This window comes from Chenopodium quinoa, unplaced genomic scaffold, assembly GCF_001683475.1.
Source record: "Chenopodium quinoa cultivar QQ74 unplaced genomic scaffold, ASM168347v1, whole genome shotgun sequence".
Lineage (NCBI taxonomy): Eukaryota > Viridiplantae > Streptophyta > Magnoliopsida > Caryophyllales > Amaranthaceae > Chenopodium > Chenopodium quinoa.
Genome location: NW_018743047.1, coordinates 2672539 through 2744627, shown reverse-complemented (window position 1 = coordinate 2744627; position 72089 = coordinate 2672539). Strand labels below are relative to the sequence as shown.

General features: G+C 37.7%; 4 protein-coding genes and 1 long non-coding RNA gene across 5 annotated transcripts; 3 read left to right on the top strand and 2 right to left on the bottom strand.

Annotated features, from left to right (window-relative positions):
• The first annotated feature begins 1595 nt into the window (after nt 1-1595).
• LOC110730704 (vacuolar-sorting receptor 4-like) lies at nt 1596-10598 on the top strand. Its single transcript, XM_021910526.1, has 12 exons — nt 1596-2214; nt 3161-3853; nt 3937-4025; nt 4149-4218; nt 4320-4403; nt 4515-4591; nt 4685-4766; nt 6846-6928; nt 6998-7061; nt 9422-9550; nt 9638-9747; nt 10167-10598. Exons 1-12 carry the CDS (start codon nt 1887-1889, stop codon nt 10260-10262), a joined length of 1905 nt encoding a protein of 634 aa, XP_021766218.1. The 5' UTR covers nt 1596-1886; the 3' UTR covers nt 10263-10598.
• Nucleotides 10599-27441: 16843 nt separating this feature from the next.
• On the bottom strand, nt 27442-29985 carry LOC110730656 (transcription factor bHLH54-like). Its single transcript, XM_021910470.1, has 5 exons — nt 29326-29985; nt 28752-29012; nt 28587-28652; nt 27868-27933; nt 27442-27725 (listed from the first exon to the last, which is right to left on the bottom strand). Exons 1-5 carry the CDS (start codon nt 29851-29853, stop codon nt 27642-27644), a joined length of 1005 nt encoding a protein of 334 aa, XP_021766162.1. The 5' UTR covers nt 29854-29985; the 3' UTR covers nt 27442-27641.
• Nucleotides 29986-32972: 2987 nt separating this feature from the next.
• LOC110730655 (transcription factor bHLH84-like) lies at nt 32973-34910 on the bottom strand. Its single transcript, XM_021910469.1, has 5 exons — nt 34251-34910; nt 33928-34158; nt 33777-33842; nt 33618-33683; nt 32973-33305 (listed from the first exon to the last, which is right to left on the bottom strand). Exons 1-5 carry the CDS (start codon nt 34842-34844, stop codon nt 33213-33215), a joined length of 1050 nt encoding a protein of 349 aa, XP_021766161.1. The 5' UTR covers nt 34845-34910; the 3' UTR covers nt 32973-33212.
• Nucleotides 34911-59823: 24913 nt separating this feature from the next.
• Nucleotides 59824-60580, top strand: LOC110730654. Its single transcript, XR_002513118.1, has 2 exons — nt 59824-60124; nt 60209-60580. It is a non-coding gene; the product is annotated as an uncharacterized LOC110730654 (long non-coding RNA).
• Nucleotides 60581-61365: 785 nt separating this feature from the next.
• LOC110730703 (glucan endo-1,3-beta-glucosidase 2-like) lies at nt 61366-65598 on the top strand. The gene is made up of 3 exons (XM_021910525.1): nt 61366-61772; nt 63558-64811; nt 64891-65598. Exons 1-3 carry the CDS (start codon nt 61715-61717, stop codon nt 65076-65078), a joined length of 1500 nt encoding a protein of 499 aa, XP_021766217.1. The 5' UTR covers nt 61366-61714; the 3' UTR covers nt 65079-65598.
• Nucleotides 65599-72089: the final 6491 nt, after the last annotated feature.

The window sequence follows — 72089 nt, the reverse complement described above, 5'->3', positions numbered from 1 at the left end:
ATTTTATTTTTTTATAAAAAAATCATTGAATTATATTTTGGTTAAAATATAGTTCATATTTATACTACATATAACTTTATAATTCTTTTATAGTTTTATAGCTCCAACTTACATAATAATTTTTTATTTTTATGGAAAAAGAACAAGTTAAAAGAAATCGACATATGATAATACAATTTATTTATTTATTTGTTTTGTTTTGTAATGAATACTGTCAAAACAAATTGACAATGATAGACTCTAATTAAAATTGGATGAATATAATTTGGCCAAAATTTAGGTTTTTACTTTTTAATTTTTTTTACGAAGTATTACCATGTTATGACTGTGGAATTTGACCAATTTGAGTTTGTTAAACATCTTAACAATTGGAGTACTTCCTAATTTCCTATTATTCTTTCCATCTCAGTTTCACTTTTGAGTTATATCACACTTTAATCACCATACTTCCATTTTACTTGTATAATGTTTGAAATAATAATATATTTCTTTTGATATATAGTAATTGAAATTATGCCTTTTTCTATATTACTTTTACCTTAGTTTCGAGATATGATTTCCAAGTTTAGTTCATACAATAAAGAAAATTACTACTCTGTACATTCTACTACGTATAATATTTCAAAAAAGACATCAACCATCCTGCCAAAAAAAAAAAAAAAAGACATCAACCAACATATACTCCGTATATCAACATAACGTAAAATAGTATAATTATAAGTTTTTTTTTTTTTTTTGAAAACAGTACTCAAGTAGTATACTTATAAGTTGAGTATAAATCTTAGAGTACGTAGTATTAAATTCATTTACATGTAAATCATTTGTAGGATTTTTTTGTAAATTACCACCCCAATATGTACCATGTATTGAAATAATCACCCTTTTTTAAAAAAAATTAAAATTAACCACCCATATTTTACAAAAAATGTAGGTTTTACCACCCGACCTGTACTCCGACCAGCTTTTCAAGCATGGGCCCACATCACGACTGTTTTTTATTTTTATAAATGTTGTTTCTCGATATATTTCCTCCCTTGTTTCACAAACAACTCCCAAACTTTAAATTCTTCATTTTTTCCACAAATTCTACCAATTTTTACTCCAAGTTTTGCAAATTGACAAGCGAATCCTTTAAAGAACGCCTTAAATTTTTTACACCAATTTGTACACCAAGGTAATTGAAGATCACACTTAATTTTTATTTTTATTTTTGTAGTTATTTTGCAATGTTTAATGAAGTAGAATTCAAGTTATACTATATTTTTTGTTTGGAATGTGTTTTATTAGAAATTTAATGATGTAATCGTTGTTTGATTCATTTAAATTTAACTTGAATTGAAAATTAGGGTTCTTCATAATGAAATTGTGGGGCATATGATCGGAAAACTGGCCGGAGTATATAGGTAGGGGTGGTAAAACCTACAGTTTTGTAAAATATGGGTGGTTATTTTTAATTTCAACAAAAATGGTAGTTATTTCAACACATGTTAAATTTTAGGGTGATAATTTACAAAAAAATCCTCATTTTTATCCAATAAAATAAAATCCCGTCTACAACATTATCCTTTATTCTAGTCTTAAAAAATGCACAAAAATTTCCAAATGGTAGAAAAAAAAAAACCCACAAACGACGACTTTTAGCAGGAAGAGTCTAACAAGTTTCATGGTACAGTAAAATTTAAACTCCATGGTTTCTCTTTCTCTCTCTTCCATCAACAACTTCTCTGGAAATTTCACACACCTTTCTCTCTCTACTTGACCCTTCTTCCACACTTCTCTTTCTCTCTCATCATCTCTCTTTTCCACTATTATTATCATCTAATCCCCTTTAATTCATAGCAAGAAATCAAACCCCAAAAACCCTGAAATTTCCCTCAATTTGTAAGATGTTTACACGGTCAAAGGAGAGAGAAAATAAGAGGAAAACCAGTTTGACTCTACTAGGGTTTCTAATCTTAACATGGGTTTCTTCAATTGAATCCAGATTTGTTGTGGAGAAGAACAGTTTGAGGGTTACGTCACCTGATGACGTCAAGGGTACTTATGATAGTGCTATTGGAAACTTTGGGATTCCTCAATATGGTGGTAGTATGGCTGGGACTGTAATTTATCCTAAGGAAAATAATAAAGGGTGTAAAGATTTCAGTGATTTCAGCATTTCTTTCAAGAAGAAGCCTGGTCAATTACCCACCTTTGTTCTTCTCGATCGTGGAGGTGATATTTTGATTCAATCTTAGTGAATTTTTTGTTGTTTGATTGGTTTATTATTGGGTTTTGATCTTTGTGTTAGTTGTTGAAATTTGATTGTTGATTGAATTAGTTGAAGTGGAGTTGAATTTTGTTAGACTTAAATCACTTAATTGGTTGAACTTTCATGAGTGAGATTGTACTGGTTTTGTTGACTAATGTGTTGTTTGTTGAACTTCTGAGCTACCCTTTTCGCGCTGGAATTGTTTGATTGAATTTGTGGTAGAATCTGTAGTTTAAAGGAAGAGATGGGTTTTTGTGTGCTTAGTTGAGGGTTACTCATTGAAGGATGGATGTTTGTATGCAAAAATGATTTTTATGAGATGGACTTACAATAATTTATTGTAAAGAGCTGGGATTGTTGTGGCCTTTTGTTTTATGGGTTACTGATAAATTTTATGACCTGTTTGGTAGGTGATTATGGTAGTATTGGGAATGACTATGTATGTAAATTTGTCAAGATATTCCCAAGTTAGTGCCAATGGTAATGCTAACTCGTACCAAAGTATCTTTATTTAGTTATAACTTTCATTGTCATTCATTTTACTTGAGTGAGTGACAACTGGTAATGGAGATTTATCCTGAAAAACATACATTGAAGGATGCGGTTGCATTACCATAATGTCCATAAACATTTGCATGATACGTTCCATACAAGATTACATTTAATTCTTTCCCATTATTGTAATTTTTTCACCTACCAAATTGACTGTTGATATCGTTTAATAAGTTACCGTAAGCTTGTTAATATCTTTTAATAAGTTACCATATGCTTTGCCTCATGTTAGACATGTTGCTATCCTCAATGCAACATTTGATCAAGGTTTTGCAAAGTCCACGTTGGGGTTCCATTTATTGTTAGTGTATTAGTGTTTTTCCTGTTCAAAATATTAATGCTATTGTTTGTGGCCAGATTGCTTTTTCGCTTTGAAGGTGTGGAATGCACAACAGGCTGGTGCGGCGGCTGTCCTTGTTGCAGACGATGTTGATGAAGCATTGATAACCATGGATACACCTGAAGAAGATAGTGTATCTGCAAAGTACATAGAGAACATTACCATTCCCTCTGCCCTTATAGAGAGAAGCTTTGGGGACACATTGAAGAAAGCTATTAAAAAGGGGGACATGGTTAATGTGAATCTTGATTGGAGAGAAGCTGTTCCTCATCCTGATGATCGAGTAGAATATGAGCTATGGACAACTAGTAATGATGAATGTGGTGTCAAATGTGAGATGTTGATAGGATTTATGAAGGAATTTAAGGGTGCTGCTCAGATACTTGAAAAGGGTGGTTATACCCAGTTCACTCCACATTATATCACATGGTATTGTCCTCAGGCTTTCACAATAAGCAAACAGTGCAAATCCCAGTGCATTAATCATGGAAGATACTGTGCACCGGATCCTGAGCAAGATTTCAGCAGAGGCTATGAGGGTAAGGATGTTGTGGTTGAGAACTTGAGGCAACTCTGTGTATTTAAAGTTGCAAATGAGACAAGAAAACCCTGGGTTTGGTGGGATTACGTCACTGATTTCCAGATTAGATGTCCCATGAAGGATAAGAAGTATAATAAGGATTGTGCTGAAGGAGTGATCAAGTCATTGGGTAAGTATTTTGGGTCAATGGATCAACTCATTTTTTTAAGGTTCTGTTGTAGATGATGGCTTAGTGTTAATCTTTATCTGCAGGAATTGATCTGAAAAAGATCGAAAAATGTATGGGAGATCCAGAAGCTGATTCTGATAATCCAGTCCTGAAAGAAGAGCAGGAGGCACAGGTGTGCACTTGGACACTTTCCTGTGTCTTTGGAACTAGTGTTGTGTCACTTATGTGCCTATGTTTCAATTAACTTGTGTCAGTTTTTCAGTTATCTAATTTTGATGTGATAACTTTGGTTTAGATTGGCAAAGGAGCTAGGGGTGATGTAACCATATTGCCCACTCTTGTTGTTAACAATCATCAATACCGAGGTGAGTCTTTGTCTTTCTGCTGTTTTCAGCTTTTCACACTATAATTACTGATCTTGTCCCCCTGAAGTCTGAAGTTTGAATTCTGATCCATATGACTACAGGAAAGTTGGAGAAAGGAGCTGTATTAAAAGCTATTTGCTCTGGTTTTGAAGAAACTACTGAACCTGGTGTTTGTTTGAGTGATGGTAAGGTCCTGTGGTCATGGTGTTTTGCAGTTTGTACCTAGCAGTAGAATTTCTTATTCATTGATATTTAAATTTGCCTTAAAAAATTAAATTTTCTTCTTTGTATGCCAGAAATTGAAACAAATGAGTGTTTGGATAACAATGGTGGCTGTTGGGAAGACAAGGTTGCTAATGCTACTGCTTGCAAGGTATCAGTGGTATCTCTTTGCTTATAATCTCATTCATCCCCATCTTCTATACAGTTCAGTGCTTAGCTGTTTTTCCAACCCTATTTTATATAGGATACGTTCCGTGGAAGAGTATGTGAATGCCCCCTCGTAAATGGCGTGCAGTTTCAAGGGGATGGCTACAGTTTATGCAAACGTATGTCTTTGATCTTGACTTCTCCATAGGCATATATATATGTGTTCACTAAATTCTTATATCCACAGTAGGATTTATGTTGTGTATGCTTGGCAGCAATTGGTTTCATTAGCTCAAGCTAACATCCTGAGAGAGTAGACAATGGATGTCTTCCTTATAATATCTGCATTCACTGAATTATATATTTGGTAGTTTGACTTTCATTTTCATTATTCCAAGCTTCAGAATTGTCAAATCATAACATAGTGGAATGGTAGTTAAGTCTTGACCTTGAAGAATCTGTCAGGCTTACAAGTAGCCTTGTATAATCCATGGCTCACACGATCTGTCTGTATTATTTTAAAATTTGATGCCATATAAATTTTGCTCTAATGCTATCTAGGTTATTTTGTGGCCATGTGGTAAGTGGTAACTGCATATTTTTGGTGTTATCATTCCTTCCCATGCCTTATCTTTATGTATTAGGCTAACCAAGATGATTTTGATGCAAATGGTAATGGCTGGTGCTGACCCAAACTAATTGTCCATAGAAATTGCTGTTATTTGTCCCACTGTTGGATGCATTTTACATATGTTCTTAAATTTTAAAATCAGGACACTAGAGTTCTGATTTAAAAAAAGGACCCCCTAAGCCCACCCCTCAGAATTGGCCATTTGGGTATGACTTATGATGTGCATTAAGTGTTGTCTATATTCTCTAGTTTTGTTAAAATATTTTCCCCTTTCCCATGAAAAGAATAAATCAAATATACAACATCTAAACACAGTTTTTTTTCCAAAAAATAAAATAAAATAAAATTATGGAAGATATGTAAATGTAATAAATCTGTTCTGTTATCCCCCTTGTAAGTCTCTTGTAAGTGTCTGCTGGTTTTTCCTTAGCATTGCGTCAAATTACATGTTTAGATTTATTATAAAATTATTGATGGACAGAGCTGAGTTGTTTCACACATGTGAGTGATGTGACCAATGTCTCTGGAGTGCTGCTGCACTTCTTTTCTGTGTGATGTCATCAGTTGGGCACATAAGCAAGCAATGAAATAATATAGAAAAGAAGCTCGTGAAGTAGTGAATTATTAGCTCATAATGGACAAGGGGTTATCATAGTAAGCCATACTTCAATTGTGTCATTCTTTACTAGCAGGAACTCAAACCTAGAAAGGCCTGATCTATGTAAATAAGCTGTCAAAAGAAGATTTGATCTAGTCAGCAACCCACTAAGAATTTCACTTTCTAGTTATTGCTCACAAGGAGTCTGGATGACTACTTGTCACTTCTACCAAATTAAGAGCTGAATTTGTTTGGTAAAGATGAATATATTATTCATTTATATGTTTATGATCATGTAGATATTACTGCCCTATCATGTTGTTCTGCTGATCTGAACAATGAAATTTAAACTGATTATCTAACATGATTCTTAGAACTTCTCTGTGTTCTGCTCTTCGCCTCCCCATCCCCCGCGCGCGTGACCCGCGTCTCTTGAGTCCAAGGGTTTTCTCTTTTTCTAATGAAGAAAAAAAATGATTCAAAGAGTCAGACCATGTGAGCTTTATTAATTATTACTATGAAATCTTTAGGCATGTAATACAATTCTAAATCAATTGACCTGTTATTGGCATAGGAGGTTGGTGCACCAATACGAAGTACGGAGTAGTTAACTTTCATCCACAGATTTTTTTTTTTCCCCCCACACAGTTGGAGTCAAGTGATAACCTGGAAATTCATGAGTTTCTTAAGCAGCCTGTGACATTTCATTAGAAGATAAATATTATATGTTAGCTTAAGAGCTTGATACCTTTGAGTTTAGCCTTTTTGTATATGGGTGACAAGATTTTGTTTATAATATATATTTAATTACAAAAAAGAAGAGTACTAGTTTTGAGTGCTTTTTTATTTTTTATTGGGTCACTTTCAGATGCCATTTATATCTTTTCTATGATCTAGTTTTGATCTCTTTGCATTTAGGGATTGATTTGTACATGTAGATCTTGTAAGAGAAGTGGTAGAATGTCACAAGGAGTGCATCTGGCGGCTTGTTTTGATGTCATTAAGCTAACAGTGTTTATTTTCTGTCAGCCAATGGACCTGGTAAATGCAAGATAAACCATGGAGGCTGCTGGCATGAATCTCGTCATGGGCAGACATTTACTGCTTGTGTGGTAAGTCAGTTATGGCAAATAATTGTGGCAAATAACTTCAGAATCTTTTTCTGACTTTTATGCTGGCAGGATCATGAGGATACCTGCAAATGTCCTCCAGGGTTCAAGGGTGATGGTGTGAATAGCTGTGAAGGTAAATTGTCTCTTCTCTTTTTATGCTTGAAATGCATACGAATTATAATGTATGAAATTATAGGGTGATTTATCTTCATATAGTCACTGTGGGTAGTTAATCTACCTTGTTTTAGTTGTTAATAGTGTATTTATTGTTGATTGTATTATGCACTTCTGCTGTGTATGTTATATACAGATTGCCATTGAACTTTGTAAGAAAGTAGAGTGGCTGCATTTCCTTGATATACTACAAAGAAGAGGAAATGAGGAAGTAGGTACCATAGAAACTGGACCTTGTTTGGTTCAACAAGTCTAATTCCTTGAGTGAATAGCACTTTCATGAAAGTTTATGCAATAAACCCCACTCATGGATATTAAATATATTTCTGTATTACATTTCAAAAAAACTGGGAATAAAAGTGGAAGATTTGGGATCTATGGGATTTTAACAAAAGCCATGGTAGGTCAAGGGTTAAGAATGATATGAAGAATTTGGGTTTATAATTAGTATACAGCAATTGATTGAAGGGGATGGAGTAAGGTCTTTGTTGACGAATACCTAAATGCAGCCTTAACCCATCATATTGGGATTAAGGCTTTGGTGATGTTTATGTTGTATATGCTACAGAACTAAAAGCACTTATATCATAGATGATCTTGGAAAGTACTGTATAACTTAATTTTTCTTTTGTAGCTAAGCAAGTTTTGTTGATATACGGGAAATTATTTAGTTAGGTACTTGAAGTTAAGTTACCAACCAATCTATGTTTCTCCAGTTCAATGGAATTGAGTATTTCCTGTAGTCACTTATACCCAACCAATCGAGTAGACGAGTACGAGTACATGATTGATAGGTGAAAGATTAAGAATTGATGTAGTAATCTAAAGTCCAAATGTTTTGTTTTCCTGTTCTACCCTTCTTCCATACCCCACATGTTAGACCCTCTTAAATCCACATACTCAAAACTATATATTATTTCTAATCCAAAAGGCAACAAATTGATCATTAATCTACTTTTTCATTCGATCTCCTTTTTCCCTTGGTCCCTTTTTCTACCTGAATTGAAAGGTCTTTATAGAACAATGGGAGTATAAAAAAGCTAAATGGAACAAAGGGAGTAAAAAAAGCTAATTGCTTCTCTGCAAAGAAAGGGTTTTTGCTAATAATTTTCTGCTAGTAAGAAACCTAAACTTTCTAAATGCTCGTTCATTAGCTCCATTAAGATGTATCAAATTCCTTTGGTGTGTAAAATAGAACATCACTAGTAAAACAACTTTTTAATAATATAATTTGTTAGCAAATTTTCTGGATAATTTGAATAATAATTTGTTCATATATTTTCTCGTTTTAAATTGTGTTAATTTCCATATACTGGTCTGTGGGTTATCTTGGTGGTGATGTCTACTTTTTCTTATCTAAAATTCAAGAACAGTACACATGTCCAATTTGGTAGTGGTGTGTGTGGGGGGGTTGGGGGGTGATGGGGGTTGTTGTATGTATTTAAGTACGTAGAGGGATAATCTGCATGGCTAAAGGAACAAAAACACAAGCTTAATTAGTCGTAAATTATACCAATTGGTTGTTGGTGTAGTGGTGATTGGGGCTGCACTTGGTAGGGAGGACGGCGTGTTCAATCGCCCACAACAATTATTGGGAGGGGACTGGAACCTAACCATCCAAAACTGAGCTCCGAATTCGGATTAGCTCAACGGGTGAACCGGATGGAACACCAAAAAAAAAGATTAATCGTAAAATTATGAGAATGCCTTGTTTATAATATTAATACTACAGTTTTGTAGCAGGAGATACCTTGTTCTTTTTCAATTTCTGATCTTCAAAATTCTATCTCTTGTAAATAAACCAAGCTAACTAGGACTGTAAACAACAATATGTTTATGTTGGGAACTAACAATCATATAGGTGGTATTTCATTGTGAACATTATGGGGAACTAAAATTATCTCTGGAGCACAATTGAGTACATTGAATTGTTTTTTTATTACCAGCAATTTTCCCTTTTTTTTTTTTTTGTTGAACAATTGGCCAGAGTAAATGCTAAAGATGAAGGCAATGTCCTTTTTTTTTTCTTCTTCTTCTTTATACTCCGTATGTCTTTTCCTGACCCCTTGGCAGATAGTCTACAAATTACGTTGCATGTGCTTATTCTACATTAACCAAGATTATATATTTATTTTCATTGCTGATGAACTGTATTAGCTTTTAATTAATAATATTGATTATGCAAGTATGACAATGTCTGCTATCTCTATCTGTTTGACTTTATGGTCATATTTCATGAAAATTCTTGACTGTTCTAGCTTGCTTACGTTGTCCTTTAAATAATTTGATATCCTTTTAATGGTGCATTGTTCTTTCCAGACATCGACGAATGCAAAGAGAAACTAGCTTGCCAGTGCTCGGATTGTAGCTGTAAGAATACATGGGGTAGCTATGACTGCTCATGCAGTGGGGATCTGTTGTACATGAAGGACCATGATACCTGCATAAGTGAGCTGTTAACCTTGCTGCTTGGTTTGTTTCAATAATTTGCTATTACAATGGCTCACCTTTATTTTGTCATTCTGTGTCATATAGGCAAATCGGCTGCACAGGCAAAATCAACCTGGGCTGCTGTATGGCTTAGTTTGATAGGTCTGGGTATGATTGCTTCTGGGGGCTATCTCTTTTACAAGTACAGGATCAGGGTAAGTTCTACTGCTTAACTAAGTCACTTTTTTTTTTTTTTTTTTTTTCTCATTTAAATGTGATGAGTTGTTGATATTTGTTTCTAAATCCCAAAATTTTAGTAAGCAGTCAACTACGGATCATTTAGTAAAAGATTGTGTCATATCCTTAATTATTATGGCTTATGAGAGGTTGGGATAATGTGTCCGTTATTTTCAGGCTAAGAGATTAAAATAAGCCAAGTTGCTTGGTTGACAAATTTACATTAAGTTACTTGGCCAACTTTTTCTGTTTCCCTTACAATTTAGGAAATTCAAATTTTCTAGAAATTATCTTTGATGGACTTTAAAGTGCTCTTAATCATACATTAGTCATTATGCCAGCCGTTTATGTCACTCTCTATTAGACAAACCTAACGTTTATTTATTGCTACTTGCAGCAATACATGGATTCAGAAATTAGGGCTATTATGGCTCAGTACATGCCACTGGACAGCCAGACAGAAATTGTGAATCATTCTGATGACCGCGCATGAAAACAAATGCTCTAGATCGGAGGGGGATCTGGGCTTGTTTATTTGCCCTTCCCTATTATCCTGTGGATTTGAGTGTACAACACCTCTTTGTAAATTATGCTGGAGAATAAGATTACCATAGGATTTTTTCCCATATATTTATTTGGACCGTGACATGTAGTGTTGTAGAGGGCAGCGTTGCCGAGTGGAATTGACAAGATTGCCAAAAGGATTGTGCAGACTACCGGTTTCTCTGTTCAATTAGAAATTCTGTATCTACTTAAACTTTTTTGTTTTCATTGAGTTTTCTTGCCTTTTATTAGGGTAAGGGTAATGCCCTATTGGGTCGGAACCTCACACGAGTTGACTTGGCTTGGGTAATTATCACAATGGTGGCAAGGATAAGGGAATCCTCAGATTCCTCACCCTCAAAAGTCCTCTTAGTGGAAATAGAAATCAAAATTTTATGGTTGAGATGCAAATTTCCTATTATACCAAGCCTTGAATACTTTTTCTAGTTTTGTTGGATTGACAATTATTGTGGTAACTTTGATTTACGCGTTTGAAATGTTTTTCCCACAAAACTCTCTGCAATGTTATGCCGTCATAAGACCCTCTCTTATTGCAATGAGTTCAGTAGAGGCAGCACCTAAAGTCTTTAGCTTCATAGATTCTGAGTTGCTACTCCCTTTATTAAGCGAATTATGTCTCATGCTCGTGCATCATCCATACATATCCACGAGCCATTTGTGATAAGCTTATGCCTTGGTTTTGTGGGGGTTGGCGGACCGTAATCTAGGACTTGTATGCCCATTACTAGGGGAAGCAGCATTCAAATCAAGGACCTTTTTTTTTCGAAGTAATCTGATTATTCACCAATATAATGAGTGTACATTGAAGTCATACATTAATAGAAAATAGCTCTGTTTCTTATTGACCAAAAGACTGCATAAGACTTTGCAAAACAAGGACCTTGATGCATCATATACAATGCTTGTGTAAATTGAAGCAATACATTAATCATTCATATGCGATATATAATGTATTGAAGCAAGTCTTGTGTTATATTCATGGTATCATTAATCATGAGTTACATTAATCGGCTATCAATATAATAATAAAAAAATAAAATGAGCTACAAGTACATTAGTATCAATTTGTGGTTTCTGCAGGCGGATGCACGATCCATATGGTGCATCCGCTGCGGAATGTACATCATGTTGTATCATAATGTATGTACATGGCTGAGAAAAGAACATATTGTTCAATTTTAATGTACATGAGTTATTTTGCACAGTAGTAAAAAAAGAAATTATTTTTTGTAAGATAATTATTTTTTTACCATACAGTAATTCCAGATCATTCCAAACTATACTCTCTCTAGAAGTTTTCTCTTTGTGGAAGATTTCTCTCCCAAAAGAGAAAAAACCTCTTCAAGTTCATCAAACCTTAAGAAATAAATCGTGAATTTCGAACTTCTTGGTCCAAATTGTTCAAGATGGCTGACGAAAACAAAAGGTAAGTACAATTTCGACATGCATAGTTGTTCAATTTGAGTTCGATTGTTAGTTTTTGTAAGTTTTTTGGTCTAAATTTGTGATTTATGTGGTTTTGATGTTGCATGAGAAACTATATGAACTTCTTGAAGAAAACCAGCAACCAATTATTACATTTTGAAAAAAGAAAGCAAGCAAATCAACAAATTTAGAAAAGTTGTACATCTAAATAATACAATGTACATTAAAATACAGTAAAATATTTTTATTCATATTTTATAAAGCGGATGAACATATTATAAAAACAAAACGAACATATCTATATAGTTACAATGAAAATAACATACTTTTTTGTTTTTTAGACAGGAGTGGAAAGGAGGACTAACCCTCCAACTTAACCATACTTTCTACAATAGGTGGCTAAGTGATGGGCTTTAGCCACCGTATTCCTATCTACTTTAATACATATAACCAAATGCCTTTTTAATGCTTCCTGGCGAATATCTCTGACTATCTGCTTTAGCTCCTCCTCAGCTTTCTCCGGATTTCTTATTGCTTCCACCATTCGTACCGAGTCTGTTTTTATTAACAGATTTTTAGCCTCCACATGAGTGTGTTTCATAACCTCTAGGATGGCTAGACCTTCCGCTTGAGTTGGGGTTATAGCGAAAATTCTCTTGCTTCCTTGAATGTGTTGTAGGCTGGTATTCTCACGCGATGGCGGCTCTCCAACTCTTTCTCTTCTCCTCTTTCCAAGCTGCATCCACACACACCGAAATAAAGGAGTGTGTCATAGCCTTTCCAGATTTCCATATTGCTTGGAGTCTTACTACATCCTTAACTGTTTGAGAGGCTTCATATCTACTTAGATTCCTGGATTGAATTCGCTCTCAGCTATTTGCGTGTAACTGTGCTAAATCCAAGATAGCTTTCGGATTAACACTCACGCCCTTGAATATGATGTCATTTCTATGTTGGGGCCAGGATCGCCACAAAATTGATCAGAGAATTTGGGTTATTATTAGGATATATATTTAGGAAATATGATATATTTAGGAGAATAATTATTTGTCATGATATCTTTGCTATTTCCTTATCTTCTCTAGTTTCCATGTTTGTCTAGGACTAGGATTCTAGAGAGCTTTGTATTATATATTTCGACAGTAACCTTCAATGAAAGTCAAGCTATTTTCTGTCTAATTCTATCTAATTCTACATAGTATCAGGCCTAAGTCTTTAATTTTTTTTAAATTATGGCTGGTGGCGATGATCAACCACCACCACCACCACAAAAAATCGAGCCATATTCACCGTATTACCTCGGTTTCCAAGATCGACCGGGGGATTTCATTACTCCTACTCGCTTAACTGCTGAAAATTATGAAACATGGGCTGCCGACATTCAAACAGCATTAGAAGCTCGAAGGAAATTTGAGTTTTTAGATGGTACTATTACCACACCGTCACCCCCATGCACAAAGTCCGATTGGACGGCAATCAATGCAATGCTTATATCGTGGATTACAAATACGATAGACCCCGATTTAAAATCAACTCTGTCAAAATTAAGAGAAGTTAAACCCTTTTGGGATCACCTTAAACAACGATTTGCTCAAACAAACGGTCCTCGCATTCAACAATTGCGTGCCTCAATTGCAAAGTGTGAGCAGACCAAAGCGATGTCCGTCTCTATGTACTATGGCAAACTTCATACTTTATGGCAAGAACTTGATCGGCACGAACCTTTGATTTCTTGTTCTTGCTGTGATAAATGTATGGCAGGAAAATTACATGAAGAGCGTAGAGCCCAAGCTCATTTACATGATTTTTTAATGGGATTAAATTCAGATTATTATTCTTCTCTCCGTACACAAATATTATCTCAAGATCCTCTTCCCAGCCTAGACAGAGCATATCAATTGGTGACTCAAGACGAGCGTGTTCGCTTGTCCAAACAGGAAGCCGACTCCACTTCTGCCACGCCCTCTGAGGCTGTTGGGTTTGCGTTGCGGGCAGCTGATGCAACAAATTCTGGTGTTGCTCGTGGTAGGGGTTGAGGCAATGACCCACCTGTTTGTTCTAAATGCCGCAAAACAGGTCACGAGACCTCTAATTGTTGGGGGGACATAATCTGTGGACATTGCAAGAAGAAAGGTCACCCCGAGAGTCATTGCTTTGAACTTGTGGGTCGACCCGATAATCGGAAGCAAGGGCAGGGGCGTGGACAGGTTCAGGGACGCGGCCAGGCTCGAGCTAATGCTGCTACAAGTGGAATTCCATCTCCCACACAAAATTCTTCTAGTACCTCAGCTTTGGGGCACCTATTTACGCCTAAACAATGGAAGGCTATTGCCAGCATTGTTGGTAATGCCCAAATTCCTGATAACATATTGACTGGTAAGTTTGATGTCACATCTTGGATTATTGATACCGGCGTGACTCACCATCTCACCGGAGATAGTACATGGCTAGTTGATACTAAAAACATAGAATGCTCTGTTGGATTACCGAATGGCGCGAAAGTACTAGCTACCTTGGTGGGATCTGTCTGTTTGTCGGAGAATATTACTCTAACCGGAGTGTTCCGAATTTAAGTTGCAATTTATTATCTATGTCTCAACTTAATGATGATTTACATACTATTGTCCAATTTGATTCTCATGTTTGTGCTATACAGGACCAAGCGAAGGAGCTGATTGGAACGGGAATTAAGAAAGATGGACTATATTATTTTAGCAAACCGAAAGTGTCAAACATCGTTGAAGCAACATCAAAGTTGGAGTTGTGGCATCGCCGACTTGGACATCCTTCGGAAAAAGTAGTAAAATTAATTCCTCACTGCACATTAGTAGTAGTAAAGATAATTTAAATACGGGTTGTGAAGTATGTATGCATGCATGCTAAGCATCCTAGAAACAAATTTCCTTTAAGTGATAATAAAGCATCTCGAATATTGATAGGTTGTCGTACACCTGTCAAAAATAAATTCCTAACAAAACCAACTAACAATGTCGTAGGGTAAGTAGGGTCGAATCCACAGGGAGATGGTATTCAATCTAGCCTCAAAGAAATTGGAGAAACTAAACTATGTCACGAAATTGGGATAGGGAAGTAGTCTAAATTAAAATAGGAATAAAACAATTGATAAAAAGACCTAGGGTTGTGGTTCACCATGCTTATAGTTTTGAATCTATCAAATATCAATAACAATTCAATCAATCAATTATCTAGAGCAACTGCTAAGCCTACGGTCGGGTCTTAACGCTCTTAATTCAACATATGTAGTTCGGTCGCTAACATAATCAGAATTGCTAATTGTAGGTAATAAGCCTTTAAAAGTAAGATCTTTCGATTCAAACTCTTATTAACAAAAATTAATCAAACAATTGATCAGGTTGCAAGATTAACAATAAAACACTATCAATTAGAGAAATCAATAATCAAAATATTAAAAACATCAATCAAGATTCAATGTATAAACATGGATTCCCAAACCCTAGAAATAAACTACTCTAGCATGAAATAAATGATAAAAACTAAATCTAATGAAGAAAGCATAATTAAAATCAAGAAAATAGAAATAAATACCTCAATAAATTGAAATTATAAACCCAAGAATCATCCATGGAAGAATCCATGGAGATGCCATGAGAAACTAGGGTTCAAGAGAAGAATCAAAAGAACGTAAAAATAAAAAGTATAAAAAGGCATAAAGGAAAATACTAATCCCTTGAGTATTTATAATAAACTTCCTAAATCTAATCTAAAAATAATTAAAGAAAAAAATAAGAAAATAATATATACATAAGTTGCAATATTATTAGATGATAAAGGATGACGTGGCACGAAGACTATGTACGATGTGGGACGACGAAGCTACTCGAGGCTTCAAGGGCTGCTCGACCAGACCTGCGGGCGCAGGCCTAGCCACGGCTTGGCAGTAGCATCAGGTGGCCACGAGTGGGCGCGGGGCAGAGGCGCAGCGAGCCCTGCGGTGTTACACTTCGTTGCTGATTGCATTGCTCATATTGAAACGGCCATATCTTCTGTTCTAGGAAGCGCTTTTGGGCGTGTGACCTATCATTGGAAAGCTCTTCAAGTCTAGTTTCCAACGCATTTGAATCGCTTCAATCCGATATGTAGAACTTAAGTTATGATCAAAAGAGTGAACAAAAGTCTGTTTTGCCACTTTGTAAAACATCGTTTAACTTCGTTTCTAACTCAAATTCAATTCCGAAAAGTGCATAACAACCCTTGGGGATGATATATTCATTCCTCATGCATATAAATCTCAAAATCAACATTCACGAACATGGTATCTACGATTAATAAGCTCGATTTGCAGCTTCCATCTAAATATCATCCGAATCAAGTCCAAACACTTCGAAAGCGTCCAAATAACTATAAAATCACCTGAAAAATCAAGATAAACACAAACGGAGCGTAATAGAGCACAAAAAAAAAACAACTTATGCATTTGCGTCCTAAAAAGCAACAAAAGACCTAAAAAGCTACTATAAACTTAGCATAAACGTGCCTATAAACTCTATATAAATATGACTCATCAAATATTTGAGAAAATTCATTGTGATTTGTGGGGTCCCTATCGACATGATTCGTCGTGTGGAGCTCGTTATTTTTTGACAATTGTTGATGATTATTCGAGAGCAATTTGGGCTTATTTGTTGATTGATAAATTAGAAGTTTTTCAAATGTTTATGGCTTTCATTGCTATGGTTGATCGACAATTTTCTCAAACAATTAAAGTGGTTCAAAGTGATAATGGTACAGAGTTTAATTTCTTACATGACTACTTCAGGGCTATTGGAATTTTGTTTCAAACATCATGTGTGGGGACACCCCAACAAAATGGTCGTGTAGAGAGAAAGCACAAACATATTTTGAATGTTAGTCGTGCTTTAAGATTTCAAGCAAAATTACCCATTTATTTTTGGGGTGAATATGTTCTCACTGCTGCGCATTTAATTAATCGTACCCCATCTCCTCTTTTGGAGAACAAAACCCCTTTTGAGATTTTGTTTGACAAACCTCCGTCCTTTGATGCTATTCGAACCTTTGGATGCTTATGTTTTGCTGATAATCAGAAAACTAAGGGCGATAAATTTGCTAGTCGTAGTCGCAAGTGTATTTTTGTGGGATATCCCTTTGGTAAAAAGGGATGGAGATTGTTTGATTTAAATACAAAAGAATTTTTTGTTTCACGAGACGTGAGATTTATTGAGGAAGTGTTCCGTTTGGGAGTCCAGAAGAAGTCAACATATCCAACAATGAGTACGTTGACCATAATATTGATGAGGATTTTTCAGAAATTATTTATGAAGAAGAAGTTGAGGTTAGAGAACCACAACATGAGAACTCGGCCCCCAATCCTTTCCATCCCAACGGCCTAGTGACAGATCACGCTTCACCAGCGCCCAACGGCCCACTATCTGATTCGCTTTCTGTTTAGCCCGCTAGTAATTCAGCGCCAGCTGGGCCGCGTGATGATCATCCCACGCAAGAGACAACTTCTGATGGGCCTCTTCCAATTGGGTCTACTGCTGGTAGGGATGGCAATGTATCTTGACCGGACCCGGATCGGACCCGGATCCGTGGATCCAGATCCGTTTTTCACGGATCTGGATCTTCAAATTTTGGACCCGACGGATTCGGGTCGGATCCGGGTCCTGCTGATAAAAACGGACCTGGATCTGGGTCTGGGCCCTAGACCCGGATCCAGATCCGTGGACCCTTTTTTTTTATTTTTCCTATTAAAAAAACTAAAATTATTTGTTTCTTTATTAAAAATGTTGATAATGTTAGAAATGATAAAGATTAACCCTTACAAGAGATGAATTTTGGATGCTCATATTACATACATCATCGTTGTTTTTTCACTAGCTCATATGTAACATCGTATTTTTTTTTGTTGTATATAATTTTAATTCAAAATATGAGTGTATAAGTTGGTTAATTTGGGGTTGAACTTAATAACCAACAACGTAAGTTTGAAATAAATTTTTTGACCCAAACATTACATTTATTGCAAAAAATTAGGCAAAATATATTGGACCCGTTTTGGACCCAAATCCAGGCCCGGATCCGTTGGACCCGACGGATCCGGATCCGGGTCTTCATTTTCTAGACCCGACGGATCCGGGTCGGATCTGGATCCTATTTACAAAAACGGATTTGGATCCGGGTCCATCCGGACCCGGTCCAGATTCGACCCGTTGCCATCCCTAACTGCTGGACAGCATGACCATGATAATGACTCAGGCTCACATGAACAAGACTTGGGTCGAGGCCATCGTCAAAAGTTTCCTAATGTCCTAAATCGTGATTTTGTGACACACACGGTTTTTGCTAATAGTCCACTCTCCTCCCCTTCCAGTCACTCCTCAGGTACTCCTTATCCTTTAGCACAATACATAAATTGTGACAATTTTTCTGTCAATTATCGACAATTTCTTGCAGCTATTGTTAAGGGTAATGACCCAAAATCGTTCAAAGAGGCAATGAAATATGATGGATGGCGCAAATCTATGAAGGAAGAAATCCGAGCTTTAGAGGATAATAGTACATGGACTCTAGAACGTCTTCCTCCCGGGAAACGCGCACTTGGCAGTCAATGGGTCTATAAGACCAAGTATTTATCTAATGGTGATATTGAGCGTCTTAAATCAAGATTAGTTGTGTTTGGTAATCACCAACAAGCTGGAATTGACTATGATGAGACTTTTGCTCTGGTTGCCAAGATGACTACCGTTCGTGCTTTTCTCGCAATCGCAGCTTGCAAAAATTGGGAAATACATCAAATGGATGTACAAAATGCTTTTTTACATGGTGACCTAGCAGAGGAAATATACATGAAGTTGCCCCCCGGGTTTGAAAGCTCCGATCCTTCTTTGGTGTGCAGGTTGCGCAAGTCATTGTATGGCTTGAAACAAGCACCTCGGTGTTGGTATGTGTAGACACCCATTTGTGTCTCCCCAAAACCAAACCCGGTGATGAGTGCCTTTCATGTCGAATCATAATCGAATGAAATGAAAGTGTGGAAAGGTCTGGTGTTGCGGAAAGTTTTAATTCTTTTCTCTTCTCTCTGTTTTTGAAAACTTTATTTTAAGAAAACAGCCAATCCAGTTTGGTTGGTCCATGATATGGGTCCAATAGTGGTGTAGTTGGATGGGGCTTGCAAAGACCTTTCCAACGATATATTATAAGCCCAATTCCGATGAATATTGAGGAAGTTATGGCCAATTTACTAAACTGGGCCCGGTTTGAGCTTTAAGTACGACCCAATGATCTAGGGGAGGGCCTAATATGATTTATCATTCCTAATGCAATTAGGAATGGTTTTGGTCTTCTAGAACATTCTAGAAGGTTTTATCATTCTTAATTCAATTAGGACTCTTCAGAGTTTTAATTAGATCAAATAGCATTTTCGACTGAAATTATATTATTTTATCTTCCAGTACGGGAAATTTATCAGATTTTCGAAAACGCGTTGAAATCCAATTTGGCGTCCAACCCCAGGCCTTGGCGCCTGGAATCAGGATTGGCGCCTGGCGCTAGCCACTGGTCCTGGCGCCAATGAGCCAGGGTTGGCGCCAAGGTTGTTTTGTGGTCTTCAGACTCTGTTTTGATAAATTATATTTTTTGGATGTTTTTCTCTATAAATGTCGTATCAAAAACTCCGTTTTTATTCATCAATTACCAATAATCAACTCTCTTCAATTACCATTCATTAATTCTCTCCATTTATCATCTACATCATTCATTCATCAATTTTCAATAACATTAATTCTTTAGCATTCTTTCTTCCTTGTATTTTTTTAATACAAAATTCCGCATTCACAAGGTCTAGATACACCTAGCCATATTCGAAGTTGCCTTCGCCCTAGACGTGAAAGGTTTTAATTTCTGAGGGTTTGGTCCCAAATCTCTATTTCAATTATTTAATTTAATTGTTTTGATTATTATTTTCCTTGAAGTTACTAACGTGTGTATTTTGTTATTAGAAAGAGGTACGAGGCATCCAAGTAAGTACTTTAATTGATTAATTGATATTATGATGTAGAAATCATGTTTGTATTGTTATTATGATATTCCTAGTATCATGTCTAGGGTAACTTTAATATTAAGTATGATTGCTATGATACCTTTTATTTTCTTCCTAATATTAATTCATGTTAGTATCATGTTAGGGTTAAAGATTTGATTTTTATCGCTTAGTGACATGCTAGGGTTTGTTATAAATCTTGTTAGTATCATGCCTAGGATCTTGCTATGCTTTAACATGATTATTGATTATGATCATTATTATTATTAATGATGTTGATTATTTATTATGTTGCTTGATTTTTTATTATTTATTGCTTGATCACCTTTTATTGCATGTTAAAGGGAATTGGTATTTGCAATCACGCTTAATAAGATAATTAATAATTTTGTTAGGTTAATTGTAATTATAAATTCAAGTGATCGCCAATAATAGTTTACTTGTGCATTAATATTCAACCAACATAGATTAAACAGGTTTAGGGTTAATCCTATTGATTGTATGTTAGTCAGAAAGCGCACATGAATACGATCTGAATAAAGTAGAGGCCTATTATTAGGGCAGGTTCAATCTCTTTTAGGTTGAACCATCATCCCCGAACCCTTATTTGGTTCATGAACTTATGGAGTTGACGATCTCTTGGATCGTTAAGGGGTGTAACCTTCATCCTATGAACGGTTTACAAGTTCCTTAAAAACTTGTTGGCGACTCTTTTGCTCTATCTTCTTCCCTTTTGGACGCTACCGTACTTTAGTGTATAATCACAGTGGGGTTCAAGCTAGTGGGATTTTTAAAGGCTTGAAATTATTCCCTACAGTATGCAAAGTTGACAACGGCTCTGAAACGGTATGGTTTTATCCAATCCTATTCAGATTACTCTTTATTCACATATACTAATGGAAAAACTCAAATCAATGTCTTAGTTTATGTGGATGATCTTATTATTTCTGGGAATGATTCCGCTGCACTTAAGGTTTTCAAAGCATATCTTAGTGATTGTTTTAAAATGAAAGATCTTGGTTCCCTTAAATATTTTTTGGGCATTGAGGTGGCTCGTAGTTCGTCCGGACTATTTTTGTGTCAGAGAAAGTATACTCTGGATATTATCTCTGAAACAAGATTATTGGGCGCTAGCTAAGCCTAGTGGGTTTCCCATGGAACAAAATCACATACTCGCTCATGCTAGTGGCGAATTTCTTCAGAATCCGGAAGCTTATCGTCGTCTTGTGGGACGGCTCATATATCTCGGAGTCACTAGACCGGATCTAGCTTACTCAGTTCACATTTTGTCGCAGTTCATGCAAGCACCACGCATAGAACATTGGGAGGCGGCCTTGAGAGTTGCTCGGTATCTCAAAGGATCTCTGGGCCAAGGCATATTATTGCGTTCGGATAGTGAGCTTACTTTAGAGGGTTGGTGTGACTCAGATTGGGCGGCGTGTCCTTTAACTCGACGCTCGTTGACAGGTTGGCTAGTGTTTTTAGGAAAATCACCGATTTCTTGGAAGACTAAAAAGCAACCTACAGTTTCTACTTCTTCTGCAGAGGCGGAGTACAGGTGTATGAATGAAGCCACTTGCGAATTAAAGTGGCTCAAGGGTTTATTGTTAAGTTTGGGTGTGCAACATCCTAAAGCTATTAAATTGTTCTGTGATAGTGAGTCAGCATTGCATATTGCGAGGAACCCTGTGTTTCATGAGCGTACGAAACACATAGAGGTTGATTGTCACTTTGTTCGTGATGCGATTACTGAAGGCTTAATTTCCCCGTCACATGTGTCCACTAAAGATCAATTGGCGGATATATTCACAAAGTCACTCGGAAAGGCACAGTTTGATAAACTTCTTTCCAAGTTGGGCATTTTTTATCCTACTGCTCCAACTTGAGGGGGGGTATTAGGATATATATTTAGGAAATATCATATATTTAGGAGAATAATTATTTGTCATGATATCTTTTCTATTTCCTTATCTTCTCTAGTTTCCATGTTTGTCTAGGACTAGGATTCTAGAGAGCTTTGTATTATATATTTCGACAGTAACCTTCAATGAAAGTCAAGCTATTTTTTGCCTAATTCTACAGTTATCCTTTAGACCTGTCATACAATAGTATAAAAAAATTGGTGACCCATTCCCTGCAAAACAGAAACATTAGGTTAGCTGAGTTAATCCCAATAGGTGAGGAAGCCCACACCCTACTTGAAATCTCACAAAATCTGAACAAGTGATTCATGTCTTCAGGCTCCCTTTTACAGAGATCACAATGACCACCCAAGTGAATTCCTCTTTTTCCCACGATGTCCCTGGTGGGAACAATATTATGTGAGATTTTCCAGATAAATAACTTCAGCTTTGGGGGGATTTTCACCTTCCATCACATCTTCCAAAATGCTGTGTGCTTTGGGCTCCATGTGGACACTTTAGATTTTGTTGCCGCCTTCCAGTAGCCTGATTTGAAGCTGAACTCACCTTTTTTTATCCAGTATCCATCTAAATTTATCCTTGCATTCTCGCGTGGGGATATGGATCGATAAGATATCTCTAGCTGTGTGTTCCTCAAAGTTCCTCCAGATCAGGCTAGCATTCCATCTCTTCTCTGAAGTCATAAGATCACTAACTTTATCTAAGGGACCCTCTGCATTTTGGTTTCGCAACGTTACCCTGATTTTCCTCACCCAGAAAATAACATACTATTAAAATACAATGAGCATATACCTAGAATGAAAGGAACATACTATTAAAATATAACGAACATATTTCTATAATGAAAAGAACATGCGTACTATTTAATAATAATGTTCTTTATCATCATGTTCTTTGATTGTCAATATAATTTACTTTTATTTATGACATAATATTAATTGTTTATTTTGAAATTTTCTTTAAATTTTGTCTTTAGATTATGGTGGTTGAATACAAATAATATTCATTACATTATATTATTATGTTCATTATTAATATTACGGATTTTCCTTAGATATATATAAAGAATATAAAGCTGGATGTTTTTTTTACAAAATAGTTATATGTTCTTTAGAAAACAACTATATGTTCATTACAAAATAACTATATGTGATATAAAATAGATACTTCCTCCGTTACGCATTATGTGCAACAAACCTTGTTGCACGTTTTCCAAGATAAATTTTGTTAATGCTGATTAACTAAGTGAAAGGTGTGTGATTAAGGGTAGGAGAGAGAATTAATGGCCACCACCACAAACTGCCATAGACGACTCCTCTACACCACCTACCAGCAACAACATCCACCACCACCCACTCGCCGTTAGCACGTAACCACCACCACCATACCTAGCTAGGCCTACCCCGTAACCACCAACACCACCACCATGATTCGAAAACCCACCAGCCAAATTGCAGAACCCCATTACCTGAGAAAAATCGCGACATCGCGAAACCCCACCAACCAAATCGCGAAAACCTACCACCTGAGTGACGCAATATCGCGAAACCCCACTAGCCAGATCACCTGGGATGGGTTTGATTGGGGTTTTCCTAGAGATCTCGGCGCGACAGGGGTAGGTTTGGGCGACTTGGGTGGGGAATTTTGCGGCGACATGAATGGAGGGGAAGTGCTCACTGCTCAGGGGGATTCGAGGTTGGGGCTAGGTGTGTGGGTGGGAGATTTCGGCTGGGGTGGATTCGGACCGTCGCTTTGAAAGAAGACCGAGAAAAGTGGTGGTGGTGGTGGCGGCGGCGGCGGCGGGGTGGCTTCGAGGGAAGTGAAGGAAACGTTGGTGATAATGGTGGTGGATGCGGTTGTGAGGGAGGAGAGAGATTGGGATGAGTTTAGATTAATTAATTTTGGTTAATATGTTAATAACATATAATCTTAATCATTTAATATGTGTTAGTAAAGCTAACTAAGGGTACATTGGTCATTTTAAGTAAAAAACTACTAAAAGAGGAAAGTTTTAGTTTGTTGCAGATAATGTGTAACATCCATTTTTGGAAAATGTTGCACATAATATGTAACGGAGGAAGTATATGTTCTTTACAAAATAACTATATGTTCTTTATTGAACAACTATATGTTCATTCTACCTTAAAAAAAATGGATGCACAGAGTATTATCGTGCATCCGCCCTCAGGGGAAAAATTTCACATTAGTATACCTTTTTTCCATCTCAATTGCGGGTAAAATTAAGAGATATATGAATTTTGCACGAAATCAAGGTGGGTAATAATAATAATAATAATAATAATAATAATAATAATGAGGCCACTCTTTCGAATTTGAGTTCAAAACACCCTTCTTCTCCTCCTCCATCATTACATGTTGATCAACTTTATCTCGTTTCTTCGTCTACTGTTGTTTTGGATCGAATTAAGAGTTTCCCTTGTGGCACATCGTGTGGTATGGACGGGTTACGTGCTCAACACCTTATTGATTGCTTGAGTGGTGTTGTTGTGGCTATCTCAGATGAGTTGGTTGACTCTATTTCCAGGGTGGTTAATCTATTTTTAGCCAGTAGATGTTCAATGGAGCTAGGAGAGTATATTGCTAGTGCTCCACTCACACCTCTAGTCAAGCCCGGTGGTATCCGTCCTATAGTTGTGGGTAATGTTTGGCGACGTTTGGTTTCAAAGGCCGGTGCTGTCATGTTTGGGAAGTCTTTGGGCAGTTACTTTGATGGTCTTCAATTTGGCGTTAGGGTTTCTTCAAGTGGTGAGGCAATTGTTCATCTTGTGAATCGGTTGATTGAGGATCGTGGTTCGAATGTTGGTCTTTCAATGTTATTGGTGGATTTTCGAAATGCCTTCAATCTAGTTGATCATGAGGTCATGTTACGTGAAGTCCGTCGTCGTTGTCCAGGTATCTCGCGGTGGGTTGAATTCTTCTACTCTAATCCAGCCAGATTGTATTATGGGGACCACACCTTATGGTCGTCTCAGGGGGTGCAGCAAGGTGATCCCCTTGGTTCTCTGCTTTTTGCTTTGGTTTTACAACCCCTTGTGTGTAAAATTAGAGACACTTTTGATGTATGTCTTCAGGCTTGGTATTTGGATGACGGCACTGTTATTGGTGACACGTTGGTGGTGGGGAAGGTTCTACAATTAAGTATGGAGGAAGGACCTCGATTTAGGTTACATCTTAACGTGGAAAAAACCAAAGTCTTCTAGCCTATAGAAGACCCTTGAAGCAGGCTTGTGGGTGTCTTTCCACCTAACATTGCTCGACCTTTGCGTGGTATTAAGTTGCTTGGTGGTCTCGCTAGTTCTGATTCCAATTTTAGTAGTGAACTTGTGATGCATAGGGTGACCAAGACCATTACGCTTATGGATAAGGTTGCTATGCTGGATGATCCACAGTGTGACCTGTTGTTACTTAGGGCGTGTACCAGATCGAGTTTCTAAACTCTACTTTGCATTGTGTAGTTGTCCCCCAAGTAATTTTGAGGCGGCTCAGCGCACATTATTCGACGAGGCTCTTCGTTCTTCCTTGGAGAGTATTGTTACTGCTTCAGGGCCTGGGTTTGGTGACTGTCAGTGGCGCCTTGCCACCTTACCATTTGCGTTTGGAGGGCTTGGTGTTTATTCCACAGGTGATGTTCGGCATTATGCATTTCTTGCTTCTTGGTTACAGTCTGCTGGCTTGTAGACGAAGCTTCTACGACATGCTGACATTGTTGGTCTTGGTCGAGCTTTTAAAGATGCATTGAGTCTGTTTAGTGGCATGGTGAAGTCTGATTTTTTGAGTAATCCTAGTGAGGTTGCTGCCCCGAAACTCATGAATAAATTGGAAGATATATATTTCACGAAGGTTACCGCTTCTGCAGAATCTACCTTTTCATTATCTCCTCAACTATCAGCATTATGGAAATCTTAGCAGGGAGATCACACGACTGCTTGGCTTTGGGCCGTCCCTATTTCGGGTTTGGGTCAGACGATGAACACAAAACCTTATCGATGTGTGTTGTCATATCGGTTGGGTGTTCCATTATTCTCTGTCTCGACGTCGTGCTCATCTGCTTGTTCGAGGGTTTTTGCTGGGGATATTTTCGGTGATCACGCAGTGTTGTGTGCTGGTATGGTGGGTATTAAACATCGGCATAATGTTGTTCGGAATACCCTGGTTGATGTTTGGTATCGTTCTGGGATTTCAGCGAGAAAAGAGGTTGACATTGGGTTGTCTGGAGAAAATGACAAGGCCCTCAAACCTGCAGATGTGTTACTTTATTCTTGGGATCGTGGTCGCGATATCTGTGTTTATTTGATAGGGTCTTCTCCTTTGACACAGTCAAGGCTATCTGACTTCATTCATGGGCGGGTTGTGGCTGATGCGGCTCATCGGAAGCGGGTTAAGTATGAAGCTCGATGTCAGGCAATTAGATATGGTTTCATTCCCTTCTCCTTTTTCTCACTTGGGGAATTAGAAAAGGAGGTTGTTGCATTGCTTAAGTGGGTTTTAAAATTTTCGACGACGCAAGACATTAGGGCACGTGCTGCTGCTCATATAGTTACTAGGATTAGATTTGCTATGGCTAGAGGAGTAGGGGCCCAGATTGTATCTCGACTACCCACTAACTTTTTATAGGTTATATGACTTTGTCTCTTTTTGAGATATAATAATAATAATAATAATAATAATAATAATAATAATAATAATGATGATGATGATGATGTACGGAGTACTAAGTATTTGTAACGTGAAAGAAAATAAACTACTTCATATGTTTTTAGTGCAAAAAAGTCAATAATGCTACGCTGCGTTCCAAAATATATTTTCTCCTTCGCAAGTCCCTCCTTAACATTACAAATACCCAGTAATGAACAGTCCAACAAGTCTGGACTCTAATACTATATTAAATTTCGAAATAATATGAAATAGGGTTGGGTAATTCGAATAAGAAAGAGGAGAGTTCGGTGCACAACCAAGGCTTAGGAGCTTCCGCACTAAAACCTATTGATAATAGTAGGAGTTAGTCATGTACCTTATAAAGTGGAACCGGCTCTCTTCTTTCTCCAAAGTAGGACCCTCACAAGTGGACGACAATGGGTTTCAACAAAATTCTCGAAAATGAAATATTAACCCTTTAATTATCCCCTCAGTAAGTTTAGCCCCATAAATATTACCCTCTTAATTACATAAATATTACCCTCTTAATTACTTCATGGAATCCAAACATGCCCTTAGAGAAGGAACAATATTAGTCTTTAGAAAATGATTTTCTATTAGATGTTTTCCATCGGAACAACGAAACCTTAGATTGTGTCCTTCGTGCGATGGGAAGTTTAGTTTCATAAATTGTTAGTCAATTATTGCATGATTTTTTCATTCAAACAATGAGGGCCTAACGGCTTCTTTCCACCCAATTATTGTCCACCAAATACCTTAAATAGTTTTAAAGTTAATAATTGTCAATAGTTTCATGTATATGATTAAATGACAATGTCAAAAAACTTATTTCTATTTAATAATTTTTTTTTATTCGAATTTCTATTTAATAATTAATTGTGCACCACAAAGCCAAAGAAGTTTTGATGTCAATAATTTGTTGATGGTTTCATGTATATTTACTTTAGCATACATGACAAAATCTAATAATTTGTCATGGACCCAAATATAATGTAGACAATAAATTTTGATATTCTTTTTGCAGTATGGAGTAAGAAAAAATCAATAAAACAAAGGATTACAAGAATGAATGAAACAAATTATGAGATTTGTTATGTTTCCCTACCCAACAGAATGGGAAGAAAACTTTGTATAGGAGTATAAAGGTTTACTAATTACATGTGAGATTGTATACTTCGTATATCATGAACAAAATTTGCAAGGGAACATTTTGTCGCGATTTTAATTAAATCATCTAGGAAGGTTATTTAAACTGGAAATCGAGCCCGATGTTCATTCCATTGTAAGCAATTGGTGCATACATCCAATGCTCATCAGAGCTTAGTAGCTGCAAAAATTATGCAAATTAAAATTAATATTTAATCTAAATCATATAATTGCAAAAAAAGAATCTTTTTTTTAGACGCGATAAAATGTACAAGTACAATTTTTATTTCGTTTTGTTTTGTTTTTTTTTTTTTTTTTTTTACCTTGATTTGAAGTTGTAAGAACTTGACATACTGCACAGCTTCCTCAAGCATGGTGCTGATATCAACCTACAACATATCATGTAAACAATTAGTTGACTTTACGAACATTCCTTAAGCACATTGAATTAATCCATAAAATATAGTTCAACGAATATGCTACTATGCCGCATGAATTAGTCAAATACTCCTTTTAATATTGCAAGTATATTATGGCAAGAAATAATTCGAAAATGATGTTATGAATTTTTTTTTGTTTTGTTTAACATAACTAGTTGAGCTATAACATACGTTGGTTTGAATGTGATTGTCACATTTTAGGTTATGATATTGACATGTCTTGTTACTCTATATAAAAGTAGTACTTCCTCTATTTTGTTAATGTTGATTTGACTTTGTCCATTTTTTAATGCATATTGTTTACCATGTAAAAAATTTGAAAATTTTAAAACACTTATTGAAAATGAATATAACAAGACTATTTTTTCTTATATACCATATATAAATTAAATACAAATGCAATTACGAGTAAGTTATGTAAGTAAAATTTCTAAGACCGATAAATATTGTCTTCAATAAATCATCACCCTATATGTAATATGCAATGTCAATAGATATAAATATTTTTTTTAAATAGACTAATGTCAATTTTTGAAACAAAAGAGAAAAACAAATAGTTTAAAACAATCAATTAAACACATTGTTCAATCTTGTGTTTTTACCTTAGTTCCATTGGGCACAAGGCTTTGCAAGATTTTCAATCTCTCATTAATTCTTTCTCTCCTTTTCTGTTTCATAAAAAAAATCAATTTAGTTCATGTACATTGCCCAAAAAAAGATAATTTTAAGTACAAATTGTGGTAAAAATTTATAGATAGGTGATTTACCCTTGCATATAGACTTTGAGGATCAGTAGCAGACCCTCTGCTGGCTCTTGTTTTACCATTAGAATTAAGAACAGTAGTCGTCGTTGTCGTTGTCGTCGTTGTAGTCCCCTTAGAGCTGCAATCATCTTCTAAACTACCGCTGCTTGAGCTCTGTCTATTCACTGCTATTCCATCGTTTTCCTTCTCATCATCATCGCCGCCTAAGGCTGATAGACTCTGGCTTCTTTTCACCCTTACACTCCTCTTTCCCTTTTGAACACCCTGCATTTTTCAATAATGCGATCAATCACCCAAAATATTGTAATGTACTCCCTCCGTTACTAAATGATAGGCCATATTTGATTTGCGACTTTTTGTAAGGAATTGACTTAAAATTACAATTACTGTTACAATATTATGTTATAAAATTTAGTGGTCTATTATTTTGAGACGAACTAAAATAGAAATGTGACATTATGTGAGACAGGGGTCATATTATTTTGAGACGAACAAAAATAGAGATGTGACATTTTATTTTGAGACGTAATAATCTGAAAGTAACCAATTAAAAGAAAATGTAAAAAAATTAGCTTACCTCTAAAACTCTGCCTCTTTTCTTAGAATTGTAAGAGGAATCACAAATTTTATCCTCAGCAGCAGGATCCAACTGAGACTGATCTTCATCGACGTCTGCATTATTGATCGCGCCATTGTCCTGATCATCCATATGACACTGGAGGAAATCAATAGGCAGGGATGATGCATTACTAGCCGCGGCTGCTAATTGTTGATGATGATGATTATTATTATTATTATCACCAAAATAATTGTGATAATGAACCTCATGATCATGACTGCTCCTATTATAACTACTCTCTTGTGAATAACGGTACAAATTTTGAGAGTTAGAGGTGGAATCAGAAGAATAATAAGATGAACCACCTTCTGCATTGTTATTATTATTATTGTTATTGTTAGTATTATTAGCAATAATGTGGTAATGATGATGATGGCTGTAATTGAGATTTACGTCGTTAGGATTAGGAAACAATTGAGCCATAAAATCGGCCTCTTCGTTGACACACACAGCAGCATTGAAGTTGCTCCATTCTCCTCCTTCCATACTGTCTCGAGTTATTAGTAGGATTGAAGTATTGCAGGAGGAGAAGGAGAATGCTGCTGTGTTTGTTATTATATAGTTAGAATTTTGTAAAGTTTATTTAAGTTTCAAGTATTAGTTTTTTCGAAACTTACAAGCTAGTTAATAATTTGGATGAGGATGGATGAGATGATCATGTTTTAGTTTATATATTATGTCAATAATATAACAGAACCAAAGGAGTAGAGAATAAAATTGACCTTGCCATAAACTGTTTTCTGTTTAACTAAATGATTAGCTGTTGAGAAGATTAACAAATATTAATGTCATTATCCAAGTACATCAGCAACACGAGTCTACTACGATGGGACCCATGACAGCTAATAGCAGGAACTTAAGTATTCCGGTTGGTGGTCATAAAATAATAATAAACACGTTTGTTCACAATTAGTTGTCACATTGTCTCAACCTTTTGTAATCACAGACAACATTACTTTTATCATAAAAGTCCTTTATAATAGTCGTGTTATTTCTATTTTTTCCCTCGAAGGGATGTCAATCCCTGACATGGATCGGCCTGAAGTTAATGAGAGAAACTAAACTTGATCTGAACCAAGCCTAGGTAGAACGAAATTACCTCAGTTTGAGCCATTGCATTTCTCATATTTTATCATGATATTGATTATTACCACATTTGCGATAGCTTTTTTTAGCACGACCCAAAATCTAACCCAAACCCAACCTATCGGCCTATCCCCCATCCTAAAAGGTGACAATGTGGGCGTAAAATGTAAAATGAGTTAGTATATGTGACTATTAGTTTCAGACAGGTCAGATAATGTATCGGGGCTAGAAAAACATTAGAATGAACAAGGATGGAGAAATGGTTACAAATACAATCCAATGATTGAATAGAGAATGTAGTACGAGTTATATAATTGGTAGTACCAGACAATTAATTGCTTTTTTAGAATAATAAAAAGAAAAGGAATAAATTTTTGGATGGAGGGTTAGAGAAAGAATCCCACCTCTTAGCAACTTGCAAGGACGTGCAACGAGTTCTCTATGTTTTTATGCAAAAATAAAATAGACTAAGATTAAGATCTTTCAAGCTACAAATGAGACCTTATTATAAAAATTAAATATATATAATATAAGTTAGAGAATATACTTTGATACAGACAAATATCTGCTTACGCCATTTTTTGATTAGTAATGTCTTCTTCAATGTTCTGTAATTTTGTTAATAATTATATTATTGTGGATTAGTGCTTGTTGATTGATGACTTGTTTACACAATATCCCCTGATCAACAACTGCATCTGTTAGCTAATGATCGTATTTCGTATACTATCTCCCTAGACAGTTAAGGGATTTTTAGAGAGGAACAAGATCGTATGTGACTTGGCAACCAGATTATGTACTTGTACTAGTTCATGCACCGTATTAAAAATTCACCAAAGAACTTTTGTCTGCTCGATCTATTATTTTTCTTTGTGATCCGTTTGTCTTGGAATAATTTGTGATTTAATTTGATGAAGGTGATCAGTTTGTCTTGGAATTAAAAAAAAAAAAAAAAAAAAAAAAAAAAAAAAAAAAAAAAAAAAAAAAAAAAAACTTGCTACATTGTTCAAGATGATCTGTTACATTACTTATTTAGGCAAGACTAGTCGCGAAAGGTGTTTTTTTGTTTTAACAGACCAACCATAATGAAGGCTCTAACCTTCTTTATATACCGAGTAATACACATGTATGTAGACAATGTAGTTTAGTAAAACTGTTTGCATTATTACATAATTACCAATTAAGTTTATTATACTTGATCCTCTGGTGACTTTAAATAGATTGTATTAATTGCTTGAAAGACATTTTGTATAAGCATCAGCTAGTTGAATAATGTGAATCGATACATACTTATGATCAACATGCTTATTGAAAAACTGATATTCAATCTTGATGTACCTGCTTCTATTGTACATGTTGAACATGATTAACAATACGATAGGTAGGATAAACACTGTCACGACTCACGAAGTAGTTTGATTGAACATCTGATAACCTGACCAAGACCAGCAAGAAGAGATCTTTTTCATAATGTACTTATGACTGTCAAAATAGAAATTTCTGAATGGTTATAGACCAACACGAGAAAGAAAGTTGTACAGCTAGCGCTATATATTAAGGATTGTGTTAGGAGCAAATAGGGATGCATGTGCTGCTGTACACTTGTGCTTATTATTTTACAAACACAGCCATGGGCAGCAGTCCTGTCGAGAGCAGGGCTGCAGGGCAGAAGGCAGAGATCTTCACCACTGGCAGGCATCCATGTCAACTGCAACGGAATTTTAGGTTGGAATTGATCTAAGAAACCAATAATAATGAAGGTTCCACACCTCTAGTATATGTTATCTGACACAGGTGTGGTGCAATTGAGGCAAAGACAATGGTATACCTACCCATCGCGGACACTAGTGTCCGTTGACACAGTCATGTTGGGTGGAGTTTGCAAGTTGACAAGACAATTATTGCACTTACACGACCACCTGTGTCAGCCATCAAAGTTGGGGTGAAATGAGTTCCTTTCCTAACGGCTCAACTAGGCAGCAGGCTGTGTTAGCTCCAATATGCTGATTTTTGCTATTAATTCTTTTCGAAAAGTACTTTACAGCTACCATTTCAATGACAGCTATAGAACTACTGAGCATCGATTTTAGGAACTTAAAAGAGTTTTTTTTTTTTACTGAATTTATTTTTCTTTTGGAAGTAGCTTCTCTGTTTATGCAATGAGCTATACATAGGATGAAAAGTGCACCTATAGATACCATAAAATCGAGCTTGTTTAATCTAAACCGAAACAGCTTGGAATTGACATTTGAACCAGAAATTTAGTCCATTGTCATATTTCTCAATTAGTAAAACTTTGCTACAGATTCCAAGCTATATAAACAGGCTTTGCTACTCTATAGTTTTAGAAACATTGTCAATATTCTATATATCACCCCAAAGTAACCCTTATAGTCATTGTCTTTGAGAGCAAAGTTTTAATTGTCCATTCATATTTATATACACATTACATGATCACCCACACCAAGCAACGAAGAGTCCATTAGTAGAACAAGAATAAAACCAATGTGATCAAAACAAGTCAATAAGAAACAATGTATTTCGAACAAGGTCCATTATGAAAAAATCAACGGACACAAATTGGTAATCCATGTCAGTCCAGATCAAATGTAAACTGTCACCTGAACTTTCTTACAGGTTTCAGCAAAAAATGTTTGCCTTTGTAACTTAGTTTACTGATAAGATAACAAGGGCTTAGTTATTATTAGTGTTGGTATCATGAGTTATGAAGTTACAAGAGCCGTATATTTTTAGATACATCATAGCAGCGCGCTGATCTTTGAATCAAGACCAAAGTCCACTCCGTTGTATGCAAGAGGGGCATACATCCACATCTCGTCAGAACTCAATAGCTGCAAGAAATCAAAGAGAGAAAGAAATTAGTACCTATTAATATAATATTACATTATTGCATTATGGTCATTGTATGTTTTTCAATATTGTAAGGGACTCATTTATAAACTACTCTTTCAAATATTTGTGACTGGCGTATCTTTGCATAAACATTCAAAATAAGGTTTGCCATTTATTTGACTTCATTATATATTTTTAAATGATATGTAGAATATTATTGTCTTGGATGAAGTCATTTTTTGAAATGAACCATGACGCTTTTTTCTGGTCTTAAAATTCAAACAGTAAGGATGTCATCATATCCCTTTTACCTTGATTTGAAGCTGCAAAAATTTGACATAATGGACAGCTTCTTCAAGCATTGTGCTTATGTCAACCTGTCAACCAAAATCAGATCCTTAAGATTTTCACTTCTTGATAGACTTAGAATATAGTAAAAATAAGATATGCTAAAACCGAAGTGTTCTCACCTTCGTTCCATTAGGAACAAGGCTCTGCAAGATTCTTAATCGTTCATTAATCCTCTCTCTTCTTTTCTGCAATATAACGAAAATAAGTTAAATCAATAATTAACCAATAAGGCGATGCATTGTTACTAATGTGTAAAATGTTAACACTTACCCTTGCGTAGAGACTTTGAGGATCAGTTGCAGCTCCCCTGCTGGCTCTTGTTTTACCATTCATTTTGACAGCTGCTGCAGTCTCTTTTGAACCCAACTCCTGAGACCCGTTGCATTCCTCGAGCTCTTCTGAACTAGTACTCGAGTTCTGCTTAGTAAAGTCAGGAGCATTATCTTCGTCATCAGAACCACTTTTCTGATTCCTCTTTGTCCTGACACTCCTCTTTCCTTTCTGAACATACATTGCAATACCATGATCAGACATTGTAATGTAATATAATAAATTTTTTGTAAAGGCTCAGAATGAAAGTTTAACAATCTTACCTCAGAAATTCGAGATCTTTTCTTTCCACTCTCAAATAGGCCACTGCTTCTGTCCTCAGAAGCAGGCTCGACTTCTGACATCTCATATTCTTGTTTCAGCTGTAAATGCTTATTTTCCGATAACTCTGGCTGATCTTCAAAGCTGCCACCACAGCTGATTTCCAAATTCAAGCTGTCACTTCTTTCCATCGAGTTACCTGGAAAGCGCTGGATAAAGTTTTTCGCAGCAGATGGACATAAATCAACAGGAAAGTGGCAGCTATTATCATTAGCTGCAAAAATCTGATGAGTTTCGCTCAAACAAAAGTTTTCATGATAAGGGTAGACAACAGTAATACTGCTGCTGCCACCACTATAGTTACTCCCTTGGGACAAACAATACGAATTAAAATTCTTATCATCGGTACTAAAAAATGAACTGCTGTCAAGCCTGTCATCCTCTGTCATACCGGAGTAGCAAGAGGATGACAGTGCCAAGCTACACGATTCTAGTTCTTGCTCAAGCGAACAATTAGGAAACAACTGAGCCATAAAATCGGCCTCATCATTGACAGAAATTCCGTTAAAGGATCCCCATTCTGCCTCCATCATCATTGTTTTAATTTTTTTTTAATACTTAATTGATCTCAAGTGTGTTAGAAGTGTGTTAGAGAAGCTAGATTTTGTTCGAGCTTGAATGAAACAAAGATATCAATGGACATATTTATACTCCAAAGCCAATGCAGCAACTTGCAGATTGACTTCGTTAATACTAAAACGACACTTTTGTTGTGTAGTTAAGCTCAAAATGATTGATGGGGCCATTGCAGGCTAATGTAGATTAAATTAAGGATTGATAGAAGTAAAGAAACCCTTTTGATGGCTTAGAGGACTTAAGCATATATTATAAAATATAAATAAAAATGAAACACGTATGATTACGAAGTCTAAACGATTGCAATCAACGAAAAGGGACCTTTATTTCATAATGCAAGTATGATTTGGTGTGAGGCGAAATGGGAATGTAGAATGTTATCCTACGAATTGCAACGACGTGGAATTATATTTTATTGCAAACGAATGAACTCCATAAATTTTTTCATTATAGAAGTACATTTTGACAATTGACAAGCTTTTTAGTTGTTAATGATGATAAATTCAGCTAAGGACCAGGACATCAGAGGAACCTTCATAAAACACATTGAACAAGCCAAAATATTCTTAGAGTAAATAAAATCACTACTTTAAATAAGAGGAAAGTCCATTATTCTACCAGTAATCCATAATACTTAGAAACTTCTAACTGTCAAAATCTATTAGCTGGATGAATTAAGATAGGTAATTAATTATTAACTACCATTTTGTTGATTTTATAGACTTTTTTTTACTTTAACTCTAATAACCCCATGTCCATTTTCGGATGTCCATTTCTTATGTAATGTGCGAGTACTTTAAATCTGTATCCGGTTCCATGCAACCGATGATATTATCAAAATATTAATAGAGATATTATTGAATGTAATGTTTAGTAATGCATTAATATAATGCACATTATATCATTTTGACAGAATGAAAGATGCAGTATTGGTGGCATATAAGACAATGTTCAGATAATCTAAAAACTAAACTATGATTGGGCCAGTTTGCTTTTTCTGATTGGATATAAAAATTTAAAAAGCTGACTAATAATATCAGTAATGATTGTTAAAGATGGTAGAAATGATTAGTATAATAATCATTCAGATTTTATAATAAGACAAGAGAAGCCAATGATGGTTAACTGACACTGATTACTGCACACGAGTTTTAAAAAAAAAAAAAAAAAAAAAAAAAAAAAAAAATTGTCAAACTAATTTAATTGTTTTTGCAGTAATGTCATAAAATGTTACTCGTATTATTATTATTGACTTGTACTATTTTATGTGGAACAAAGTTTCAACAATTAAATAGAAATGAACTAAAGAAACCTCATCCTTTTTCCAAAAAAAAAAAAACCTCATCCTTATTCCTTAGAACAGCAATTTGAACACGAGTAATATTGAACTTAAGATCTGATTAGCTATCAATAATTCCTTAATTTATTGACTACTACTGATAGAGCATAAAACATCAACCATCAGCTGAGGCCCAGGAATATGTTTTATACTCTATCAACTACACCGTGACAGAATAATTATTTTATTTCCGATCATCATACGATTTCTAACATGGTTGATGCAGTGTTACCTTTGAAATTTCAACTAACCCGTTGCATAATACGGAGTATTGTTATGTATCAACAAGTTAGGAACTCTACAAGTCTATATATATCTTACAAGACAAAATATCTTCTGGCAAAAGTTCTTCAGCAGAATGTTTACTAAAACTCTTGCACAATTTATAATGGTTAATATCATGTGGAACATGTGGCTTTTCTTCCTCAATAAACAAATTATTACATGAGCTTGCTATGCTTAGTTAATTTTTAAATTTTTTTTTACCTTTTCATTTTTAATGTTAACACGTACACCAATTGACTTGTACCTTGTAACACCAAGGAATCTCTTGTGCAACCGATCTGATTGAGCTAAGAGTCCTGAGATTATCCGAACTTATTTGAAGTTATTTTTTGCTTATTTGCAACCTGTATTAGATTTGTCAAATTTTTTAGTTCATCCAGATGCAGTATAATTTAATGATTTTGTACGTCTCGCCGGAGGGACTGTAGCTACAAGGGTGCAATGTGCAAGCGTTCAAACTTGTGTTTTTCTATTGGTGAAAAAATAGGAAGTGCTAATGTAACTACAAATGTGACTAGCTAATTTTATCTAGAAGTTTAGATATTTTTGATAATAAATTTATAACCATTTGATAATTTTCTTTGACATTTTCACTAAAAATAAAATACTGCCATCAGTTTCTTTTGTGCAAAACAAAGACTATTATCCGTTTCTTTTGCGTAAGAGGAGTCAATGTATAATACCTATGTTTTCTCCCCTTTTTACCCGTTTGTCTATATAAACTGAAAATGATGGGAGTTAATTAAAAATAATACTATACCCGTTCCATAATAATTAGCACAATAAGCATTGATTTTTATCATGACTATCATTTTTATTTTATTATGTATTTGTAAACTGTAAAATGTTTATTTCAATGATATATATTGGGATAAATTCAATAATTGTCGAACTCATTAATACCACGTTTTATATGATACGAGTAGTAAGAAAAACAAAGATGGTCAAAAGTTATGATAAAGTTCAAAGTGCGTCAATCAGTTTCTAGATGTCAATGAGTCGTGCCGAGATAAGCTTGTTCAGCCTAGGCTTGATAAGTAATATGCAAGCTTGAACTTGAGTCAAGCTCGACCGAGCTTTATTTTGCTTGTTTGAGCTTGCCTTATGTATATAAGTTTTTTTGATATTCGAAATTACCTTGCAAGTATATCATTTAAATTCAACTTAAGCTTTAACCAAGTTACAAATAAACCTTTTATAAATGTATAAATGAATACAAACAAACACCTAAACCATGAACGAATTGTTCGTGAACCTAAATGAGCCAAGTACTTGATACTTTGTTTGAGTAGGACTAGTATATTAAATGAGCTTGAAATTCTTGTGCAGTTTTAACCGAGTTTGTTCGAGATTCGTATCGGCTCATTAATATCCCTATATCTAAACTAAATCTATCTTTGCCCCACCTGGGTATCCACTATTGCCTAAACCTACCTTACTAATCCTCTACATTCTTTGTCTCACATCAAAGTTTTTTTTTTTTTTTCCTGGAATCCTTAAAATTCTTCCCATTTTCCTTTTACATGCATGTGTGCCGAATGCCGATATGATAATCAAATTCAATATAAATTGATATTCTAAATATACTTATCTTAACGAACCAAACAAGATCCTACGCACTTCACCATATTTCTTCTTATAGATTGGAAAAGATTATTATTATTATTATTAATTATTTACGAAATATTAATTATAATAATAATAATTATTATTATTATTTATTTATTTTATTTATAAAAAAATATTATTATTTATCAACTCTAATAATTATGTCAATTGTCAGTTGATGTAGGACACTCGGTCCTACAAAATCAATAGCTAATTTTAATTAATTAGAGTTTAATCATACGGTCCAAAATGGAGATTTGGAAGGCCGGCGTTGATTAACTAAAGTAATTGAATTACACTCACACGAGGAGCTATGTCTCCATGTTAGCATCATTCAACTAAAATGTTTTCAATTAAGGATATGCTAAGATTATACTCTAATATTCAGTACAATTATCTTAATCTAATGCAATATGGGAATTATTTAGATCAGATAATAACTAATTATTTGTTTGACTCATCAATTAATTAAACCACTAAGCCTCCTTCATTAACTTAATTAATTTTTTATTTGTTTTTGATTGGCTTAATTCTATACACGTATGTAGGTTTTAAATTCTATACCAGGATTGTTAATTATTTTCATTATAGTATGATACTCTTATTACTTCCCCTCATTATACCTCCCTCTTAATTAACACTAATTTTCCTAATTTTGTAGCTAATAATATAGTCACTTGAATTATCCAAATAATAGGATTGAATTGGCTATTTTTTAATTTACCTTATCGGTTTTAGCTTGGAATAAGGCTATATTTGGCAATAATCAATGAAAGTGAGATTAGAAATTAAATTGGTAAGTTATTTCTAAAAATTTAGTGCTTAAAATGTAGTTAATGAAAATGAGAGTTAAGCATATGTTTGGGAACTTACATTTGCCTTTTTCTTCACCACTTGGGACCTCATTTTTTTTAAAGCATTTGATGGATTACCTACAAATTTCCGGTTAAAATTCAGCTCCAAATAATTAACCTCTTGGGTTAACAAATGACCCTTTAGTAGCACTGTCAAAACGGTTTGACAGTTCGGGTTCAATTCGGTTTGAAATCGGTTTAGTATTTAATCGGGTCGGTTTGAAATCGGTTTAAGTGTCTCGCAGATCGGTTTCAGTTCGGTATAAATAGTTATCAGTTCGATTCGGTTTATTCTTGAGCGGTTTTATTAATTCGGTTCGGGTTGTAAACAATCCGGGTAGTAAACGATTCGGTGCAGACGAGTCGCGGTTTGTTAACGGTTCGTTGTTAACGGTTTTTAATCCCGGTTCAAACAGTTTCGGGTTGGAAACGGTTTCGGGTTAAAAATTGTTCGGTTCTTTTTCAGTTCAATTTATAACTAGTTCGGTTCTTTTTCAGTTCAGTTTATAACTAGATCTGTGCTTTTTCGGTTCAGTTTACAATTGGTTTGGTTCTTGTTCAGTTTAACGTTATTCGGATCAGTTCCATTCGCGTTTACTAAATTACGGTTTGAGTCGGTTTCCAGTTTCAAAAAATCGATTAGTTATCGAGTCGTTTGGATTCGGGCAGTTAAATGGTTTTGGTTTGAAATTTGATAGTACTTGTTTGGGGTAAAAATACCCTAAACACGTGGCCCAATGGCCTAGTGACACGTGGCATCCAGCCGTTGGTCAGCAGTGCTCCAATCCTCTGCTGACACGTGTCCTCTAAACCCTAAAAGGGAAACCATCCCTTCCCCACTATAAATAGTGGAAGGACCCTCATTAATGGGGGGCTGGAACATTTGTTGTTCACATTGAATACTCCTCAAAAAGAAAAACACTTACCCCGAGCAATATTAATTGCAGAATTCTCCCATTACGCGAGAAGTAACTTCCACATTACGTGCATTCTACCTCCCGTATCTTTACTAACTTGATCGTCGGAGGCGGAGCTCCTACCCCCAGGAGTCTTCGTGATTTTGCAGGCACAGGCGTCGAAGGGCATTCTTGGAATTGTAACTCTCCCGCAGGACACATCAAAAAACCCCGAAACATTTGGCGCCGTCTGTGGGGAGAGTACTTCTAAGATGACTTCTGATACTGTGTCACCGAATCAGGGCAACCGGCCTGTGGTCGAGCCTGAGGTCTAGACGGACCATGAAAGTGGCAACGAAATTGAAACATATGTGGCCCCGGATGGGTCTTTCAGAACGAAGCACCCTCGTGCTAAAGATAGAAGAGAACGGGAAATCAGTCAAGCTGCTCCCAACAACCCAGCCGGGCAACCGGCTGGAATTGCCCAAACGGTGGAGGGCTCAGCCCCCGTTACAAGAAACGAACTCATGTCTTTCATGAATAGTTTCAAGGGTGAGATCAAGAGCCTCATCCGGTCAGCTACTCCAAAGAAGGGTCAGCCGGCCAAGAAGCCTTCTGGAAAGAAGGCGGTCAAAGAACGAGTTCCTACCCCTCATCCCAAGCCAAAGGAGGGGGAGGGCTTAAGGTTTGATCCAAGCAGACTCCGTTTTCCTCAAGGGGAGCTGCGAAAGGCTATCCGGCACGTACAGCCGGATGGCTCCAAGAAAACATTCTCAGACGCCCGCACATTTCTCCAAGAGAAGCGAGGTCAGGCGTCTGCGTCGGCCTCAACGTCGACCTTCCCGGACAGTTTCCATGACGTCTCACACAGGCGTACGGGAACGAACCTTAGGAGCCAGACGGGCGAAGCTTCTGCCCGGTCTGGACCCAAAGTGATCCAGCCTGGCCTATTCGGCACACCGAATGGGTTGGGTGGATCCCCTTTCATGTCACCGGGTCTTTTCGGTGGGCAAGCGCAGCAGCCGTTCCAACCCACGGACTGGCAGCTGCGCCTGCTAAATTTGGGGGAACAGCCAACGCGTTCTCACCAGAGATAACCCAGGCGGCACAGCCGCCTAAGATCAAGAATGTTTTGGTGGGGGCCTATGATGGCACCACCAACCCAGAAGACCATCTAATGGCCTACTCTAACCTCATGTACCTCCAGGGGTTAGATGATGTCGTCTGGTGTCGATGCTTCCCGGCTACCCTCAAGGGCATAGCCCAGCGGTGGTTTGGTAACCTACCAGCCGGTTGCATCAACAGCTTTCGAACTTTGGCGTACTTGTTTACGTCAAATTTCTCAATGAATATTCCTGCCAAAAAGACTAGCCTCGACCTAGGGGCAATACAGCAGGGCGACCGGGAGGGCCTCCGTCGTACGTCAGACGGTTCAATCTGATGAGAATTCAGATTCCAGGACTATCAGACGAAGTGGCCTATACAGACTTCTTTCGAGGTCTGAAGGATGGGTCGACCTTTAAGTTTGACCTCGTCCGGAAGAGGGTTGCTACCCTCCAAGAGGCGTTAATTGAAGCTGAAGCCTATATACAGGCGACGGAGCTTTGTGCTGTCAAGCAGCCGTCAGATTATAAAAAGTCTGACAAAAAAGAGAGCCGGCAACAGCATCAGCCGGCAAGAAAGGAAGAAAAGAGAAAAGGGGTCTGGGCAGCTGACCGATCAGGACAGCCGGCCCAGAAGATCAGGCGGAAGTCAGAACCATATGTCCCCAAATACGAGTTCACAAAAGATTGCTCCACCATCCTCCTGGAAATCAAAGACCGGATGTCTCTCGACAAACCGGCTGAAATGAAAAGCCCCGTGAATAAACGGGACAAGAGCAAGTATTGCCAATACCACGAGGATGTTGGCCACGACACCAATGGCTGCTATAGCCTCAGGCGGCTATTGGACCGTCTGGCAGATGAGGGGGCCCTAAAATCCTATCTACCCAAGGCTAAGGGTAATACCCAGGCCAAGAAAGGGCAGGCGGCAAAAACCGGCCCAGTAAACTCCGAGACGGATGAAGAGACCATCTTCACCATAGCAGGCGGTTTTGCCGGAGGGGGTCCCACCATCCGGGGCACCAAAGACAACATCAGGAAGCTGGTCAACTCAGTGGATGAGGGCCAGGCGTCGAAAGACATCTTCCCTGAGGTCCTTATTTCTGAAAAGGACCGGGGCAAGGTCAGGCGGCCTCATGATGACCCCATCGTCATCGAATGCAAGGTTGCCAACCAGAAGGTTGGCCGGATCCTAATAGACACCGGGAGCTCGTCTGACCTAATCAGTTATCAGTGCTTGACCAAGCTCAAGTACACATCCGGTAACATGCACCAGGCTCCTCACCCACTAGTCGGTTTTGGGGGTGGAGTAGTGCATCCGGTCGGAAGCATAGATCTTCCGATCCGGCTGGGTGAAAAGGGGCAAGGACGCCACATGATAGTCAAGTTTTTAGTTGTGGAGGAGCTGTCCGCCTACAACATGATATTTGGCCGTCCTACCCTCAACGCATCTAAGGCTGTCATCATCCCGTCCCTCATGTTGGTCAAATTTCAAAAGGATGATGGTACAGTCGGTGCCCTAAGCGGGGACCAGAAGACGGCAAGAGAGTGCTATCTCTCTGACGTCAAGACAACTATGGGTGCAGCCGGCCAGGGCGAGCCCATAGATATTGATAACTGCGACCCAGCAGTCCCGGCTCCAAGGGCAGCCGGTATGAAAAGAAAGGCGGACCAACTGGCACCCGTCAAAAAGGAGAAATAGCAATCACTAGCCGGGGAAAGGTCAGATGACCAACGACCTCAGCCGGCTGGTGACTGCCTTGATGTCATCCTAGATGACAGCCGTCCTGAAAGAACAGTCAAGGTCGGGACGGTAGCCTTCGAACGGTTGGGAGAAGGTTTGCTCCAGCTGCTGAAGGAATTCAAAGACATCTTTGCCTTTGAAGTGGAAGAGATGCCAGGCGTCAGCCCGGATCTTGCTGTCCACAAGCTAGCCGTAGATCCCAAAAAGCAGCCGGTTAGGCAGAAAAAGAGGGATCATGGTGGAGAAAGATCTCAAGCGGCAGCGGCTGAGGTCAAAAAGCTGTTGGATGCTGGATTCATTAGGCAATGCTACTACCCGGATTGGGTGGCAAATGTCGTTCTAGTAAAGAAGCCGAACGGTACTTGGCGGATGTGTGTGGATTACACAGATCTGAACAAAGCATGCCCAAAAGATAGCTACCCGCTTCCAAAGATTGACAGCCTAGTCGACTCAACAGCCGGCCATGCGTTAATGAGCTTTATGGATGCTTATTCCGGCTTCCATCAAATACCTCTCTGGAAGAAAGATCAGGAGAAGACGGCTTTTGTCACTGATCAGGGTTATTCTGCTATACGGTGATGCCGTTTGGGTTGAAGAATGCACCGGCTACATTCCAGCGCATGATAAACACCGTTTTTATCAACCAGATTGGCAGGAATGTAGAGGCGTATATCGATGACATGATAGTCAAATCCAAGCTACAGACGGATCACCTAGCAGACCTGCGAGAAACCTTCACCACACTCAGGCGGCACCGGGTCATGCTTAACCCAAAGAAATGCGTATTTGGTGTTGAGTCTGGGAAGTTTCTCGGATTCTTGATTGACCAAAGAGGCATCGAAGCTAATCCGGAAAAAATACAGGCGGTAATTGACATGAAGTCTCCCCGCACTGTAAAAGAAGTCCAGAAGTTGACCGGTTGTCTGGCGGCATTGGGGAGGTTCCTCAGCCGGTCAGGTGACAAGTGCCTCTATTTCTTTCAGGCAATCAGGAAGAGGTCAAGGTTTGAATGGGGTGAAGAAGCAGAGGCGGCATTCCAGAGGCTTAAGCAGCACTTGCATTCTTTGCCAAGGCTAGTGAGCCCCCTACCCCGGGAGGTTCTGTACATGTACCTAGCCGTCTCTGATCACGCCCTTAGTGCCGTTCTCCTCGCTGAGAGAGACGGCATTCAGCTGCCGGTGTACTTCATCAGCCATGTCTTAAAAAATGCTGAGCTCCGGTACCCCATGATCGAAAAATTTGGGTTGGCCTTATTCGTAGCAGTCAAGCGGTTGAAGCCTTATTTTTTTGGCACATCCGGTTGTGGTATACACAGATCAGCCGCTCAAGCGTACGATGACTGCTATAGAGTCATCCGGTAGAATGATCAAGTGGGCTGTTGAAATACAAGGCCTTGAGATAACTTTTGAACCCAGGCGGGCAGTGAAAGGTCAGGCGTTTGCCGACTTTATTGTCGAGATGACTAGGCCGGTGCACCCGGAAAACCCTGATCAGGTCTGGAAGTTATTTGTAGACGGCAGCTCTACGGTGAACGGCTGTGGTGCAGGTGTTATCTGTCATTCCCCGGAAGGGGATAAGTTTGAATATGCACTACGGTTTAAGTTCCAAGCCTCCAACAATGAGGCAGAGTATGAAGCCCTGCTAGCCGGATTGCGCATGTGTAAGGCAGCCGGTGCAAGAAAGGTCGACGCCTGCTCAGATTCACAGCTGATCGTTAGCCAATACCTTGGTGACTACGAAGCCACCCATCCGGCTATGATCAAATATTTGCAGGCGGTCAAAGAGGAGGCTGGGTCCTTCGATGAATTTCATCTGCGACAGGTGCCCCGGTCTGAAAACAATCAGGCGGATGCCCTCTCAAAGTTGGCATCATCAGCCTCCGGTGATGCTCCTAGGACGGTCTTTTGGGAAGTCATTGAAAAACGAAGTATTCAGAATGATCCCATTGGAGTCTTGGACAGAACTGCTACCTGGATGGATCCCATCCGGTCCTTTTTGACGGATGGTACCTTGCCGGATGACCCTTCAGAAGCATCAGCGCTCAAGAAGCGTGCTTCAAGTTTTGTTATGCATCAAGGGGAACTCCTCCGGAAGGGATACCTGCAGCCGTTTTTGAAATGTGTAACCCCGGATAGGGGGAGAGAAGTTTTGGAAGATCTGCACGCGGGGTTTTGTGCCTCGCATATTGGCGGCAGGTCCCTGGCCAGAAGAACCAGACGGCAAGGGTACTTCTGGCCCACTCTTGAAGCGGATGCCATGGATCTAGTAAAGAGATGCGACAAGTGCCAAAAATTCGCTAAGTTGATACATCAACCGGCAACAGAACTCACGGCAATCCATAGTCCGGTTCCGTTTGCTAAATGGGGCATGGACATTTTGGGACCTTATACGCCTGCGTCAGGCGGCCGCCGCTACATTCTTGTAGCAGTAGACTACTTCACCAAATGGGTTGAGGCAGAGGCGGTAAAAGGGATTAAAACGAAAGACGTGATTTCTTTCATCTGGAGAAACGTCATCACCCGGTTCGGGGTTCCAATGTCCATGGTTTTCGACAACGGACCGCAGTTCGAAACGCCTGTCCTGAAGACCTGGTTGGGAGACCAAGGAATTTCCCATTGTTTTGCATCCGTTGGCCGTCCTCAGGCAAACGGTCAAGTTGAGGCTTTTAACAAGTTGATCTCAGACGGGATAAAGAAGAAAGTAGAAAGAGCCGGTGGACTATGGGCAGAGGAATTACCTCATGTCCTTTGGGCTATCCGGACAACCGAAAAGGGGGCAACCGGTGAGACCCCATTTCTCATGACATACGGCACTGAAGCAGTTCTTCCCATTGAACATTATGAGCCTACTCTACGCATTATGTTATATGATGAGGAGGCTAACTGGGAAGCCATGCGGTTGGCATTAGACGCTCTTCCAGAGCGAAGGGGGAATGCTGCCTTGCGTCATGAGATCTACCGTCTGCGTATGACTAGAGCCTACAACAAGCGGGTTCGTAAAAGACCTTTGAAAGAAGGAGATTTTGTGCTTCGCAAAATGGAGGCAACCGGTAGGGCCAATGAACAAGGCAAATTAACCCCAAATTGGGAGGGACCCTACCGGATCTTTGAAGAAGTACGAGACGGCACTTACCGCCTGGAAACTCCAGACGGAAGAAAGTTGCCTAGAACTTGGAATGTAGATAACCTCAAAAAATACTACTTCTAAGCATTGTACATCTTTTGAAAATTTTCAAATGATTAATGAGAATTACATTCAATTTTGTATACAGCCGCCATGTCTTGTGCCTACCACAAGCGGCACCAGTAACTAATTTTTTTCATCCGGTGACACCCATACGGGTGAATTCATCGAAGAGAACATCTCCCATTTGGGTGGTAAATTGTTCTAAGCGATCACACAGGCGGACAAATCCGCCTGACGATCCTTCGCACCAAAAAAGGGCCAGGCTAGCAACCCCAAACTTGCAGCCGGCTCACTTTTTGGAGCGACTCAATACCGCGCCTGACTTCTAAAGCAGGCCTAAAAATCATCCGGTGACACCCATACGGGTGAATTCATCGAAGAGAACATCTCCCATTTGGGTGGTAAATTGTTCTAAGCGATCACACAGGCGGACAAATCCGCCTGACGATCCTTCGCACCAAAAAAAAAGGGCAGGCTAGCAACCCCAAACTTGCAGCCGGCTCGCTTTTTGGAAGGACAGCCGGTACTCAGTACCGCCGCCTGACTCTCTAAGAGCAGGCCTAAAACATTTGGTCTAGGCCATAATTCATTCAGGGGTATGCTTGCAAAAGGCCAACCGGTGAATGGACATCCTAATCTGGCGTGATTCTTTTGCGAAGTCCCGACCGGTAATTCAGTATAAACCGACTGGCTCCCGAATCTAATGTTGGCACTTAGTGTATATTCGAGCTATATCATATGGATAGTCGCCTGGCTTGCAAAGACCCAGACCGCTATCCAGGGGCAATTACCCAGACGCCATCCGGTTTGGTTTTGGGTCGAAATTTCTTCGCCTAGTTTGCGAAGACCCAGACGGCAGTGTTACCGGTGGGGTCTTCTTGGCAACCCTTGCAAATTTCTTCGCCTAGTTTGCGAAGACCCAGACGGCAGTGTTACCGGTGGGTCTTCTTGGCAACCCTTGCAAATTTCTTCGCCTAGTTTGCGAAGACCCAGACGGCAGTGTTACCGGTGGGGTCTTCTTGGCAACCCTTGCAAATTTCTTCGCCTAGTTTGCGAAGACCCAGACGGCAGTGTTACCGGTGGGGTCTTCTTGGCAACCCTTGCAAATTTCTTCGCCTAGTTTGCGAAGACCCAGACGGCAGTGTTACCGGTGGGGTCTTCTTGGCAACCCTAGTAAATTTCTTCGCCTAGTTGGCGAAGAACCAAGCGGTAGTATTACCGGCGGGGTTCTTTTGGTTATCCTCGCAGAAATATGTACAAAAAAAAAATAACAAGAATTCTAGTATTGAAGTGCAGAAACATAAAAAGCATTCAAAAGCCGGCTCAGCCGGTGAAAATGTTAATATTCAAAAAAAATTATTATTACAGCTTAGCCCATCTCATCCGGTGCTATTACAAGATAATACAGGCGCACAGGCCGGGAAGTAGTTGCTACTCCAGGCGAACAGTGAACCGGTCCTATTCCGGTTGGTTCTGGGTTGGATCAGGGTGGACGGCTGCGTCGGCTTCAGGAACGACTTCCTCCTCTTCAGCAGCCTCCGCCTGCCGTCGCGCAATCTCCTCCTTAACCCAAGCGTCATAAGGTCCGGGCCCCGGCTCATTCGCCTCCTCGGCCAAAATGGCAAGATCAGAATATTTGTAGGCGAGTTCCCAGACGGTGAAGTCCGCCTCCGGGTGGATGAGGGAAAACGCCCGTTGCATCCGGTTTGCACAGTCATGCTCATTCTCTTCAATGAGCCTCTCCTGCTCCGACTCCAAGGTGGCCTTGAAGTTCTCATTGGCAGCAGCCGCCTCTTTGCGCAGGCGCTCATTCTCTTTGGCAAGGCGGCCATTTTCAGTCTCCGCCTTGCTCAGCCGTTGGAGGGGCTCTGTCTGTTCCGCCAACTTTTTATTGGCATCATCCAGGGACGCCTGCAGTTGATCAACTTGGTTTTTCAGCTGATCAATCTGCTGTTGGAGGGCCTTAGTCTTCTCCGCCTGTTCCATGCGTATAGATTTAGATTCTAAGCCATGCATGTACAAAGAGTAGTCAGCAACATTATGGGCGTCATCAACAGCCCGTTTGCTTCTCCTTACCTCCTCAGACTTGCGGGTATAAGCTCGCTTGAGCCCCTCTACGCGCAGCATAGCCTGCAAAAATACAGCCGGTTAATACTGCATATTTAAAAATGCACGTCAAGAAAATTACCGCATGGTTGTTGGAGCATACGTCGGCCAGGTCGACCAGCACCCGGTCGGCATTAAAGGAGTTGATCCCAGGGATCGCCTCCTTCTCGTCCCTGGGGACGGCTTTCAGCATGGCGCGGGCATATTGTGCCCCGTCCGGCCAGCGGGGAGAATTATCTGCACCAGAAACAGACGGTGAGAAACTCGCATATGCTCTGCCTATAGATTGCCGGCTGATTGGAGAATCCCCCGGCTGCGATCGAGACTGTGAGTAAGACTTGACCCGCATGGGCAGATCAAGCAGTGTAAGGTCGAAGTTACCTTGGCGGCCCGAACGGCCTTCAGAGGGACCGGTTGCGGTCCTCAATGGGATGGCAGAAAGCACATCCGCAGATCCAGGCCCGCTTGGGACCTTTATTGATTTGCCGCCGGTAGTTTGCCGGTCGGCTGTCTTCTGCACCTTGGATGCAGACTCTTGTTGGGTCGGCGGAGGCCTGACCTGTTTTTGAAGGGACCGGGGCATCTGCTTCCCGTCCTGTAAACGAGAAAAATATAATTTTGGGATAAAAGGATTGAAATAAACGAGAAGGATCAGACGGTTATACCTTCTTCGCCGCCTGGGCAGCAAGTTTTTTTTTCGAGATTGGCTTTCCGGATGTCGGCAGCCGACCTAGCCGGTGTCTTCTCGGTGGGCAGCATTTTCTTGGCTTCTTCTGCAGGGGAAGGCACACGGTTAGAATAATAACTAAACAAGGAAATAAAAGCATCCGGTTCGAAAGAAACCGGCTGAGTTCCGAATACATACGTTTTTTAAACATGCTGCTTAGACCACAAGCGGACAAGAAGCATTCGTCCCTAAAAAATTCATGTTTGGGCACCCAGTTTCTAGGTACCCTTACTATCTCTCCGGATGAGAGGGTGTCTGGAACTAACTCAAAAAACCCGGAGTCAAGGATGGTCTCTCTATCATCCTCCGGGACAGGGGGCAGGCAGCACTTGGTCCCCAAGAGTTCTGGTTTCCGGTTGTAGATCCGGAATTCTCTGTTCTCTGCCGTAGTTGGGGCCTTAACCAAGTAGAACCGGTGCTTCCAGTCCGACCATTTGGATGGCTTGTCCAAGGTCATAAGGTATTTGGGCTGGGTGGTCAAGGTATACCAGGCTCTCCAGCCGCCTGGGCTCCTACTCAAGTAATGCATGTGGGCAAACGCCTCCCAGCCGGGGTTGAGGCCCTGCATCTCGCAGGCGGCGATATACCCTAAAATATTTACCCATGAGTTGGGGGTTAATTGCCAGAGACCTAGGCCATACCCCCTAAGTATGGCTTTTATTGTGTCGTGGAGAGGGAAGCGGACTCCGGCCACGAAGGCCGCCTCGTAGCACCCGAACCAAGCGTTCGCGTTCGGTTGTCCATCCTCCCACCATATTGTTCCCAGAGCAGCCGGGATTTTTATTGTATAGTCACCCCCCAGCGGCCGCCGTTTGATAAAATCTGGCAGCGCAGCCCGCATGAGCTCGCGGTCCTTAGAGGAGACGGCGATCATGAGAGGATCGTTCCTATTGTCCCAAGAAGGCCTCTCCGCCTCCTCGCTATCCTCAGATTCGGTTAAGTAGCTGCTACTGCTACTTTGAACGTGACCGGCATCAGAGCCGGCTGGGGTGTTGGAGACCTCCTCATCAGAGCCTACCTTCTCTCTGGTCTCCTGGAGGGGAACACTCTCTTCGTTTAAAATGCTATCACCCGGGGTGCTGGGAGCACCCCCGGGTGAGCCTCTCTGCTCTACCTCTCCATGCTCTACTTCACCGCCTGAAGCTGGGACCTCAGGCGGCTGCTCATCTGAGCTCCCACTTCTGTAGTTGGGATCTCTGGCAGTAGACCGGATTCTGGCCATTGTGTCCTGCACAGACACAGAGTCGGTCGATATGGGTGTTGAAAAAGGGTTGTCCCAAAGAACAGAGGCGGCAGACCCAGTTCTAGACTCAGCCGTACTAATAAACCGGCTGAGTTCACAGCTAGGTTCCGGGTATGGGTATAAGGGGTCCATCTACTTATGGGACTAATGAACAAAAATGCGAGTAAAAGACTCAAACGGAAATACATGAAAAAGCTAGAAAGAATAGAGACGGTACCTAGAAGAAAATCTGGAAATTCTCTGGGATGCTTGCGAAGACGCAGGCGGTTCAAAATCCGGCTGGGTTTCTCTGGTTACCCTCTCGAAAACCTTTGGCTAGCTTGCAACGACCCAGACGGTCTGCAGACCGGTTGCTCTCAACGAATCTCAACTCCGAATGCTCTCAACTCTCAAATTGCCGGCTGCTCTCAAATCTTCAGAAATTTGGCAAAGTTTGTAAATGAGATCTCGGGGGACATCTTCTCCTATTTATAGAATTTGTCCCAGAAGGTGAAAAGTCGTGAACTCTTCGCCTTCTGCTTTTCTATCCTTTCACCGGCGCCACGTGGCACCCTGCCACGTCAGCACCAGTGAGGGGCAAATGTTTGGGGTAAAAATACCCTAAACACGTGGCCCAATGGCCTAGTGACACGTGGCATCCAGCCGTTGGTCAGCAGTGCTCCAATCCTCTGCTGACACGTGTCCTCTAAACCCTAAAAGGGAAACCATCCCTTCCCCACTATAAATAGTGGAAGGACCCTCATTAATGGGGGCTGGAACATTTGTTGTTCACATTGAATACTCCTCAAGAAGAAAAACACTTACCCCGAGCAATATTAATTGCAGAATTCTCCCATTACGCGAGAAGTAACTTCCACATTACGTGCATTCTACCTCCCGTATCTTTACTAACTTGATCGTCGGAGGCGGAGCTCCTACCCCCAGGAGTCTTCGTGATTTTGCAGGCACAGGCGTCGAAGGGCATTCTTGGAATTGTAACTCTCCCGCAGGACACATCAAAAAACCCCGAAACAGCATTGATGTTTCAAGGCGATTTTCCAATTGATTTGTGGGGAGAGTGCGTTCTTGGGGCGACTTATGTTATTAATCGCACTCCTTCTCTTTTACTTGATAAGAAAACTCCATATGAAATGCATTTTGGAAAACAACCTGATTTTGATGCATTTCGTGTTTTTGGGTGTCTTTGCTTTGCTCATAATCAAAAAGCTAAGGGTGAAAAATTTGCTCCTAGGAATAGGAAATGTGTGTTTATGGGTTATCCTCGTGGCAAGAAGGGTTAGAAGTTATATGATTTTGAAATGGGTGAAATTTTCATCTCACGTGATGTCAAGTTTTATGAGAATGATTTCCCCTTTGTGCCTACTAGTGACTCACTTATTGCTAATGTGGAAACCGAGGGTGTGTCACAAGAAAATGTGGTAGTTATGAATGATTTTTTGGACGATTTGGAAAATTTTTTGAAGGTTGATGAATCCTCTATTGACCCCGGTTCACCACAAGCACCAAGCAGCTCTGCCACTGCTTGTGATGCCGCCGCCACTATCTGTGCTACCCCCCATGCTACTTGCGCTACTGCCACTACTGTGCCCTCTACTACTAATTCTACCTCGGAAGATGCTGATCCGAGCCTCTCCTCTACATCTTCTCTTAACTTGGTCAAGGTCAACAACCTAAACATCCCCCGGGTTGGCATCAGGATTATGTTGCACATACGGTTTCTGTTCCGAGTCCATCTATCTCCCCCAGTTCACCGTCTGCTCCTCATGTACTCCCTATCCTTTAGCAAATTTTGTGAATTGTGATAAATTTTCTATGCGACACAGTATATTTATTGCAGCTACAGATACGGCGGTTGAGCCCCGCAACTTCAAGGAGGCAATGCAAGATGTGGGTTGGAGAGAGGCAATGTGAAAGGAAATTAATGCATTGGAAAACAATGGAACATGGGTAATGGAAAAATTACCTCCGGGTAAGAAAGCTCTTGGTTGTAAATGGGTTTACAAGGTCAAGCTTAATAATGAGACTTGTTATATTTGGTAACCATCTTAAGGGTATTGATTATAACGAGACTTTTGCTTCCATGGATAAAATGGTAAATGTTCGTGATTTTCTTGCTGTAGCTGCTGCAAAGAATTGGGAATTACATCAAATGGATGTCCACAATGCATTCCTTCACGGTGATCTTGATGAGGAGGTTTATATGAAACCTCCCCATGCATTTCATGGCACTCAACCTAGTATGGTGTGTCGTCTTCGAAAGTCATTGTATGGTCTTCGCTAAGCACCTCGTTGTTGGTTCTGTAAATTGGCAACATCTCTGAAAAGGTACGGATTTTTGCAATCGTACTCTGATTTCTCTCTCTTTACTCTGTAACCTAGGTCTATTCAACTTAGTGTTCTAGTGTATATTTATGACTTAATAATATCTGATAATGATTATTCTGAAATTACCACATTCAAATCATATTTGAGTGACTGTTTTCATATGAAAGATTTGGGAGTGTTGAAGTATTTTTTTGGCATTGAGGTTGCACGGAGTCCGGAATGGCATATTTTTATGTCAACGTAAGTATACACTTGATATTATTGCAAAGTCTAGTTTACTAGGGGCACGTCTGGCAAGTAATCCTATTGGGCAGAATCATACTTTGGCTAAATCAGAGTCCCCTCTTCTTTCTGATCCTGAAATGTATCAGCGGCTTGTGGGCCATTTGATTTATTTGTCTTTTAATAGACCTTATTTAGCTTATACGGTGCATGTCTTATCTCAATTTATGCAACAACCGTGACATGATCATTGGCAGGCCGCCCTTCGTACGGTACGTTACTTGAAAGGATGTCCGGGTCAAGGAATCCTTTTGAGTTCAGATTGTGATTTACATATTACAGGTTGGTGTGACTCGGATTAGGCTAGTTATCCTTTGACGAGGCGATCTATTTCTGGTTGGTTGGTATTTCTTAGTAGTTCTCCTATTTCTTGGAAGACTAAAAAGCAGGAAAACTGTGGCTAAATCTTTTGCAGAGGCAGAGTGTCATTTAATGTCTAAAATCACTGATGAGTTAAAATGGTTGAAGGCTCTACTCTTGAGTTTGGAGTCTCGCATCCCCGTGCAATGAGTTTGTTTTGTGATAGTTAGTTTGCATTGTATACTGCGAAGAATCCGGCGTTCCATAAGCGTACTAAACACATTGAGTTTATTGTCATTATGTCCGCGATGCGATTCAGAAAGGTGTTATTAGTCCATCTAATGTGAAGACAACTGATCAACTAGCAAATATATTCACCAAGGCTTTAAGTAAAAACCAATTCTTATAGTGGGCATTTGTGATTTGCATGCTCCAACTTGAGGGGGGTATTAGGGCCTATATCTATTGTATATATTGTATAGCTAACGGACATATCTCATGAGCCCTATTCTCTTGTTAGGATTATATAAATATCATTTTTCAATTATTCAACTATTTCATTTCACCAAGTTCAATGTTAGCCGATTAGTCAACATTTATATGTTTCAATGCAACAATAAGATGTTATTTGTAACAAGTAGTTTTGTTGGTTGGTTAATTGGTCACATTTTATTCATGAAATGGGTTGGATTGGTATTAGTCTGGATACAGCAAAATAATCTTATTAGATCTGATCAGTACCTTGTGTCTGTGGCTCGAATATTTAATATTCTCTTCTTTATTACCTGTGTCTATTATTTAGGCAGAATGTCGTCACCTATTTTTACTAAGAAACTGAACGAAACTCCAGAAACGAAAGAAAGTGAGGAAGAAACAGATGTAGAAATAGAAAAAATTTCCGAAACGAAGGAGACTAAACAAGAAGAAGAGGGATTCACCAAAGAAAATCCTTCTCCTTCCCTTTTTTCGGAAGAAAAGAAGAATCCGGACAAAATCAAAATGGATGAAATGGAAAAGATCCGAGTGAATGGAAATGACAAAGCAAAGGATGAATTTCACTTGCACTTAAAAGAAGCATGCTATAAAAATAGCCCAACTTCTTATTCTGGGAATCAAGATATTTCAAAGATCGAAATACTTAAAGAAGAAAATAAAAACCTATTATGGTTTCAAAAACCCCTTCTTTTTCTTCTTTTCGACTATAAACGTTGGAATCGTCCAATGTGATATGTAAAAAGCAATCGGCTTGAAAATGCGATAAAAAATGAAATGTCACAATATTTTTTTTATACATGTCAAAATGATGGAAAACAAAGAATTTCTTTTACATATCCACCTAGTTTATCCATTTTCTGGGAAATGATAAAAAGAAAGATTTCTTTGGCTAAAATAGAAAAAATCATACATGATGATGAACTATACAATTATTGGATTTATATGAACGAAAAAGAAAAAAGAAAAAAAACACAACTTAAGCAATGAATTTGCTAATAGAATTACAGTTCTAGAAAAAGGACTTTTTTATATAGATGTACTCGATAAAAAAACTAGATTATGCAATGATAAAACTAAAAATAAAATTGAATATTTGCAACAAAAAAAAAAACCACGATCCTTTATTAAATGGGTCACGTCGGGGTATAATAAAAAAAAAGGCTTTTATCCATTATAACGAAAACGACAGTAAAAAATTTAATAGATGCAATTTTTATAAATAAAGTTCATAGTATTCTACATAATGATTCTAATTACCAAGAATTTGAACATAAAAAAATATCAAAACTCAATATCATAAAAAATTAGACATTTCGTTAGTCAATTTGACGAGGAAGCCATGTTGTATAAATACGCTTCACATACTCTAATAAAACTATGAAAAATTATTTTGTGACAGGTAGGGAGTGTAGATGTTGTTTGACAATTCATTCATGATATTATTCTTTTTCGTCAAAATATAAAAGTAACCTTTATTCTTGGGATTTGTTAAACATCGCCCACAAATTACTACATAAAGCCCACAAAATTCACTTGGTTTGACAATATTGCCCTTGACCTAAAAAAAACACTCACACTCTCATCACTCACACTCTCATTGCTCATCTTCTTTCAACCTCTCTAAAAAAAAAAATTCAAACAACGGCAATGTCGAGGCCGCAAGGCAAGGAATTGGCGGCGGCGGCGGAGGGAAGGAGGTCCCAAGGAGGCAAGGTACAATTTGTAAAAAAAAAAAAAAAAAAAAAAAGGAAAAACCGCCGTGACGGAGGTGGGGCGCCCTGGCTGGACGCCCAGCCAGCGGTGGTGGCGCCAGCTGCAGACGCCGCCACCAGTAGGCTGGCGCCTGGGCTGGACGCCATAGCCACGGTTGTGGCGTTTATTCAAGGCGCCGCAGCCGTGGCTGTGGCGTCCAGCCCAGGCGCCAGCCCACTGGTGGCGGCGTCTGCAGCTGGCGCCACCACCGCTGGCTGGGCGTCCAGCCAAGGCGCCCCCCCCCCCCTTTTTTATATTTGTTTTAAAATATTGTTTTAATTTTATTTTTTTATTTTTTTTTGTGTAATATCTTTTTGAATTGTTTTTATATTTTGTTGTTTATTTTTATAAATTTTTTCAATTTTTTTGTATTTTTTCTATGTTTATATTTTGTTTACAATTATTTGTTTGTTTTTTTTGTACATTTTGTGTAGAATTCACTGGGTCGTTCAAACCAGAATTCACTGGGTCATATCAGCACAATCAGGATGCACAAGGAAAAGATGAGTCACCTCCGCTGTATCTTCATCAGAATCAAACCAGAACAGGTAACCACGTGATTGTGCCTAGTGTAGCAGCTGCTGTATAGGGTTCCTTCCCTCTGACCGTTCAAACCTGAGTTGCTGTCTGACGTTGTAGATGTGTCTTCGGTTTGGATGGTCTTCTGGAAATTTCTCTAACACAGATGCTAATATTTTAGCAGGCTTGACTTGAGCATCACTCATTTCTTTCACAACTAGTTTCGCAGCAGGACTTAAGCCGCTCAGCTGTCGATGACCCTCTTCATATACTATCATCTCATGGTTGTGATACCCCCATTTAGAGTAACCAATCACTTCCCAACCGTCACGACTCCGTAGTTGTCGAACCTTTACTCTGAACTCACACCCACAACCTTTCCGCTTTGTATCAAACCGAGTGGCTGTACGAAAATCTCTTTCTTCTCTTTTGCGATAACGGTCACATCTCAAAATGCGATCCATTCTACCATCCCGTTGAGATTTATGAGTTACTACTACCAAGCAAAATCCAGCTGCAATTGCAACCTGTTTTGCCCAATCAATCGCCTGTTGAGCTTCTTCGAATGGACCATCATTTCCAAATATCCCACTGTAATCATTTCCGTCTCCACCATAACCCTGCATCAATTATATATTACAATAAATACATTTAACGAATAATACATTTAATTTCTATATTTACACAGAATTAACACAAAAAAAAGCATAATTATATATAATCAAACTTAATTTTTATAAAAACCCAATTCGAATTTTCAAACTAAATTTAAAAATATACCATTTCGAATTTTCAAACTTAATTTTAAAAAAATCTATTTCGAATTTTCAAAATTAATTTAAAAAAAACCCATTTCGAATTTTTTTAAAAAATCATTTTCGATTTTTTTTTTAAAAAAAAATAAATAAAAAACAACAACAAAATCAAAAAAGAAAAAAAAAATTAATTTATAAGGGTGGCGTCTGCCAGGGCTGCCACAGCCACTGGACTAGCGCCTGGCAGGGCCGCCTCAGCCAGTAGAGTGGCGCCTGGCCAGGACGCCAGTCAGGTGGTCTGGGCGTCTGGGCTGGACGCCACTCTGGTGGTTCTGGCGTCTGCCTTGGACGTCCAGGCTACGGTTTGGGCGTCCATCCTAGGCGCCGGAGCCACTCCGACGGTAAACCGTGAATTTTAACGGTGACTTACCTCGTTTTCCGTCGACGTACCTCCGGCGTTCCCCGCATCTCCGGCCTGCCCTCCGGTCTCCCCCGGCGAGCCAGTACGGCTCCACATTTTTTAAACCGAGATTATTTCAATTTTAGAAAATGGGCATAATGGTCACACCAAATCATATTTGTGGCCTTTATATGGTAATTTGCGGGCGATGTTTAGCGATTCACTTATTCTTTTGTTTTAAATCTTTCAACTAATAAAAGAACAAATTCGCTTATTTATGAAAATAACCTCATTTCCCCATAAGAGAGTTAATCTCTCATCCGTAAACTAACTACAATACTACATTGGTTTATCATGGCAACCTCTATTACTCAATTAATTACCTTACATGTGAAGTGATTACACTACGAGACCACTTGGCTAACCACATATAAGAGTTTGTGATTTATTGTTGTATTCAGCTATTCACCCTTTAATCAACAAAAGTCCATAAATAATTCTAATATTATATTTATACTTACACATTATAATATCAATCCAACAACTCCATCACCTTTTATATACACCCGATTACACATAGAGGTAACTGCATCCAATGGTAGTAAATTATGCTCATTTGACATTTTTTTCTTTTCAATTTAAGTTATATTGTTTTCATCTTCTTAGGGTCTATTCTGATTGACTGAATTGAGCCGAGCCGAGCTGAACTAAACTTAATATATATATATATATATATATATATTATATATATATATATATATATATATATATATATATATATATATATATATATATATATATATATATATATATATATATATATATATATATATATATATATATATATTCTTAGGGCCTGTTCTGATTGACTGAGTTAAACGGAACTAATTGGGATTGAACTGAATTGAATATTTTATGAAAAAAAAAATTAAGATAAAAAATGAATTGAACTGAATTTATTGAAGCTAAACTGAAATTAAGCTGAAGAGATTAGAGCCTTGTTCATCTTTGTTAAACTGTTAAGACAACATGAAGCTTTTATTTAAAAGTCGAATGGATTATTAAAATTTAGGGAAAAAAATAGTACTACTACTATTAATTAAAATTACAAAATCCCAAAACAAACTCATATGACCGTTGAATTAATTAGGCTTACAAGTTTCGCACATATTCTGTTGGCTAAAAAATAAAAATAGATATAAAAAAGTCGAAAAGTTCAGATATTACGTTATTACGTCCCGTTTGCTGTCTCTTTATCAGAAAAGGGGGTCCTACTCCATTGTTCTCTCTTTCTCTGTTCCCTTCTCTTTATATTCACCCTTTTTACACACAAGTGACACAACTCATTCATAGTACTACTCGCACCTCCACCGTATTAGTTAGATAAAGCTCACAAATGGAACCTTAAAATCATTAATGATACTGTACTTCGTAGAATTAACTGATTCATCCTTTTTAATTAAACTTTTGATTAAAACTAGTTATTTGATATTAAGAACCAGCGTCACAAAAAGGTTACTAGTTCAAATGTTATTGCATATCAAACACCAAAATACTTTAAACTAGATGATGTTAGATTATACTCCTATATCGGTTTTAAAATAAAACTATAATTAAAAATTGTTACTCATAAATATACTTAGTGCAATTCGTGTATATCATTACCCATTATGAAGATAACTTTTTAACAATTTTGGATAACTACTTTTAACTTTTTAGAATAAGGGTTAACATGTTACAAAAATTAACTAGTTTTTAGGCTCGGGTGATGCCCCGGATTATTATATGGAACTGATCAGTCATATATGTTGTAATTTATGATTCAATTTTCTTCTAATTAAATTTGTTGTTCATAATGACATATGTTATATATTAATATTTTGTATTCAAAAGATCGTACAAAAAATCACATATCTTGGTGGTAAGACAATTAGTTCCTGAGGAGAATTTACTAGATACGTGGACGTTGTTAAAAACGCCTTTTAATAGATTAGTATAGATGTACACAAAGAGGTGATTTTTAAGAGACATGTTTAACAAAGTTTTTTTCTATGATGCTAACCAATTATTAGTTGTTTGCATTAATTAATTTGAATAGCTGATTGTAATTGTTTAAAAAGCTAAAAGCTATAGTAATTGTCAAACATGGCCATAGTAAAATGTAAGGGCCTGTTCTCATTGACTGAACTCAGCTGAACTGAACTGAGCTGAACTGAACTGAATTGAAATGAATATTTTATAAGGAAGGAAATTAGGAGCTGAGTTGAAGTTAACTGAACTGAGCTGAAGTGAGCTGAACTGAATTGAACTGAATTTCAACGTAAGAGAACAAGCCCTATATCTATCCATAAACTTGCTCTATGTATTAGAAAAATTACAAATTATCGTATCCTATATGTACTAAAACTCTTTTTGCTTTAAAAAGCTCCTAACCAAACACCCTCATATTTTCCAAATACTCTATCTTTTATCCAATTGTTTTACACAAAAAAAAGTACTTTCTCCGTGTTACTGTAAAAAAATTACTACGTACAACACTGTGATTAGAAATTTGAAAGCTTTTTTAAGCAAATTAGTGAGTATTGTAATTTTTATGAAAGGAACAAAGCACTAGTAGAATAAATGTAATGGGAAGCCCCAAATGGCAAGCGGTTTTGCAATTCCGCTTACAATATTGTAAATGGGAAGCGGTTTAGGGTGAACCGCTTGCCAAATTGTAATGGCAAGCGGTTTAGGGTGAATCGCTTGCCAAATTGTAAATGGCAAGCGGTTTGGAACATGAACCGCTTGCCATTTGTTTAAAAAACCCTAAAATCTCACGCTCTCTCTACCGCTTGCCATTTGTTTAAAAAACCCTAAAATCTCACGCTCTCTCTCCTCCTCCTCTATATTTCTCACGCTCTCTCTCCTCCTCCCCTCAGTTTTCACGTTCTCTCTCCTCCATCTCTCTATTTCTCACGCTCTCTCTCCTCCTCCTCCTCTCTATTTCTCACGCTCTCTCTCCTCCTCCCTTCCATTTTCACGCCCTCACTCTCTCCAGCTCTCCTCCATCTCCTTCTCTTTCTTCTCTCATCTCCGTTCTCCATCTCCATGAGTTTTAATTTCATCGCTTCTCAGTCCGGTGGTGGTGCGACCATCGAAAAATTCGACCCACGACCATATTTTCGAGCAAATTCGAGCCAAGACCATCCTTTTCGATAAATTCGAGTTTAGACCATAATTTTCGAGTTTTTTAGGTCAAATTCGACCATAAAACTCTAGATCTAGAGTTTTCTTGGTCGAATTTGACCCTTAAAACCCAAATTTCAAGCCAATTTCGAGGTTATGGTGGAATTCATGGTATTTTTTTTTTGTAAGTTTTTATTTTATTTTATGGTGATGTGTGGTTGAATTGATTTGTTTCAGGCCGATCTGGTGTTGGTGGGGGTTTTGGTGGGGGTCGTGGTGGGCGAAGTGGGTTGGGATCTGGTGTTGGTGGGGGTCTTGGTGGGCGAATGGGCTGGGATCTGATGGATGGTGGGGTCGTTTTAGGCGAAAATGGCTGGGATTTGGTGGATGGTGGTGGTGCGCGTGCGTGGACGGTGGTGGTGGTGGTGCATGTGGACGGTGGTGGAGCAAGTGAACAAGAGCTGTTGTTGTTGTTTTTTTTTTTTTTTTTTAATCAAGCTGTTGTATTATTTTTATTACTTATATTAATTTTTTTCTTTTTATGAAATGTAATACTTACAAGTTACAACAATCAATTAATTTATCTAAATATTATTGGTTTTACATATAGTTTGTTCGTGTATCAATTTTAGTGAAAAACACTAAAAAAAATATAATTATTTTTTATAGCCATAATGGGCAGCGGTTTGGCGCCAAAACCGCTGCCCATTCACTACAAATGGCAAGTGGTTCTGAACCGCTTGCCAGAACCACTTGCCATGTAAAAGGCTAATGGCAAGCCCCCTAAAAGCATGCGGTTCAGAACCGCTTTCCATTAGGGGGTTTGAACCGCTTGCCATTACATATTTTCTACTAGTGAAGTAATATCTTCACTTTTTTCTTACACTAGGGATTCCAACGCGTGCGATGCGCGCGATATAGCTAGCATTTTTAGAAGAGTTATTATCGATGTTCTCTATGTCCTATGCTAGTTTATGTATAATATTTTATTAAAGCTATTTGCATATAGACGATAAATGTGTTGGATATTGTGTAGTTGTGCAATGTTCTAAACTTTAGTTGAGGCGTTGAGCTACTTTAAAATAACACCCACATAAAGCAAAAACCTTTCGTTGTTTAGTGACTAATTCATGTAGTTGATGAACCATAACCCCCATTAAATATAGAAAATTTTAAACTTTATTATTCCATGCTTTATTTAATTTCTAATTAATTAATTGGTCTTAAGAAAAATTACATAATTACACTTGAGGGTAAGAAGGTAAACATTTATTTTGAAGGGTATAGTGGTCCGTGCACTATTACTAAGAGCAATCTTCTACTTTTTATAAGGTAGGGATTCACCCACCCGACTCTTTAAACCGAGAGTTGAGATCGAGTCCCGTGCACAACGCCACAATCTTTGTTGCGCCCAAACACCCAATCGACCCAAGAAAATCCAAATATAAACACCAAATATAAAACAACCCTTTTGTGTGAACAACTCGAAAAACTTGAGCAACGGCTACACACTGACATTCAGCTTACCAACAAAACTCCCTTTGTATTCTCCCCATCTTAAGTACTGTTCACTGCTCATAATTTCTCTACCGTCCGATCTTTCTGACATCTAAATCAACCTTACATCATTTCCACATTTCTTCTTTCTTCCCCTCTTCTTATAATCCCCTGCTTTTTCCAAATATTTCCTTACTTTTACACTTTCTCTCTCTGAAACTTTCTCACTCTTCCTCAACCTCAACAATGTCTGCTAATATTATAGCTCTGTTGTTCTTGTTTCTTTCAACTGTTCTTGCTCAAGGTGAGAAATTTACTTCAGTTTTTAACTTCTGGGTATTTTTTATTTATCAAATTTTGCTTAGTTTTTGTTCACAAACATAATTTATCCATTTTTTTATGCTTATATTTCTGGGTATTTGCTACTAATCCAAGTTATCCCAAGAAATGCATTTTTTTTTTCATTTGTCCTGTTCAAAATTTACAGTTGTCAACTTTGAAACTTGCTTGAACATTAGTTTTTCTTTTTTTTTACAAAAAAAAAAAAAATAAATAAGAAAATGTTTTAAGTTCAATTTTGAAAATGTGGGTAGGAGATTTTCCAGAAGGTATTACACTTTGGGCAAATCAGTAATTGCATGTTTTCTGCTGTAAGAAATTAGACTAAAACTGTAGCAGTTGAGAAACAGTAAAACTCATTGAATGTGTTGTACTTTATTTTCATCTGCTTTCAGCAAATTTTTCAAAAGCAATGTGAAATAATGTATACATGTTTTCCAATTTAAGTGAAAATTCAATTTTGAGCCATTTATAGATGCCCCAGAATTTAATGTAATTTTGGTATAAATGTATACGAACAGTTGCCAAAAATAATGTCATTTTGGTAATGTCTTTTTTTTTTTTACTTTATGAAGTTAATGTGTAAGAAATTTGGCTAGATTATTAATTTAATGTAATGATGTAAATCTGCAAAAAATATTGTTAAGAAGCTGCTTAAGCTATTGTTGCTCTAAATCTGTAATGGGTGAATTAGATGATTTATTAAATAAAAGTTTAGGGGTAGGAAATTCTAGAGTATAATATTAACTTAATGTCTGCTAATAATCTTGTTGAGAAGCTGCTTAAGTTATTGTAATGGGAGTTGGGTGATTAGTTTAATTAAAAAAATGGTGACTGCATATACTCGTACCTGGTAGTATTTGTCTGTTATTGTTGTTGTTTTATCAAAGCATGGATTAATTGCTTAATTTATGTTAGAAGACTGTGTACCTCGTTAATGACAGGAGTCAAAGATTAAAAAATCAAGGCAAACTTTATAGAAATGGTAATTGCATTGGTTTTGGTGGGCTGAGAATTACCACAACAATATTGAAGCATATGGATGCAATGCCTTCTTTATGCATATATGTTTATCATTTTCTCCTAATTATCTACCAGAGGAATCGAGAAACCTGAATTTGTAGAATAATTTTTTTTGATGGGTTTTTTGGATAAGACCTCTAACTTGGGATTAGAAAGGTCTGTTAAGACTAACTGATATTTAGTGTAAAAAATTGCTATTTAAGTTGATTAAAGTGGAGAATGTGCACTCTTGAGAAAAGTGAAAGTTTCAGGAATGTTTATATGTAGATATATAACCCCTCGTGTCTAATTATGTTTGCCATTCGATTGCTAGTGGAGATAGTGTCGTTGCTATTTTATTGTCGAATGACTTAGTGCCAAAAACTTAAGTTATTTAACATAGTTGAGACATTGCCTTGGTTGATTGTGTCTAATCTTTTGAGTTTAAGAGCTTTTGCTGCACAATTACATTTATAGATTTTAGTACTCCGAAGCAAGCAATGTGAGGGTGTATAGCTGTGTACCATCAGAATGTCATGGCCGTAGTATGCTGCCATTACAAATGGTTTGATTTAGAATTATTACGCATGTAACTGTGTAAGCATCAGGATTCTTAGGTCTGCAAAGCTGTATGCTCTCAGGATACCTGATCTCGAGCTGCTTAATTAACACCATCAACCATTTCTAACCTCTTGCCTCGTTTTTTTTTATGCACTAGATGTTCATATAGTTTCCTTGTGCATTGCAGATGCTTTTATTGGAGTTAATATAGGAACAGACCTCTCAGACATGCCTCACCCCACTCAAGTGGTTGCACTATTGAAAGCCCAGCATATTCGACACGTTCGCCTCTATGATGCTGACAGGGGATTGCTTCTTTCACTTGCCAATACTGGTATACAAGTTACAATCTCTATTCCTAATGATCAGATCCTTGGTATTGGTCAATCAAACTCCACTGCAGCTAGGTGGGTCTCACAAAATGTGGTCGCACATTATCCAGCAACCAACATTACCGCAATTTGTGTTGGCTCTGAGGTTTTGAGCACAATCCCAAATGCTGCCCCTATCCTTGTGAATGCCCTCAAATTTATCCAGTCAGCACTTGTTGCGTCGAATCTTGATGGCAAAATCAAAGTCTCTACACCTCTTTCTACCTCGGTTATCCTAGATTCTTTCCCACCATCCCAGGCCTTTTTTAACCATTCCTTAAACCCTGTCCTGGTACCATTGCTTAAATTCTTGCAATCAACTAATTCATATCTCATGCTCAACATATATCCTTACTATGATTACATGAATTCTAATGGGGTTATTCCATTAGATTATGCTCTTTTTCAACCTCTTTCCGCAAACAAAGAGGCTGTTGATTCAAATACACTCCTCCATTACACAAATGTCTTTGACGCCATGCTGGATGCTGCTTACTTTGCCATGGCTGATCTAAATTTCACTAACATCCCCATCATGGTCACGGAGTCAGGCTGGCCATCGAAGGGGGATGCCAAAGAGCCCGATGCCACTCTCGAGAATGCCAACACTTACAACAGCAATCTTATAAAGCACATTCTCAACAATACAGGAACACCAAAACATCCTGGAATCGGTGTTAGTACTTACATCTATGAACTATATAACGAGGATACAAAGGATGGTGCCACCTCAGAAAAGAATTGGGGATTATTCGATGCAAATGGGAAGCCAGTATATATCTTGCGTCTCACTGAGTCTGGGTCTGTTTTGTCTAATGATACAACAAACCAGACTTACTGTACTGCAAGAGATGGAGCTGACAAGAGGATGGTACAGGCGGCGTTGGATTGGGCCTGTGGACCTGGAAAGGTGGATTGTTCCCCTTTATTACAGGGCGAGCCTTGCTATGAGCCTGATAATGTATTTGCTCATGCTACTTATGCTTTCAACACTTATTATCAGAACACAGGAAAAGCTCCGGAATCTTGTGACTTCAATGGTGTGGCTGAAATCACCACCACCGATCCAAGTATGATTAAAACTGCAGACTGTATATTCAACATACTTTCGAATATCAATTTCTAATCTGTGATTTTTATCTGCTGCAGGTCATGGCAATTGCACATCAAGTACGGGTGGTCTCAATGGCACCTTCCCCAATGCGACTGCACCATCTATGAACTCAATGAGCTCAGATTCTACAAGTAGCATGTTTTCTCAAAGTTCTTCATTACTATTAATGGTTGGAATTCTAACTTGGAGCATAATTTTCTTACCAACTGCAAGATTCATGTAAGATCTATGCTTTGGACGCGAACCTATTTTTGCTGGGGTGGAAACTGAAGGGACCTCCTCGTTTCCCTGATAGATTTTCGCCCTACAGTACTGCCACTCCAAACTGTCAAATAGGAACACAGTTGTAGGTATCAATTGATGTTTAGCTGTTTTTGTTCTATTATTTGGCTGATGATTTCTGCACACCATTATTTATATTTGCGCTCCGATTTTACACAAAACACTCCTCTCCAATTGGGACTCGGGGTGTGCGGATAGCAAACCAAATGGTGCAGAAATCAATTCCCAAGTTATTTGTTTGATGATTGTAGTTGGGCCATATTTTGTCTTCCCCTTCACCTCACTAAATATTTGGGTGCAGGTTGGCCTGACAATATCCTGTTTATCAGAGGACATAAATCTTAGCTTAGGATTTATTTTAACGGCATGGTAGAACTAGAGAAAATTCATTCAAATGTGAAGGTTGTTATGAATACAATTGTAACACAATTATTCAATGCACAATGCATAGTATTGACTTTTATCGACTTCTTCTGTTAAATTTGTTGTTTTCTTTTATACTTTTATCGAATATGGAACAGGCTGAAATGAAATGAGGGAGTAATAATAATTTTTACTTCAAGAACAAAGGAATTGAGGATGTTCTAATTTACTAGGGCAGCTAAATGTGTGCATTATCTAGTACTATCTAGCCAGGTCTGGACTTTAGTCCCCATCTTGCAGTGCTGCTTTAATTTTCATGAAAACTAGGTAAGCTCCCGTGCCATAAACGGTAGTTTTTAATAATTATATTTTAAACTAACACTATATTAAAAAAAAAAAAAAATTGTTACTTTCGTATGTTATATTCATGTCAATTGAATGGAACAAAATTTGGCAAGAAAATATCACACTAATAATAATTAACATGCGTCGGTCTTGTTAAGTTTTATTGAAATATTTGTAGTTTATAGTAGACCTAGCAAATGGGTCATTCGGGTCGGGTATGGGTCGGGTCATTTCGGGTCGGGTCAAGTTCGGGTCAAAAGGTTATCGGGTCAAGTTCGGGTCGGGTTGGGACATTTCGGGTTTCGGGTTGATTTCGAGTCGACTGATAATCGGGTCGGGTCGGGTATCGGGTCAACACTTCGGGTTGAGTTCGGGTCGGGTCAAGTTCGGGTTGGGTCAATTTTCGGGTCGGGTCAATTTTCGGGTCAACTTCGGGTGATACATTGGGTTACACATTACAGATTAATACAAAAAATTAAGTCAATTTGATTACGGTTTATTTCTATTTCGGTTTGCTAAGGTCAAGTCTTTAGCTTAAATAGATTCTGGTCATTTCAGGTATAAGATAATTTTGGTTCGGGTGACTTTGGGTTTCAAGGCTATTTGGGTCAATTAATTCAATTTAAAGGTCGGGTCATTTCGGGTCTCGGGTCAACTTCGGGTCGGGTCATCTCGGGTCAGGTCGTTTCGGGTTTCGGGTCAAGGTCGGGTCAGATCCACTTTGGGTCGGGTATGGGTCGGGTCGGGTTGATTCGGGTTTCGGGTCGATTTCGGGTCATGGGTCGGGTCATTCGGGTCGGGTCATCGGGTCTGGGTCAGGATTGCCAGGTCTAGTTTATAGTAGAGTATTAATTGATTAATATAATTATCATGAATTATTCAAGGAATTAACAAAAGTTTCATTAGTTGATTTGATATGTGCATTTCATTATAAAGTATCTATTACATAATAAAAAATAAAATTAAAAAATATATCAAGAAAAAATATATAGTTTTGCTATAATAAACGTAGTACGTACTACATAAGAAATATATAATACGTACATATATAATGTGTCTTTCCTAAAACAAATAATCCATATGTCACAAATAAGATAAGATAAGAATTTTTTCCCCCCTAGTTGTTAATGTGTTTTTTTTTTTTGGAAAGATGCATCAAATCTTCTATTATAATTTATACATGTAAATGATTTTATTTTAAAATAATTTTTTTAAAAAAAAAAATAAGGACGCACCAGAAAATGACACGTGCCATTGCTGGTGTGTTTTTTGATATGTAGTTATTGATATGTGCGAGTGCGACATATAGTGTTGCGATTATTACGAAAGAAATATCTCATGGCTCATTGACATATTTAACTAGCATCTTACCCTATAGTATTTATTATTTAAATATAGTATCCCATTGTAACAAGTAGGATCGGAGAGGAGCAAAAAAAAAAAAAAAAAAAACCTAGCCTCCTCTCTCTGTTCTCTCTCAAACTTTAGCCTCCATTGTTAACTTTGAAGGGGGTTCCATCGGGTTTCACCGGTGGAAAGCCCCAATCTTTATTTCTTTTACGTTTTCTTTCTTTTTAAAATTATAATGTCTTCCTTGAAAGAAAGAGTTTATCTCCATCGAAAGACAGAGTTTTTTCGATCTCCTTCAAAAGACAAGGTTTTTCGAACTCCTTCGAAAGACAATGTTGTTTTATTTGCGCTTAATAGCGTCTCTAGTCGTGCGGGGCTTTAATTGATTATGGATCAGATTCGGGTTACAAATTCAACACAAGAATTTTCTTCCTCACAAAACTATGAAGCAGCGACGGATCCACTCAAAAAGTTGTATGAGACAACGAATCGAGAATGTGCTGAAGTGTTATGTCTATGTATTTGGATTCTTAGCCCTTCCCCGATTAATTCTTGTTTGATTTTGTTAAATTTTTTTTCATTATCGTTAATTGTCAATTGTACATGCCGTATGAATTTATTTAATGAAATTTAATGTCCTTTGGGACTTCTTTTAAAAAAAAAAAATGAGATAATCTGTCAATTGAAATGGAATGGCATGTATAAATCTCGAATTGATATAAAACAAAACCTGCTACAACCTAACAATACTCGGTTAGAGGGAAGATATCCCCCAAGACAAAGGTTCCTTTATTCGAAACAAGGCTGAAGAAACATGGAAGGTCTTAATGAATGTCTCTGATGAACAATCCTCTGTGAATGGTGGATCAATTCGTAAAGAAATCTTGGTCAAATGGCAGCCCCCTCCCATGGGGTGGTTCACTCTCAACACAGATGGTGCGGCCAAAGGGTCCCCTGGTGCTGCTGGTGGAGGAGGTATCTTGCGTGATAGCTATGGTCGTTTTGTCAAAGCTTTTTCAGCTAATCTCGGTGTATGTTCTTCATACCGTGCTGAGCTACTTGCTCTAGAGGTGGGACTCAAAATGGCAGTGGAGAAAGGCATTCCTAAGCTAGTAATACAGATGGATAACAAGGCTTGTATTGAAGCAATTCAAAGCGAGCAATTGCAAGGAGGAGAGGGTGAGATTATTCTCAGGGAATGTCGCAACATTATTAAGACCTTTGGGCTTAATTCATGTATTTTTCATTGTTTTAGAGAGGGGAACAAAGTGGCTGACAGCCTAGCTAACCTAGGAGTTGTCCAAAGGGAGAGGATCCTTTATTTCGATAATCCTCCTATCGAAATAAAGGAGCTTCTTCAGGAGGACTTTCTAAGAGTCACCGCTCCCCGTTTTATTATGTAACTTCTTCGGTTTTTTTGAATAAAAGGGCCTAGCCTTCATTTGCACCAAAAAAAAAAAAAAAAAAACAATACTCGGTTAAAACCCGATGTCAACTCGACTAAAATTAATTCGAATCAGACCGACTCATTAATTATTTTCATTGATCCAAATCGACCCGCCGATGAAATGACCCGCTTTCAACCTAACTCAATTTGACCTGCAACCCGATGAACCAGACCAATATAATCACCAACCCAATTTGACTCGTTACTCGAAAAACCAGGTCCATATAACAACTGACTTGATTATTAATAGGACTGATAGATATAAAATCAAATCCGTTATAACACAGGTGAATCCACTACCAAAATGAATAGTTTTAAACCAACTCGAGTATAACCTGAACCACTTACAACTCGAAATATTTATAACAGAGCCGATTTAAATCTGCACAAAATAAACTGAAATCAAACCAAACCTGATAATAATTTTAAAAACAAAAACCGAATAGAACGCCCTATCATCCAATTGAACCCATTTCAAACCGATTCATATCAAATCGAACCGTTTAATCCCAAACTAAAATCCAACTGTCAAACTAATAAATTGAACTTTTTTGTATTCTATATTACTGTAGGTCATAGGACAGACTCCTATAGGAGATTAGGAGTATAGGACTACTATAAAACATAAAATACAATTACCTTTTATTTTTTAGAAATTTTTTAAATTACCATCCAAAATTATATCCATTTTCATAATAAACAATACCTTAATTTTTTATTTTATTTTACCACCCTTAAATTAAAAAACTACCCAAATTACCACTCATTTCAAAACTTCGGTGGATTTTTGTTATGAACCCACCCAACGCCTATTAACGGCTATATCTAAGCATTACAATTAGTCATGTTTTCACTCCGCCTCCCCTTAAACCAGTTTATTGAGTACAAAACAACCAAAAACCAAAAGAAAACAACTAAAAAAACTAAGAGCTTGCTGTTTGAATTGTCATTATTACTGATCATCTTTTTCTTGTCACCACTTGGGTGGGGCCCACATAAGAAAAATTCACTAAAATTTTGAAATTGGTGGTAATGTGAGCGGTTTTTTAATTTTAGGGGTCGTGAAATAAAAAAAAAATAGACGGATAATTATTTTGAAAATTAATAAATTTTTCAGTGGTAATTTATAATTTTATTTTATTATTTTACTAGATGAAGCCCGTGCGATGCACGAGTTGATCTATTTTTTTTAAAACAATATTTTCATATTTATGTGATTACATTTGTTATTTTATTAGTTGTACACTTGTACGTAATATATCATTTTCTCCGTATTTATTTTAAAATATTAGATAAACTTCATAATCTCAAAAGATAATATTTCGTATTTAATTAATGTAACCATTAAAATCTCATTGGTCAATTATGCTTATGTGACACTTGAATTATTTATTGGATATAACTATAATTTATAATCTTACGTGGCACGTTAACTAATCTTAGGTGGCATAATCCTATTGTAGCGTTTTAAAAATTATTAATCCTATGTGGCGCTCTAATAATTTTTTAAAAATAAAAATCCTATGTGGCGCTCTAAAATCTCGGGAAAAAACTCCCCTTTATATATATATACTAGATGTAAGCTCGTGCGATGCACGGTTTTTAAATATTTCATTTTGTATATATATATTTTTTTGTAATTTCTTAATATTTTTTGTTTTTATTTTCTATTATATTATTTTAACATTAATTTAAGGTAAAATATTATGTTAAGTTTTAAATTATTCTTATTCAAATTTTACGTGTATAGAACTTGAATATATAAATTGAAATAAATATCATCTCATTCATCGGATAGTTAGATAAAATCATTAAATCAAAATATATTTTTTATTTTCTAATTATTTGTTAAAATAATATAAATCCTAATGTAAAAGATAATTTTTGTTTTTTTTTCATAATTTAAATCCTAAATTACTATTTTTTGTTTTCAATTCTCTAATTTCATTTGTTAATTTTTTCTTAAATGGCGAAAGAAAATTAAAATTCTAAATTAATTCTAAATATAATTTTTCATTGGTTGAAATATTACTTTTGCTTATGTGTCGTGCGATGCACGAATTTTTATATACATTTTGTATATAAATATTTTTTTGGTGATCTCTTACTTTTTTTCTTGCATTATAAGTTTTAAAATTTTGTATGAAAGTATCATATCATCAGATATTTACATAAAACCATTAACATCAAATGATAGTTTATATTTTTTAAATATCAAAATATAATTTTTAGTTTTTTTAAATAATATAAATCCTAATATCTAAAGATAATTTTTAGTTTTGTAACAAATAAAAATGATAAAATTTAGTGTTCTTAAATAATTAAAATCCTAATAAATTACTATTCGTTGTTTTTAGCTACGTGGAAAAAATTTAAAATTTCATTCCTCGCTTTTGTTTAGGTGGCGAGTGATTTTTTTAATTCTAAAATAAAATAAAAATCTAATTTTTGATTGGTCGAAAATATACCTTTTCTTATGTGGCGCTCCCAATACTCTCCAAAAATTCCTACTCTATTTATATATACTAGATGAAGCCCGTGCGATACACGGTTTGTTTGAAGTTTTTTAATATTTTTTTCTTGTATTTATGTGCTAATTTGTTACATATTTGGATAAAATTTCTAATATCAAAAGATAATATTTATATTTAATTAATTTAAACTTAAAAATATCATTCGTCTATTTTGCTTACATGGCATTTGAATTAATTAATTCTATAAGAAATTAATAATCTCTTATTTAATTGGCTACCACTAAAATTTATATTCCTACGTGGCGCAATGAAAAAATTAAATATTACGTGGCTCTCTAAAAACTCAGGAAAAACTCCCCTTTATATATATATAGATATATATATATATATATATATATATATATATATATATATATATATATATATATATATATATATATATATATATATATATATATATATTAGATTTGTTTACATTGATAGATCGACTGATTTTCTGGCCACTTCTGCTCCATTCATCTCCGCATTACTGGGTATAACTCTTGAAAATGTTGTTTTGTGGATGTCAAAAATGCCTACTTTATTTATATATATTAGATTAGATTAGATTTGTTATAAATTAAAGAGAAAGAGGAGAAAGTAGGGTAGAGAATAGATCAGTCAATATTATTCCATAGAGTGAGGATATATATACATACAGTATAACTAGGGTTTGCTTAGATAACAATAAACCCGGGATCTAGAACATTCCAGAATGATAAAGGAGGATAATGGATATCCACACAATATTTCATAACACTCCCCCTTGGATGTCCATTATCGAAGAGTGTGCCTCATTAAAACCTTATTAGGAAAAACCTTGTAGGATAAAAACCTAATGAAGGAAAAAGAGTACAACATTCTTTGTAATACGCTTGAGATGCTGCCTCATTAAAAACCTTACCAGGAAAACCCAGTGTGTGACAAAACCATG

Excerpts from the sequence above, each read along its gene's own strand:
- LOC110730704 (XM_021910526.1), top strand. The coding sequence starts at position 1,887 with ATGTTTACACGGTCAAAGGAGAGAGAAAATAAGAGGAAAACCAGTTTG. Across the intron at positions 3,854-3,936 it reads AGGAGTGATCAAGTCATTGG|GAATTGATCTGAAAAAGATC; the intron begins GTAAGTATTTTG and ends CTTTATCTGCAG. Across the intron at positions 4,026-4,148 it reads AAGAAGAGCAGGAGGCACAG|ATTGGCAAAGGAGCTAGGGG; the intron begins GTGTGCACTTGG and ends ACTTTGGTTTAG.
- LOC110730656 (XM_021910470.1), bottom strand. The coding sequence starts at position 29,853 with ATGGAAGGAGGAGAATGGAGCAACTTCAATGCTGCTGTGTGTGTCAAC. Across the intron at positions 28,653-28,751 it reads CTCAAAGTCTATATGCAAGG|AAAAGGAGAGAAAGAATTAA; the intron begins GTAAATCACCTA and ends TTTATGAAACAG. Across the intron at positions 27,726-27,867 it reads TCTTACAACTTCAAATCAAG|CTACTAAGCTCTGATGAGCA; the intron begins GTAAAAAAAAAA and ends TAATTTTTGCAG.
- LOC110730655 (XM_021910469.1), bottom strand. The coding sequence starts at position 34,844 with ATGATGATGGAGGCAGAATGGGGATCCTTTAACGGAATTTCTGTCAAT. Across the intron at positions 34,159-34,250 it reads AAAGATCTCGAATTTCTGAG|AAAGGAAAGAGGAGTGTCAG; the intron begins GTAAGATTGTTA and ends ATGTATGTTCAG. Across the intron at positions 33,843-33,927 it reads CTCAAAGTCTCTACGCAAGG|AAAAGAAGAGAGAGGATTAA; the intron begins GTAAGTGTTAAC and ends GTTATATTGCAG.
- LOC110730703 (XM_021910525.1), top strand. The coding sequence starts at position 61,715 with ATGTCTGCTAATATTATAGCTCTGTTGTTCTTGTTTCTTTCAACTGTT. Across the intron at positions 61,773-63,557 it reads TTCAACTGTTCTTGCTCAAG|ATGCTTTTATTGGAGTTAAT; the intron begins GTGAGAAATTTA and ends TGTGCATTGCAG. Across the intron at positions 64,812-64,890 it reads AATCACCACCACCGATCCAA|GTCATGGCAATTGCACATCA; the intron begins GTATGATTAAAA and ends TATCTGCTGCAG.